At 49.6% G+C, this 70,476-nt stretch overlaps 2 protein-coding genes and 1 pseudogene across 2 annotated transcripts in view; all 3 read left to right on the top strand.

The window, feature by feature from the left end:
- The window catches only part of LOC128853571 (fas-binding factor 1 homolog), a 14,989-nt gene extending 7,472 nt beyond the window's left edge, over positions 1-7,517 (top strand). The window contains 19 exon segments of the mRNA XM_054079222.1: positions 113-190; positions 459-553; positions 1,165-1,223; positions 1,960-2,004; positions 2,084-2,125; positions 2,127-2,183; positions 2,185-2,220; positions 2,416-2,516; positions 2,962-3,168; positions 3,658-3,765; positions 4,050-4,189; positions 4,488-4,606; positions 4,736-4,858; positions 5,160-5,339; positions 5,800-5,976; positions 6,155-6,283; positions 6,386-6,515; positions 6,867-6,991; positions 7,330-7,517. Coding sequence (XP_053935197.1) covers positions 113-190; positions 459-553; positions 1,165-1,223; positions 1,960-2,004; positions 2,084-2,125; positions 2,127-2,183; positions 2,185-2,220; positions 2,416-2,516; positions 2,962-3,168; positions 3,658-3,765; positions 4,050-4,189; positions 4,488-4,606; positions 4,736-4,858; positions 5,160-5,339; positions 5,800-5,976; positions 6,155-6,283; positions 6,386-6,515; positions 6,867-6,991; positions 7,330-7,413 — 2,035 coding nt within the window. The 3' untranslated portion in view covers positions 7,414-7,517.
- Positions 7,518-7,846: 329 nt separating this feature from the next.
- LOC104066254 (39S ribosomal protein L38, mitochondrial-like) lies at positions 7,847-12,822 on the top strand. The gene is given in 5 exon segments (XM_054079220.1): positions 7,847-8,628; positions 8,704-8,811; positions 8,814-8,902; positions 9,203-9,275; positions 10,224-12,822. Coding segments are annotated over 5 exon segments (561 nt in total). The 5' UTR covers positions 7,847-8,474; the 3' UTR covers positions 10,361-12,822.
- Positions 12,823-46,581: 33,759 nt separating this feature from the next.
- Positions 46,582-50,147, top strand: LOC128849183 (olfactory receptor 14A16-like; annotated as a pseudogene).
- The last annotated feature ends 20,329 nt before the right edge of the window (positions 50,148-70,476 follow it).

The following is a 70,476-nucleotide window of genomic DNA, read 5'->3' as shown; positions in this document are numbered from 1 at the left end:
GTGAATTGCAGACATGCAGCTGCGTTTAAAGGGCAGGGAGGTGTGAGCCAGAGCAGATGCTGCTCAGGGAAAGGGAATGGGCTCTCCCACATAGGGTGTTTTTTGCTTGCAGGCAGATGGCCACCTCCACAGGAGCCCCGCAGCAGGCAGCTGCCTCGCAGGAGAAGGTAGCGACTGCAGACGGCTCTGGGTACGGCCTCCACCTCCTTCGCCTTTTGGGCATCCTCCACAGAAGGCAGCGGTGTGGGCAAGATGGGGGAACAGCTGTGATGGCTTTGGTCTGGGACCTCTAACCGGGTGGGAAGGCAGCTCTGAAGGATTGTCAGGCTCTTACCTGTTTGATCACAGAGGGACAGCAAGCTTTAAACTTAAGAAAATGCCAAGCAGGATGATGGCTGTACACCTTTCCCTGAGCTGTGATACTGTCGTGCATCACTTCTGTCTCTGTGCCCTTGCAGGCAGCCAATCCCCTGGCTCAGCACCCCAAAAGCAGCCCCAGCTCACCCGTCGGAGGCTGCAAACAAGGTTCCCTCCAGAGATGCCAGCGCCCTCGGTGCGTTTTGTGTGGTTGTGCAATTTGGGCAGCAGGAGCTGCAGCACTGGCTGTGTGAATGCTGCCCAGGCTTTGACCAGCCATTATCAGAGCAGGATGCCGGATCCCACCATCCTCATCTCATGGTGTGGTGGGGATGCCGTACTGGGGTGCACTGAGCCACCTTTGGGGTTTCAGAGGGCTGAAGGGAACTTGCTGGGTGGGCGTTAAGTTTGTGCTGTCCTTTCTCTCTTCCCCTTCTCTCCTGCTGCCCCCAAACTTCTCCCACCGGTGCTGTGTGCTGGAAGACCCCCTCTTGCCCAGGGCTGAGTGTGCACCAGTTCAGAGGTGACTGAAAGTGGGTTAGGGGACCCAGCCTCCATCCCTAGCTGGTGCAGATGGAGGAGGAAGCGGTGCTTTGCCTCCAGACTTACTTTGCAGAGTAGTCCTACCACTGTGTGTGGGGTCGGGGTGCAGGTATGGATCCTGTCTGACCCTCTGTCCCCATCACCAGCCAGTGGAGCAGAGCAGGACCCTGCTCACAACTGCCCAGGAGACCCAGGCCCTTATCCTTCTGGGAGGGGATGCTTCCCATTGCCAATATCTGAATTACAGACTTGTTCAATTTTCAGTCCCCACAGCCTTGATCATAGGAGAGCAGGAGACGCAGAGCCTGGCCCCACTCGCTCAGGTGGGTCTGTGCCCTCAATAGGTGCTGGATCAGGAAGGTGATTGCGAGCCCTTCCCTGCCGACTTACTGGCATCTCTCTCTGCTCCCTTGGAAGGAGGAAGGGTGGGCCCTACTTTGCATCTCTGGGAGCCCTTGTTCACGGAGGCAGTGTGTTTGGAGAGCCCTGAGATACCACAAGTTGTGTTTATCAGGCCAAAGCGCATGTGCTGTGTATGCTTTGTGAGTGCTGTGTTTTTACAGCTCTGCATGGCCTGAGCAGCATTTACTCAGCTCCCCACACCTCTCTGTATTACGTCAATTAGATAGCAAAGGCTCCAGTTGATAAAGGACTTTTTTTTTCAACTGTTTTTCTCTAGTATGGTAGTAAAGATGCTCTGAGATTGTTTCTAGACAGCTGAAGGGGCATCGAAGCCTTTGACAGAGAGGGCAGCTCTTGCTTGGTCTTTGAAGCCTCCATTTCTCACCCAGCTGGGCCTCCTTGCCCTGCCCTCATGGAAGGATACACACTGTCTCTCAGAGGACTCATTGTCTTATCCCTGTCCCCACAGGAGGGACATTTGTGTCTGGAGTAGGGGCTGCTGAGCGTCACCTGAGACCCAGGCCAGCAGTGAGGCTGGGCTGTGGAAGGGTAGAGGAGGACTGCAGTAGGCTGGGGGAGTGGATCGCCATTCCCAGGCTAGGAGGAGGTTTTCTCCTAGGGCTTTGCCTCCCTGAGAGCATCCCTGTGTCTCCACAGGTGGCCACCCCCTGGACGCATCTCCAGGCTGTCCCACAGCAGCAGGTGAGTCGTGTAGCCCCTCTGGGGGGGCTTGTAGCCACTGATCCAGAAGGGCCTCAATCTTCTCTTTCCATCCCCTTAGGCAGTGTCCTCAGCCCTGGGCTCGCTACAGGAAAGGCGGCTGAGGTTTCCCGCACCCCAAGCTCTATGAGGATGCATCCAGCTGTCAGGCAGCACTGCTCAGGCACCCAGGCCCGCATGGCAGAGCTGGAAAGCCGGGTGAGCCCCATCGCCTGCTGGATGGGACCATGGTTGACCCCACAGGAGAAGGAGTCGTGTCCAACTCTGAACTGCATCAGAGTGATGGGAGAGGAGAAACTTCCCTGTCCGGAGTTGCGTGGTGGCCACCAAGTGCTGCTGTGGGAGCTCTGTCCCCAGGGCAGCACAAAGACCTTCTCCCTGCATACCTGGCAGGTCCGGACACTGGAGCTGGAGCAGGTGCAGCACAGACTGTTGCTGGAGAGTCTCCAGCAGCGGCACCGGGAGGACCTAGAACTCCTCGAGAGTGCCCACAGGTACCAGGCTCTTACCTGTGCTCCCCTTCTCTGCGAGGTCCTTGCCTACAGCCCTGTCCGCCTCTCCTGGGGTGGGAGAGATGGGGTGCTTCCCAAATCTGTCCCTAGGGTGGGCAGGCACAGAGACACATCAGTGTGGAGCTAGCGAGGGCAGAGCGTGGCCCCACGGGTGAGCCGGTGTAGGGGCCTACTCCTGACAATGCTGTCCTGTGGGTGACAAAGAGGAGGGGCCAGTCCCATTGCCAGCACGTCTCCAGGCCACCACTCTGGGCAGGAGGGTTCAGACTGCAGAGAGAGATGCACTCCGTGCCTCAGCTTCCCCACTCACACAGCAACACCGATCTGCTCCTAAATCCTTGTGTGCCCCTGAGATAGAGAATGTCATATTGCCATGAAAGCAACACCTCTCCTGTGCCGTGACACCCTGCGGGTTCTCTCCGGGCAGGAGCCGGGTGAAGGTGGTGGAGGAGACCTACGGGCAGCGGGAAGAGCGGCTGCGGCAGGAGAAGGAGCAACTGGTGGGTCAGCTGCTATCGCAGAGCCGGGACGCGGAGCAGGCACGAGCAGAACTAGTGACACAGCACCAGCAACGCCTCGCCACGCTGGAGCAGCAGAGCGCACTGGAGCTGGAGCGGCTGCGGGAACTGCAGAGGTGAGAGCAGCACACACGTGGAGCTAAATACCCTTTTCTAGTGACGGAACCAGGGAACAGGGCCATGGTGATAGGAAAAATCCAGAAGCACTGGGTTGTGGGCAGCTCTGTGGCTTTTGGAGTGTGGGATTTGCCAGGGACATCTGGCTGGAGACATCATTTCAGAGGGAATGCATTGTATTTTGGAAGATGCTGAACCCAGTGTTTTATCTCCCCTAAATCCTTTTTATTTAGGTCAGTGAGTCACTGCTATCCACTGAGTTTGGGTCAGTGAGAAATCTGGTTTTGGCAGAGAAGCCTGTAACCCCCAAATGTGGCCATCCCAAATGTGGATGCCTGCCAGTGGGATGCCCCGTGGCAGACTGCTGTGCCAGTTCAGCTCCTGGGACCTGGTTCTTAGCCCCACGACCAAGCCTCTCCCGTGGTGCCCGTCACAGGGAGCATCACTTTGTGATGGCCCCTGGTGGGCTCCTTCCCTGTGTCCTGCAGGGTGTCTGTCCAAGAGATGCGCAAAGACCATGAAGAGCAGCTCCAGTGGCTGAAGCAGCTGAAAGACCAGGAGATTGATGCAGTGACTAGTGCTGCTTCTCATGCCAGGTACCAGCAGCCGGTGTCATATCCCCTTGTTGGTCCCTGGCCACGATGTTCCCTGTCCTACAAGGAACCAGCCTCGGACCTCAAGAGGAGCAGGGGCCATCCCGTCTCCCACCCACTGCCTCCAGGGCTGCTGAGCTGTTTCATATTTGTTGTGACTCTCCTAAGCAGCAGCTACATCTCTGTGCTGGCTGCCCAGCCTTCGACCCTCTGCATGCCCCCCTCTCTATTGCAGTGAGACGATGCATGTTCCACAGGGGTGACCCTCCCCTCGCTCCTCTCCGCAGGTCTCTGAATGGCGTCATTGAGCAGATGGAGAAGTTCTCCAGCCACCTGCACAACCTTTCGCACAAGGTGGAGGCCATGCACCACAGTACCTCCCAGGAGCTGGCCCTGGGGGCATGGCATCGCGACCAGCAGCTCAAGGGTACATCTGCCATTCCCCTGTGCCGAAATGGCTGCGGCATCCCCTGTGCATAGGCTGGAGGCATCTAGAAGATGGGGAGAAGGTTGGGCTCTGAGTCAGCCAGAGGTTGGGAGCTCAGGCTGGCAAAGCCCTGTCTGCCTTAGTTACTGCATGTCTTGGGGTCTCCCTCTTACACATTGATGTCCTGGGGTTGTGCAGAGTGTGATGACGCAAACGGATGCAGCTTATCCATGACAGTGGTGTGGGCAGAGGGGCTTTCCTACCTCGTGCTTACAGCGCTGCTGCTGTCTCTCCCCAGTGCTCCAGGACCGCCTGTCACAGCAGCAGAGGGACATGGAGGAGGAGCTGAGCCAGCTGCAGGAGGTGATTGCCAGAATGGAGACCAGGCTGAGTGAGCAGACTCGGCTGCTGGAACAGGTGAGCCCACGCTGTGTCCTCTGCCTGGGTTAGCCCTCCTGTCTGGGAATGGGGTTTGTGTCTTCCCCACTGAAGATCCCTGGCCCAGAGCCTGTGAGTGACATCTCTCTTTCTCTGTTTCTGATCCAGGAGCGATGGAGGGCAACAGCAGAGCAATCCAAAGTGGAATCGCTGCAACACTCGCTGGAAGAGCAGCGTCGAATCATGACCCAGCAGCTCTCCATGGAACGAGCAGAGCTGGAGAGGGCAAAGGTGAGGACATCTCCAGGTGCTTTGTCTGTGACCAGAATCTGACTGGGGCTGCACTGCAGTGTGTGGGTGCTGGGCTGTGGCATCTTTCTACCCTTCGCCTCCTCAGTTCCACACCCACTCATGTGTGTGCACGATGCATCCCGAGGAGTGCAGGGCCAGAGCTCCGCATGCAGGGTTCATGCCAGGTGCCACAGCTTGAACCAGCCTCGGGATGTGGTGTGGCAGCGATGGGTTTAAGGAGAAAAATCCAGCAGTGGGTGGGACTCAGTGCTTTCTCTCTCCCTCTCTTGCAACTCTCCAGAGTGCTTTGCTGGAGGAGCAGAAGTCAGTGATGCAGAAGTGCTTGGAGGAGCGACGGAAGCTGGCCGCTGAGTGGACTGAGTTTCACACCCAGCTGAGCAAGGAGTGGATGGAGTGTGAAATGGAGCGCACCTTGCAGATGCACTCCCAGAGAGAGGGCACCATCCTGAGCCTGGCCAAGGTACTGCCGTGGAGCCCCTTCCCATGGCCTCCAGCAGTGCCTGGAAGGCTCCTGAGTGGGTCCTGCACACAGGGCAGGTGTTTAGCGCTGCCTTTAGATGTTTAACACGGAGACTTACTCGAGGTGGTGAGAATCGGGCTGTTTCAGGAACAGCCTCCGCCAGACTGTTTTAGCTGCTGACTGAAGCATCAGTCGTCTTTGTCCCTCCCCTTTGCCTGGGAGGAGTTTGGGCAGCCAGACCAGGTGAAGCTGCTTCTGTTGAAAGTCTGGAGGGAGAAAACCCCCATGGTGGGTTCAGTGAAACCTCCCTGTGGGTGAGTGAGGGCACTGCTTGGTGGTTTTGCTCTGACTCTGAACTGGCACACACTAGAAGCTCAAGGAGGGCAGATCTCTGCTATCACTTGGCAAAATGCTGGATGGTGTGCAGGTAATGCCTCAGTTTCCCCCATACCTATCCTAGGAGCAGGCAGACCTGAAGATCTGGAGCCGTGAGCTGAAAGCCAAGGAGGAGCAGCTGGCAAGGGACAGGGAGCTGCTGGATGAGGCCTGGTGGGAGCTGAGGCTGGAGAAGGAGAAGGTGAACAGGTCTGCACTGCGCATCCAGCAGCAGGAAGAGAAGATTAAAAGCATGACCAACGTAAGTGCAGCATCTGTGCTTGTAGTTCACAGCTGTACACAGGCTGGCAGCAAAACTAGGGTTTCACACCCCTCCCGAATTTGTGAATCCTAATCCTGTCCCAGGATGGGAATAAGGGGATGCACAGAGGAGCCCTGCTGCAGTGAGGGTCCCCATCCCCAGCCGCTCTGCCTTGCAGCTCTCATCCCAGAAGTATGACGAAGGGGAGCGAGCCTCACGGGAAGCATGCAGGATGGAGTCGGAGCAGCAGAGCGGGCTGCAGGTCATGCAGCAGCACTTGAAGCAGAAGGAACAGCATCTGCATGAGGCAAATACCCCCTCACCTGCCCATCTCGTCCCGGGGCCAACGTGCCAAGGACCTGAACCTTTGCCAAAAGCTTCTCTCTCCTTTCTCCTGGGGATGGGGCAGGACCGGCTGAGCATGTCTTACCAGAGGCAACAGCTCCAAAAGCTACGTGAGGAGCTGCCCAGCAACCCCGCGATGCTGCTTACTGCAGAGCAGGACCTCAGTGCCCGTATGAAAGGCCTCTCCACACTGTGTAAGGCTTCCTGCATGCTGCTGTGGGATGGGACAGGCTTGGGGAGCAGCTGCACTGGGAGGCTCTTGTTGTTTCTGGGGGCTATTTTAGTTCCCAGTGCGTAAACCTCACCTGTGAGTTGGCCTCCCTGTCCTCAGAAAGAGCTCAGCCAAGCCCTCTGAACTGGGGCGGTACCAGAAGCACGAGGAGGGTGGACGGTATGGGACAGGCAGCTGGGTTAAGGCCTGTTTTCACTGGGAGGTTGGGGAGGACCCTGCTGCAGGGGCACACAGGCAGCTGAAAAAGGGATGCTCTGGTGTCCATCTGCATTTCCCCCAGCAGCGGCACCGTACAGCAGGGGGGTTGTTCCAGGCTTTCTTCCTCCTCTCGGGACGCTCCCTTGGCAGAGCCTGGGGAGTAGCAGGGAAACCCTGGCTGTGGCTGGCTCCACCGAGCTCTACACCGAACTGCTGCTGCTTAAGTACAGGGCCCAGCAGGTGAGGAGACGGGGCTGGAGAGGGCTTCAAAGCGGCTGTGTGGGAGCGGGGCTGAGGGAAGCCTGGTCCGAGCCTTGGAGCCGCAGGGTGGGTGTCTGCCACGACCGTTCCTAGGCTGGCAGGAGCCACGGGCGCCTGGAGGGGTGATTCCAGCAGCGAGGATGAGAGGATCCTCGCAGCTTGTCTGGGGTTCAAGAATAATAATGCCTTTGGCTCAGCAGGGCTGCCCCCTCCTCCTCCAGCCTGCGTGGGAGAAGGCAGCTCTGCTGGACTTGAGTAGGGCTGTGTCTCATTCCCGCCCCTCGCAGTGACCCTCTCTTCCGTGAATCCCTTCTCAGGACCACCGCTTCCTCGAGGACGAGCAGTTCTTCCTGGAGAGCCTGACGAACGCATCTCACCGCGCTGCCCCGCGCTCAGGCTGAGCTGGGAGCCATCATCCCCTCCCGTCCTCGCTGCGCCCCCGTCGGGGAGGAAAGCAGAGAATAAAGAAACCCCAATTCTTGGCTGCGGCTACCTCCTCTTTAAAACCGCGTTCCGTGCGCGATCCCCGGAGCTGCGGGGCCGCTGGGGCTGCGTGCGCCGTTCCATTCTGGCGCCGCGCGGGGCAGCCCCGTTGCCATGGGGACGCGGGGCCTTTCCTGGCGCGATGCCCAGAGGCTGTGCTGCTTTTTCATTCAGGCGCCGCGCGGGACAGCCCCGTTGCCATGGGGACGTGGAGGCTTTCCCTGCGCGCGGCGCACAAGATGGCGGTAATCTTGCTGCTGTGGCGCGGAGCGCGGCCCAGGCGGGGCGGGCGCTCGGCACGACCGGTGGGGGGTGGGGGCCGCGGCCGCCCGGACTCCCCAGACCCCGGCTCTGCCCGATCTCCGCCTACACCTGCTCTGCCCAGGCTCCCTCGGCCCCGCTTTTTGCTCTCTGTGTAAACCAGCTGGCGGAGAAAGAAAGCAGGAAGCCGCGCTGGTGGCGGACATACCGGCCGCACTGCAGCCCCCCGGCGGGTACGCGCCTCTGCTCCTGACGGCAGGGAAGCTGGTGTAGGGGGGCTGCCCCAAATCGCACGCTTTGAGGAGCTGAGGAGGTGCCGCGGCCATTTCCGATGTAGAAGCTCGCAGAGTGCTCTTCAGGGAAGCGGATGATTGTTTTCTGGAAGGAGGGAAGCTGGCCAGGAGCCACTGAAAGCTGTGGCACAGCATAAAGAAGGAGTTCCATGGATCCTCAGTAGTGTTGGAGAAAGCAGAGTGGGAAACAGAGTGTTAGACCTGCAGCTGTTCGGCCACATCACTTGCCGGCTCCCAGACGTGGGAGTCTCGATGCACAGTGATTTGGGGGAGGAGGTGGGAGCCGGGCCTGGAAGTGCAGAGGGCCGGCAGTGGCGGGAGAATCAAATCTCTGACATCTTACACTTTGCATCTCTTGCACATTCTGTAACATTTTGCAGAATTTTTATGTTTGGGTGTTTTGGGTACTCAAATTTTTCACATACATGATTTTTTCACTGCTTTCTGAAGAACCAAAGACCAACATCAGCCTGCCATGTGAGAAGAGGCTGCAGGCAAAGGAAGTCAAGGAAAGGAAAAAGATCCTGCAGGAGAATCATCAGGATGTGAAGATTGAAAGAGCAGCACGGCTCCAGACTGGTTGGTGCCCCACTACCCCGTACCTGCCCCGGCCACTGAGGCCCCGGTCACCTCCTGCAGCATTTCTCCCTGCAGTGCTGCTCCCCCTCAACGAAGTCAGAACGGAGTGGGAGAAGACCAGCGGCCCCTTCCACAAACAGCTCATAGCAGAGCACTGCAGGATATACCGTGATTTGTTCAAGGGGGCCCTTGGGTCTCACTGAGGGTGGAGTACAACCAAGAAGATGAGCAGTTCGTGCCGGTCTACTACGGGAATGTGGTGACTCCATCAGAGGTGTGTGAGGGGGGCTGGGAACAACCCCCACCTCAGGGGAGCCTACATGGTTTTGTCAGATGCTTCTGATGGGTGTTGAGCTTTCTGGGGGGTTTCTTTTGGAGAGTGTTTCCTCTGTGATGCAGGAAGTGCATTTAAAAAACGCATTAAGGACCCGAGCTTTGCCACAGGATTGTTGTCTGTGGCAGGCTGCTGTTAATGCCACGGGGGCTTACCTAGTGGAACTGGATTACTTGGTGGTGGCCGTGCTTTGGAAATCGTGACCTGGTTTTAATAGAGCTCTCTGTGTTTCTTGTTTAGGCTTCCAGTCCCCCTGCGGTGTCATATGAGGCAGATAAAGGCTCCCTCTGGACTTTGTTGCTCACAAATCCAGGTGAGTAGCAGGTTCTTTAAAAAGAAATTGTTTAAACAGTTGTTTCACTCTGCCTTTGGTTAGGTCCTGTATCTTCTGGCTGCACAGCATAACCTTATAAGGTGTGTTGCGTGTGCAGGAAAGGTTGTAGCCTCCTCCGATCTCCAGCAGTTGAGAGATGAGGCAGTGACACAACAGGACCTGCACCACCATGTAGGGGAAGTGATTCCCTGGCTCCCATCTTTTGTTGATCCCTAAAGCGTTCCTCCACTCAATAGTCTGCCTAGGAGATGGGTTAGCAGACACTGCCCTGAGAAACCAAAGGCACAGCAGAGGGAAGCAGTTGATCAAGAAGTCCTTTTAATCTTGGAGTCACGTCTGTGGAGTTCTTTGCTCCTCATTTTAATCTTGGTCCTAAAAGACTGAGTTGCTTTTCTGCTAGGAAAGGAATGCTGGGAGGTCTGGAGCTGCCCTCCATTCAAAAGGAGTCTGGACCTTCTCACTTTGGGGCCGATGCAAACCTTTAACTTGTTTGACTTCTACAGAAAGCACGAGGATGCAATGACTCCGGCAGGGCTGGCGTTTTTCCAGTGTCAGTGGGGCAGCTCCATTACCTGAGTCTTCCATCAGCTGCTCAGTAAGAAATGTGCGGGTTGCTGGACAGGCCCATAATGTGCAGGGGCAGTGAAATGAACTGCGGCTGGAGGCTTGTGCCTAGTCCTGGCACTTGTCTAGGATCTGTTGCAGCACAGCACGGGCAATTCGTGTGCCATCCTCCACCAGACTCACAGCAGTCTGAGGAAACAACCTCTAAAAGGCCGTTTGGAATGAGCCTTTTAAAATGTTACAGAGAAGCCTTCAGCCTGGCGTGCTTGACCAGCTGTGGCTTGAGGGCCTTCAGTGGTGAAGGAAAGGGCCTGGTGTTTGGACCCGAGACATGTTGCTAGCGCTCTGTATCACCCCTTGCAGATATGAGGGAGCCTATGTTTGAATTCGTGTGGCTGCCTGTTTACCATCCTCCACAGCTGAAGTTCCCACGCCACCAGCCGCTGAGGTACCTGGACAGATACCGAGACAGCGAGAAGCCCACCTTCGGCATTTACTAGGGGCATGGTCCCGTCCCAAGGGGATGGTGGCCGGGCGGATGGGGCTGCCAGCTTCCCTGCGTTCAGGCAACTCTGGAGCTGGGAGCCACCTGTGCCTCTGTAAGGAGATGGCAAAGTCAGCCCCTCGGCTCCAATTCCACTGTGTTGGCAGTTGCACAGTGGGAGCGACTGGCATTCACTGTGCTGGCAGCTGTGTTGTGGGCAAAGGGCTCCTTGAAGAGGACATTCACAGGTGAAAGCAGGCTGAAATCTTGCTGCTGCTGCTGTGGCAGAACTGATCACTAAGGGAGGCACGGCTGAGTCCCCAGAGATGCCCAGCTTTGCTTCTCTGCAAGGATCACGGTTCTCCTTTCGCCTGTTTGTGCAACAAACGGAGCCAGGCAGCCTGGATTCCCGTTTATAGTGCTGCAATTCAGAACTGTCAGCTTTCATTCATGCAGTCCTCATAAAGAGGTGGCTCTGATTAAACACACTATGAGTGATGCTGGCGGTGCTGCCTTGTCTTTAGTGGGAAGAGGTTAGTATCCCAGCCAGCTGGTGCAGAGCTGGGGAGCTCGGCAGGTTGCAGAGAGGAAGTTGGCTGTTCCTCTGGCTGAGGTCTCTTTCCTCTCGTGGATGTTGTAGGACAGAAAGAGTGCAGCTACGCAGAAGGTAAATACACACAAGGTCCATGTTTGTGGAGCTGGATTCTCCCAACTATCCAAGCATGGGGGCCTCGGTCTCCTTCCCCTCACTCCATGGACAGCGTGTGTCTTGTGTGGAGAGGTGGGGTAAACGCAGAGCTGCCGGGGCTGGGGCAGATGTGCAGTGGTGGTCTGGCACTGCTGCCACTGCCGCTCCTGCACCCTCTATGTGGAGAGACTGCTTTCTGCTCTGCTCTGCAGGGCTCTTCTGCATCCCAGTTCGCATGTTTAACCTCCAAATACGAATGTGTTTTCCTCCTGATGGAGCTGTCTGTTCCCAGCTCTGGTTCCCCCCTTACTCAGGAAATAAGAGCCTCTAACAAACAGCTGGAGTGCTTGCTGGAGCAATGGGGCAGCCGTTGCTCAGGGCTGTTACCAGCTCTACCTGAGCTCCGATGTCTCCTTCTGCCCCAAAGGATTCTGTGGCTGGGTGTCAGCTGAGGTAGGTGAGCTGGTGAGTTGAGCAGTGGGAGCAGAGGCGCCCTGTGGTTCTAGGCAGACAGACGGTTCACGTTATGCTCCTCTGAGCTTTGACTATTTCATCAGAATTCGCAGATTGAATCCAGAGAAATGTTTTGGGTCTGGAGCTATGCTGGGACATGCAAGGAATTGTGACAGATCCCAGGGCACCTTCCAAGTCTAGTGAGGATGGCTGTGAGCACGCCTGTGGCAGGGAAACTGCTCCAGTCCCCAGCAGCCTGCTGATGAGTGCTCCAGCGCAACGCAGACCCCCTCCCTGCTTGCCCTCGCCTCTGTGGGTGACGGCAAGGCAGTGTGTGCGGGGAGGCTGCCGAACCCCACAAAGTGAGGCTGTCCAGTCATGGTTCAGCTGCTTGGGAGCATGCACGCAGGTGATGGGACATCTGCAAGGGGAAGGATATAAGGCTTGGTACTGCAAGGCTCGAGCTGTTCTCATGGAAGTGAACTGTATAAAGATAAGGTGAAGGGATGTGGTGCACGAGCAGCACCATCACATCCGGGCACAAGATTCCACCTTTGCTGGGGCGGGTGGCCCAGAAGACATTTTTTCTGTGCTTTGGAGCGTGAGGGTGTTGCAAGGAACTTGGTGGGAAAAGGAGCGGTGGGCATGTACAGCTAACGTGTGAACAGCAGGAACTGCAGTTTAAAATGGAAAGATGCAAGGGCAAAATGAGGCCCTGGCCAACTGCTGGTATGTGGCACAGCCCTTGCACTGCAGAGGGAGGTGGCAACAATGCCCCTCTCCACCATTTCCTGGGCTGTTGAATCCCCCGTGCGCTGTGCTGAGGCTTCTGCCAGGGGCGCTGCCGGGCTTTGATAGGGGACCCAGCCCTGGCGGGGGTGCCAGGAAGTTCCCTCAATGGGCCTAAAGGGAGTGAAATTGGAGTATACCTTGTGCCTGTGTAAATGCATGCATGGAAACACTCATTGCTCTGAACTTTGCCTACCTCAGGCGCGTATCCCTGTGCTGCCAAGAGGGCACCCACTGGCCTTCCCTTTGAGCGCATGCGGGCTCCAAGCCCTGACCCACCTCTCGTCTTAGTTGTCACCATCTCGTCCTCTTCTGCACAGCTGAGTTTCTATTTCCCCAGCTTCTTTCTGTGGCTTCTTTCCTTCATCACCCTGACCCCTGGCACGGGCAAGATGGTTTTGCCTGCCTTACAGAAGCTGGAGGAGAAGCTGATGTGTGCCATCTGCCTGGAGCTGTTCAGGGTGCCCATGACCTTGCCATGCGGGCACAACTTCTGCAAGCATTGCATCAGCGGCCACTGGCACAAGGAGGAGCTGGTGCCTACCGGGGCTGAGAGGGGCTACAGCTGCCCTCAGTGCTGCAGGGGCTTCACGCAGTGCCTGGAGCTGGACAAGAATGTCACCCTGTGCAGCATCATGGAACTGGTACGGATGGGGAGGTGCAGGTCTTGAGCACCAAGAGGTGCGAGGTGGCCCACAGCAAGCTGTGCTCACAGCACAGATGCCCGCTGGAGCTCTGCTGCAAGGATGAGTGGCGGTGCGTCTGCTGCATCTGCACTGTCCAGCAGTGCCAGAGGCACCAACTGGTGCTGTTTGAGGAGGAGCGCTCTAAAAAACAGGTGGGAGCGATGGGTGGTGGTGGATGAGCAAGAGGAGCCGTGGCAGTTCAGGAACCGCACGGCATCCACCTCCCCTGTCCCATGCTCTGCTAGGGGTACATGGTATTCTTCCCTGTGCTGAGCTGTGCCCAGCCTCAGCTGAACAGGGGCCTGGCATGGGCCACCATCCCCTAGCTGCTCCCTGAGAAACCAGGTGCTGTCAGAAGCAGCAGAGAGTTGGGTAAATCCAGCAGCACTGGATGAACGGGGTCGTAGGTGTTTGTGAGCCCTGGTCTGGAGGAAACAGCTAAAAAGCGGTGACAGACAGCACAGGTTTTCACTTCTTGGTGACCCTGTACGCAGCCTCAGAGGGGTGAAGCTAGAGTAAAATAGAGTATTCCTAAAGGGAAACAAGATGTCTGGAATTATTAAGCTACCATGTGGCATCAGATTGTCATCTTTGATGTTGTGTTTTTGAGATGCTGAGCAATGAACTGTGCACCAAAGGGTAAGGATGGAGAGGCACGTAGAGTGCCATGGCAAGGTGGGTTGGCTGACTTGTTGATGGGAAGGTATGACTGGTGCCTATATGACTAGATAACAGGTTTTGGTTTTATTTTACTTCGAAGGTGCAGTGCAATGAGCAAACAGTATATTGGCACAGGAGTGGACTTGGGCGAGGGGAGCAATGGTGAGTTATGTGAAATAGCAGTTACTGCCTGTGTGTCTTATAGTCCATGAAGTTACAAGCATCCCTTGTTGTGTGTGTGTTACAGGTGGTACAGGCCTCGATGTGACAGCACAAAATGACAGAGGCTGTGTGGGCAAGGTAGTGGCCCCGTAGATAGCAATCACTGTGGACAGCCTTTGCTTTTGTGTAGTAACTGAGCATATGTCTTTTCTTGGTTTGGCAGGATTTGTATGCAGCCTCAGAGGGGTGAAGCTACATGCTGACAAGTTGTCTGTGACGGTGAGGAGGCTGGTGGCCAAATCAATGTCTAATAGCCAAGTATTGCACAGCAACTCAGTTGAGCACTTATCTTTGGATTTGCAGAGGCTGTGTGGGCCGCCTTTGCAATGGGAAGAGCAGTTGATGTGAGCCGAGTAGTAGGGAGAAGAACTGATTTCTCAGAAGCACAACAGTAATTTTTGTGTCTGGCTATCCTAAGTGACCCAGGTGATGATGGCTGCAGCATCGGATGTTTGAATTGACAAGGAGAAAGTCAGTCAGCAGAACACCTTGGCAGTTTTGCAGCGGGTGTAGTGCAAGATGTTGGCAGTGAGCAGTGTGATGCTGACTCTTGGCACTGTGTGGGTTTTCTGTTTGGTTTTCATGCAGATGATGAAGAGGAACTGGCCAACGGTAGGATCGTTCCGGTTAGGCCGTGTGGTTTGAGCTTGTCCTGCCAATGGTGCCTTCAGGGGCTTGCCACTCTGAAAGCTAAGGAAGGAGGGCTGGGGTGTTGGAATAGGAAGAGAGGAGAGGGTTGGGGAACAGTAGGGAGGAGTTTCTGCATAGGGCAGAAGGCTGTGCGGGAAGAGTCCCCTTTGGGCAGGTAAAGGCTGAGGGGAGGTACTTCTCAACCCAACGCTAGCACGTGCCAGGCAGGGCAGTTCAGCCTGTTTGTGTTGTTGTATAGTTTGTGAAGTCAGTCTGCTGTGTTGTAAATTTTCTGCAGGTCTTGATGTTCCATTTGCGCCCAAGGCATGCTGGACATGCCTTGGGCACCATCTCTAGGGACCGAAGGCTTGTACTCACCAATGCAGTGTCGATCGGGCACTGCTCTTCCTTGCTATTGAATCCTAAAGCGTGGAGCAGTCTTGTGTTTTGGAAGTTTTTGATCAGTCGCCTTTTGCTGCGGCCTTGCAGCCTGTGTTGGCATCCGCAATCAATAGTCATCGCTTTATTGTACCCCTGTTCTGGGACTTGTTCCATGCATTGTCTGCATCTTTAGGTCTTTAAACAAGGCTTCTTGCACGTTAATCCTCCTGGTTGTGGCCATATCTCTTTGTAACAAGCCACGTTCTTTCACTTTTCCAGGGCTGCCCTAGATACTTCCTCATAGCCCTGTACATTGTCTTGCCCAATGGCATGTCTAGTCTGGCAGTCATTCTTACTGCAAGCTTCCTTTTGTCCCTGGTTCATGACATCGGTCTTGCGTGTGGTGTTGGTCTGTGTGTATTTTGTGTCTGGTTGGAGCTGCTCTGCCTGATGCATAGAGGTGATAAGAGTCAGCACAGGAATAATGGCAAGATTCTGTGCTTAATATGCTGACATGCCTAAACCTTGCAGTCTAGGGGCATACCGTACTTTGCAGAACAAGTAGCCCTAGATGCAATGGGTGAGGAGAGTAGTTTCTGCTTGGCTCTGCAGCCACGGAGGGGATGACCAAAACTGTGCGAGAAGCCAGTGGAGCGGTAGCGAAGCAATTTTAAATTCCAAGGGAGTGTGACTTAACATTTGGGTTTGGTTGTGGATTTGTTGTGCTTGGTTGTAGTGTGCTGTAGTGTAGCTGGTGTTGCTAAATGGAAGTGACAGTTCCGGAACTGTTAAGGTGTCACTGAGCATTGGGGTGACTTTTTTGATATTGTGTTTTTCAGATGCAGAAGGATGATGTGTGCACCAAAGGCCGCTGATGGAGTTGCGGGTAGAGTGCCACAGGGAGGTGAGTCAGCTGTGGTGTCAGTGGGAAGATGTGACCAGTGGCTATATGACTAGCTCATGCATGTTGTTTTTAGTTTATGATGTTAAAAGCATGCCTTGCTGTTTGCATATTACAGGTGAAGAGCAAGCCTCAACATGGCAGCCCAGATAATGTAGGCTGGGTGGGCAAGCGGTCAAGGTAATGAAGCGAGAGATGGGAGTGGCTGGGGGCAGCCTGTGCTCTAGGATATTATCTAAGCATGTCTCTTCTTTCTCAGGTGCCACATACAGCCTCAGAGGAGTGAAGCTTCATGCCCACAAATGGTCGGTGAGGTGTAGAGGTTGTCCAAATTGGTGTCTAAGAGCAAAGTAGAACACAGCAACTACATCGAACATTTATCTTTGTTTTTACAGTGTCTGTGCGGGCCACCTTTGTAATGGGAAGAGCAGTTGACGTGAGCTGGGCAGTAGGGAGAAGGAGCATGGGACTGATTTCTCAGAAGCACAACAGTAATTTTTGTGTCTGGCTATCTTAGGTGACCCAGGTGATGATGGCTGCAGCATCGGATGTTTGAATTGGCAGGGAGCTGGTGAACAGAACACCTTGGCAATTTAGCAGTGAGTGTAGTGCTAGATGTTGGCAGTGAGCAGTGTGATGCTAACTCTTGGCACTCTGCAGATTTTCTGTTGGGTTTTCATGCAGATGATGAAGAGGAGCTGGACAATGGTAGGGTTGTTTAAATCCAGTTTAAGTTCCAAGGGAGTGGGATTAATGTTTGGGTTTGGTTGTGGATTTGTTGTGCTTGGTTGTAGTGTGCAGTAGAGATGGTATCACTAAAAGGAAGTGACAGTTCCGGAACTGTTAAGATCTCACTGAGTGTCAGGATGACTTTTTTGATATTGTGTTTTTCAGATGCAGAGGGACAACGCGTGCACCAAAGGCTGCTGATGGAGTTGCGGGTAGAGTGCCATAGGGAGGTGGGTCAGCTGTGGTGTCAGTAGGAAGATGTGACCAGTGGCTATATGACTAACGCATTTTGGTTTTGTGCTTTCACTTCGAGGGTACTGAGCAATCAGCAAAGCAGCATAGTGGCAGTGGAGCTCACTTGGATGAGGAGAGCAATGGTGAGTTACGTGAAGCAGCAGTTATTGTTCAGCTGTCTGAAAGTCCATGAAGGGACAAACATCCTTTGCTGTTTGTGTACTACAGGTGGAGCACAAGCCTCAACAGGGGCTGATGCCGGCTGTGTGGGTGAGCAGTCAAGGTAACGTAGCAGGAGATGGGAATTGCTGGGAGCTTCCTGTGTATTTCTGTTGTGTCTAAGCATGCCTCTTTTTGCAGGTTCAGCATGCAGCCTCAGAGGAACAAAGCTTCATGCTGACAAATGATCTGAGAAGCTGAGGTGCTTGTCTGAATTGGTGTCTATGAGTGAAGTATTATATAGCAACTCGTCTGAGCTTTTATGATTTGTTTTTTGAGGGTGCCATCTGGGCAGCCACTGGGACAGAGCGAGTGTCTGAGGTGAGTCTGGATCATAGTGAGAAGGAGCATGGGACTGTTGATTTCTCACAAGCACAAAAGTAATTTTGTATCTTGGAACTGTAGGTGCCCAGGCAATGACAGCTGCAGGGCCTGATGTTTGAGTGAGCACAGAGCAGGTGAGCAGAATGCCTTGGTGATTTTGCAGTGGAGATGTGTAGGAACATTTTATATTAACGAAGGCCACGATGCCCTTGAAGGACACGAACGGTGTAGTAAGAGGAAACAATGGATAGCAACAGTAAGCTGTGGCTGTATGCCCAGAAGCTGAGAGGGAGGTGTAAGCTAGAAAAGTAGATATCATGATAACTTAGGGGGAAAGCATGTAAAATATGCAAAGCTAATTAACCAACTAAGCATTTGATCTAGGCCCATGGACAGTAACAACTAACCAATACTAGTATAAACTTATACGCGTGAACAGTTGTTTGTAACCAATCAAATGATGCTAAGTGTTAGATGCAACATAACGTTGTGTACATAAGGAGCTCACTAAGAGCAATAAAGGTCTTTAATCCAAGATATCAGAGTCCGTGTCATTAATCTCCTCAAATGGTGACCCCGACAGTCACGCGACGCAGCAAGAGAGCCACTGATCTGGGGATCTGAGAGACCCCGGAAAGGATGGCGAACGGGGGAGATGTCTCAGCTGAATGATCGTCTTGCCGGCTGGACCGAGCGGACAAAGAAGAAGAAAGTCCCAGGGCCCTCAATCACCTGTTCCACGAGGTTCAGGTGAGCAGCTAAGAAACTAAGTATTGTAAGATGGGGACAAATATGTCGACAGAAGAAAAGGCAACAGTAAAGATATTTAAGCATATTTTGGAAAGGAAATTGACAGAAGAAAAGGCAATAGTAAAGATGTTTAAGCCTATATTGAAAAGGAAAGGAGCTCATTATGAAGAATATAAACTGGAATTGTTATTAGCATGGTTAAGGAGTAAGAATGTGCCTGCGGAATCACCGTGTGTTTTTGACATTGGGACTTGGAAGAAGGAGGCTGGTGAATTACTGTTTGGACATGCCACAAAGGGAGATTTAAATCCTTCCTGTGTCTTAACGACATGGCAATTGCTATATGAAACACTGAAAGATTTTAAAGCACAACAAGGTCTAGCAGAGGCTGGTGCCTTAAATAATCCTGACCCTCCTGGTCTGGTAGTGAAGGACCTAAAGGTGACTTCTAAAAGGAATTCAAGGAAAAAAAAAAGTGATCATCATTGTGGAGTGATTCTGAGGATGGGGAAGCTGTTGAGAAACAATCATATCCAACTAAAGATAGGACTTACAGGACGCCCACCAAACTTGCTAGCGAATCTGAGCTAAAAGGTAAAGGCGAATGATTAACTGTAGTACAATCCTCTGCCCCACCTCTTTCTGATGTAAGATATCCACTGATTACCACTAATCCGCTCCTCTGTCCTCCACTACCAAGTGAAACTTCTAAGGATGAAAGTAATTCAGATGGGCACAAGTCCTCCTCCTCGAGGAGGGAAGAACAGCTGCAGGGAGAGGTTGAACTATTGCAGATTTTTCCCATGATTTATCACGAGATGCAGATCTTTGCTGGGAATCAGATATGAAGCGATAAAAGAAATCAGAAAAGATGTAAAAAGAGAAAGTACTGACTTTTGCTGCCAAGCTGCCCACTGCCCTAGTGCTTGAAGCAGCTGCCGGCTCCATCGCATGCATGAATAATTCACAGCCACCACAGTATAGTCCTTTGCCACAAAAATGCTCTAATAACCAAAGACTTTTACCTGCTAAACAGTGGATACAAACCTTATTTTATAATATATGTGCATATTTTAAGTGTTGTATGTGTTCGCTACCGTGTATAGTTTAAATATTCATACCATCTTGCTATTCTTATTGACTGGTCGTAAACAATATTGTTTAGGTATATTAAGCCAGCTCTCAAAAGAGTGGTTCCCTCTGTGTGTATGTGTGTTTAAAGCACTTTAAATGTTTTTAAGATTTGCAAATTGGTTATAGGGGTTTGAGCCTCTGTTTGTTTTGATTAATCTTAAAAATGCAACTCTGAGACCTGTCAATCTCAATTGTCCACTAAGCTGGCAAACAGGTAGATATACCTGGGACCTTTGAAGTGAAAGGCTGCAGAGTACAAAATTTTAAAATACCTAGAAAAAAAAGAAAGGAGAGAGAGAAAAAAAAAAAAAAAGAAAGAAAAACAGAAAAGAAAATGGAAAAAGAAAAAATAAATAGAAAAAGGAACATAGAAAACAGAAAAATAGAAAAAGGAACGTAGAAAATAGAAAAAAGAACATAGAAAATAGAAAAAGAAAATGGAAAAAAAACCCCAGCACTATGACTGTGTGTGAGTTCCCCCCCCGCACTTTCTCCTGATTTTTTTTTGAATGTGAAGGTTTTTTTCTTTCATCTTGGGAGTCCTTATCTCTCTCTAGGGGAGTAACAATTTATGAAGAACACTCTGCATTCCAGTGTCTCTTCTTAGATCAGCAACTGCTAAGTCCTAGTGCAGACGACCATAAAGGGGATTTTAGCCAGACACTCGTGAAAGCATGATTTAAGAGTCCAAACGGAATATCCTCTGAGATTAAAAAACTGCAAAGAAATAGAAACGTTAATGCATTTGCAGCCTTGAAAATTCGCATACAGGTAAAAACAGACAAAAGAAGACAAGAATTCAACAACGCCTGGACTGTTACCATAAATGTGAAAAAGTTGTCACTTTACAAATTAACGCCATTTCAAACACAATATTGGGGGTAAACCGTTAACATTAAAGAACCAAGGAAACCAGCAACCCAGCGCTCGGTGGAGACGCAGAACAACAGTAAATGCTCCCGCTTGGATCTTCTCCACAACCTCCTCAATCAAAATAAGGGATTAATGCGTTCACAAGGTATAGCTCCAAGCTTTTGGTCCTATCAGTAATTGTTTAAGTGCTTTGGTCAGTGGGTCATTTGAGTGTCACTTTGCAAAGTCTTTTTGTGTAACCTGGTGTTATTAATTCTGATTTTATTGGACAAATACAAGCTATGGTTTATATTCCTTTCCCACCTGTGTATATCACTCAAAGCAGTTATGTTGCTCAATTAATACCATTTCAAAGATTGTATTAGAGAAAATAGGCCTTCAAGTCGCACCGGAAAAAATTCAAAGCTGGAAATATCTTGAGTGGAAAACTTTGAATGCCACAATTGAACCTCAGCAAGTGGAATTGTAAACAGTATTTAAAACAATTTATAAAAGCTCCTAGGAACAATCAATCGAGTTACACTTTATTTGGGTATTACTAACGCAGACCTAAGTCCATTATTTGATCTTCTTCAGGGAGACATGGCTTTAACAGCTTCTCGTACTCTTATGAGTGATGCCCAACAAACTTTGGGCAAAGTTGAAAAAGCCATTACTCAGAGAAAAGCCCACAGACAACTTGATGGGCATTGAATATGTTTATTTGTTTTTGTTACTCTGTGTCAGGCATTCGGTCTAATAGCACAGTTAGTACCTTTTAAAAGTAAAGCTCACCAAACTGAAAACAAAGAAAGGGTAAGTGGAGGCTTCAGATCTACTGGACAAGATAAACACATAACATGGGCATTAGAAATTCAAAAATCAAACCCACAATTAAAGGTGACATTGATTTTAGAAAATCAAACAATTCAAATAACTATGTTGGTGGATACCGTTGCAGATGTCACTGTCATGCCAGAAAAAGACTGGTCTGAAGGATGGCCGTTGGTCAGTCCTCAAGGAATTATAGAGACTGGAACATTTCAGTTATTTACTTAAAGGATTGTTTCTTTTTACCACACCTATTGACCTCAGCAATAGTGAAAAATCTGCCTTTTCAGTTCCAACAAACAGGCAGGGACCGGTGTAGAGATATCAGTGGCTGATGTTACAACAAGGGATGAAAAATGCACCAACAATGCGTTCACTTTATGTTGACCAAGGCCTACAAGGTTTTCAGAAAAAGTATCCACAGCTATTAGTGTATCATTATATGGATAATATAGTAGTGGCAGGGAAAGATAATTTGGAAAGGTATAAACAGGAACTATGTGACACTTTGCAAAAACATCAATTGCAAATCGCACTACAAAAGGTGCAGAGTGTTGCACCATGGATGTATTTAGGGTGAAAAATTTTGGATAAAACCATCAAACCACAAAGAGTATGATTTAGAATTAACATCTAAATGCTTAACGATGTGCAGATCTTGCTGGGTAATATCAATTGGATCAGGAACTTGATAGAGGTAGATAATCAAATATTGTTACCTTCATCATTCAGGCCATCCGTTGATAACCTTTTTGCAACAAGAATGTCTAGAGTACTGCCACACTGGTAAATGGGCTGAGAGTTTTTACAGATGAGAGTGCAAAACCTTATTGGCATTCCACATTCCCAAACTGGACAGGCAATTGTAGAATGAACACATTGCACCATCAAAACTCTTTTGTAAAAACAAAAACAGCGGGAACAGGGAGAAACACCAGCAAATAGGTTAGATAACATACAATATGTTATGAATTTTTTATGATTGCTGGGAGATAATCTCTCTAATACTGAAACATGCGCAATACATTTCAACAGGAATGACTGAACATAAAAATCAAGTGAAAGTCATGGTAAGAACTTGAAAAGGAAATTGGGAAGGTCCATTTCCATTGGTAACCTGGGGACGAGGATATGCTTGTGTCATTATAGACAGCGGTCCAAGATAGGTTCCAGCAAAATGGGTCAGTAATGATGGATGCTTGTGTAATGTATAATTATACCTGTAACATCACTCGAAAAAGTCAGAATGTAAATGCTACTTTACCTGTGTATAGAAATGCTACAGCCTGGTACAGTTATACCTCTCCTAATGTATCACGTTCTTTTTCTTTTCCAGTTGTTTCGCCTGTAGAAATTTTTCTGATTTGTGGAGATAGAGTGTGAGGAGGAATTCTGTCAAAATTTAATGGTGGGCCATGTAGCCTTGGATGGCTTACGCTACTAACTCCCAATCTCACTATGGTTTATAACAAGAAATGAAGTAAATGAAATAAACAACCTATCCATCAATTTGGGGCTGACTGTGAGAGTACAGTCACCTTTCTGGAAACCTGGAGAAATTTTAACTGCCTCAGCACTGGCTTCTGGGGTAGCAACTGCAGCAGCTTTGACAAAGCTGACAAATTTGGGATGTTGGTTGACTAAGCAGACTAATGCTACTTCAATTGCTTTAGGTGGCTTGTTAACTGATGTTGATAGTGTTAGGCATGTCACATTACAAAATAGAGCTGCAATAGATAGTATTAGCATGAGGACATGGGTGTGAAGATTTGAAGGAATATGTTGTATGAATTTACCGGATCATTCTGAATCAATACACCATCAATTGAAACAGTTGAAGGATTTGACGAAACAATTACAACATAACAATGATCCAGATTGGTTAAAGCAGTTGTTGTGTGGATGGGGCATCAGAGATTGGCTCCAAGAATTAGTTATGAAAATTGGAATAATTTTACTCATCATTGTGATTTTAAGGGTAATTCCTTGCATACTACAATGTGTCCAAGGAATGATAAAAAAACAATTTCAACAACTACACGCTCTAGTTGTCGAAGAAAAGAAAGGGGGAATTGTACAAACATTTTCTATTAATGAAGGCCACAATGCCCTTGAAGGACCATGATCAGTGCAGTAAGAGGAAACGATGGATAGCAACAGAAAGCTATGGCTGCATGCCCAGAAGGTGAGAGGGAGGTGTAAGCTAGAAAAGTAGAAATCATGATAACTTAGGGGAAAACCATGTAAAATATGCAAAGCTAATTAACCAACTAAGCATTTGATCCTGGCGCATGGACAGTAGCAACTAACCAATAGTAGTATTTATACGCCTGAACAGTTGGGGTTTTCTGGCTGTAAAATTGGTGTTCTGGCCCAGAAAAATCAGTGTTCTGGCCCAAAAGTTGGTGTCTTTGCTCAAAAATGGGTGTTCTTGCCCCCTCAAATCAGTGGTCCGTGGGCACTGAGCAGAGCAGGGATCCAAGCCAGGGGTCTGGGAATGGGGCTGTGTCCCAAAAAGGGGTCTTGTGGCACCAAAGATGGGGTATCTGGACCCCAAAATCTGTGTTCTGTCCTCAACAACGGCACTTCTGGCCCTAAAAGTTAGTGGCACTTGCTCCAAAATGGATGTTCTGGACCCCTCAATATCTATGTTCTGTCCTGATAATTCGTTGTTCTGGCCACAAAAGTCATTGTTCTGATGCCAAATATTGGTGCTTTGGACCAGAAATAAGTGTTCTGATCTCAGAAATCAACGTCCTGCCCCCAAAAATGGGAGTTCTGGCCCCCAAAATCAGTGTTCTGTCCACCAAAATGGGAGTTCTGGCCCCAAAATCAGTGTTCTATGCACAAAATGGGAGTCCTGCCCCAAAAGTCTGTACTCTGGCCACCAAACCGGAGTTGTGCTCACAATAATTTTAGTTCTGACTGCAAGAATGGGAGTTTCTGGCCCAGCAAGAGGGCTGTGAAACACTGAGAAAAGCAGAGATCAAAGCCAGGGGTCTGGGAATGGGCCCCAAAATGGGTCTTCTGGCCCCCAAAATGGGAGTTCTCATGCTAAAAAATCAGTATTCTGGCCCTAAAAATCCGTGTTCTGGCCTTAAAAAATGGGAGCTCTGCCCCCAGAATCTGTCTTCTAGCCTCAAATATGGCAGTTCTGGCCCAAAATAGTGGTGTTCTAGTCTCAAAACTGTGTTCTGGCCACAAATATTAGTGTTCTGGCCAAAAAAAAATATGGGAGCCTGATCCCAAAAATTTAGTTCTGTCCCTGAGAATGGGAGTTCTGGCGCAGCCAGAGGGCTCTTGACACTGAGAAAAACTAGAGATTAAAGCCAGGGGTCTGGGAATGGGGGCTCTGGCCCCCAAAATGGGTCTTCTGGCCCCCCAAAATGGGAGTTCCCATGCTAAAAATCAGTGTTCTAAGCCCTAAAAAATCTGCGTTCTGGGCCCCAAGAATAGGTGATCTGACCTAAAAATGGGTGTTGTGGCCCCAAAAATCTGAGTTCTGGCCCCACTCAGGGGGCTGTAGGAACTGAGGAAAGGAGAGGTCAAAAGGAGAGGGCGTCTGCCCCTCTCCCCTCCCAAGAAGCGTTGTGGTGCCTCAAATCAGTGTTCTGGGGTCAAAAAACACTGTTCTGGCCACAAAAATCAGTGTTCTCGCCCCAAAATTTGGTGCTCTTGTCCCAAAATAGGTTTTCTGGCTGTAAAATTGGGGTTCTGGCCCCAAAAGGAAGGGTTCTGGCCCCAGAAAAATCAGTGTTCTGGCCCAGAAGTCAGTGTCCTTGTGCAATAAAGTGGTTGTTCTTGCCCCCCAAAATCAGTGTTTTCTAGCCCTAAACCAGGAGTCTGTGGGCACTGAGCAGAGCAGGGATCCAAGCCAGGAGTCTGGGAATGGGGCTGTGTCCCCAAAAAAGGGGTCTTGTGGCACCAAAGATGGGGTATCTTGGGACCCCAAAATCTGTGTTCTCTGTCCTCAACAACGGCACTTCTGGCCCTAAAAGTTAGTGCACTTGCTCCAAAATGGATGTTCTGGACCCCTCAATATCCATGTTCTGTCCCGATAAATCATTGTTCTGGCCACAAAAGTCAGTGTTCTGACACCAAATATTGGTGCTCTGGACCAGAAATAGGTGTTCTGACCTCAGAAATCTCTTTTCTGAGCCTTGTCCGTAATGTGTCCCAGGCCCAACCGTCCTGCTGGTTTCAGAAGGACTCGCTCCAGGCTGAGCAGGGTCTAACTTAAGCTGGGAGCCCTGTACTGGACACAGCAGCCCTGATGTGTCCTGTGGTGGGTTAACCTTGGCCAGCAGCCCGACCTCACCCAGCTGCTCCCTCCCTGCTCGGACTCAACGAGATAGAGGAAAAAAAAGAACCAGAGAAGCTCATGGCTCAAGAGAAAGCAAAGGAGGTCAGTGATTGATGACTGTCACTCCCACAGAAGCGCTGACTTGCCAAAGGTCAATTTAATTTATTGCCAGTTAAGAAAGATTTGGATTGTGGGAAAAAAGGACAAAATGTTAAAACCCATTCCCCTCACAGTTTCTCCAGGCTCAACTGACTCCACTGCTCTGAATTCCTCTGCCTACCGCAAGCCCAGCAGAAGCGTGGAGGATCAGACACTTGGAACAGGTTGCCCAGGGAGGTTGTGGATGCCCCATCCCTGGAGGTGTTCAAGGCCAGGTTGGATGGGGTCTTGGGCAGCCTGATTTAGTGGGATGTCCCTACCCATGGCAGCGGGGTTGGAACTAGATGATCTTTAAGCTCCTTTCCAACCCTTACTGTATTATGATACTATGATACTTCTATGAAAAAAGGTATTGATTGTGAGAAACAAGGACAAAATGTTAAAGCCCATTTCCCTCACACTTTCTAAAGGCTCAACTGACTCCCTTGCTCTGAATTCCTCTGCCCACCCCAAGCCCAGCAGAAGCATGGAGGATGGTGAAGAAGGAGTTAAAAGTCATTAAAGAACATCCCTGCTGCTCCACTTCTCCGCTGCTCCAAGCGCCTCATCTCAGTTTCTGTAATGGGGGCGTAGATGCCTGGCTTCCTGTTGTGAACTCTCTCTGTGGATGCTGACATTGACTGAGCAGCCTGGTCTGACCTCAGTCCTGGCCCTGATTGGAGCTGGGCAATGGACTAGAGGTCAGCTGAGCTCCTTTTCCCCTGAATGGTCCTTTGGACATAAGATGTAGAGACCCTCAGCTCCAGCTTTCTCTTTTCTCACTGGGCACATGGTCAAGGCACAGGCTCCTGGAAGGGCTGCTGGGGAGGAGACTGCTGGGAGTCTCTAGTCCAGCCTCCAGACCTCTTGAGGAGACACTCTGCACCAAGAACTGTTGGAGAATGCATCTGTCACCTGTTCTCTAAACCGAAAACTAATAAAATATAAACTTGATATAAATAAATAAATTGATATCTCCATCCGGTGCGCTTTGAAATCTTCCTCTTTAACCACATTGGAAAATGACTCCAAGGAGCTGTACAAGGCTTGAAGGCCTGAAGGAAACTTCAGGAAGAGAAAGAGCTCGTTAAGGCTTCCTGTATTTTAATGAGCCCCAAGGTGTATTTGCTGCTGAGTCCTCAACCTCAGCTACTCAGAGGAGATTGAAGAAACTTCTCAAGAAGTCAAAAGCACAACTCGGAGGACCTTGAAATATTAATTGGTCTCAGTGAGGATCGCTCCTGACAAAGCCTCTCCAGGGACTTGTTACAGCAGGGACTTGGAGGCCATGATTGCAGGCAGGCAAAGGCACTTTGCAGGCAGCTGTAATGCTGAAAAAAAAAATGCCTGGCTTTGCTTGATGAAGCAGAAAGGGACTGCTCAGGAGCACCTTCAAGTATTAGGTGGTCTCAGGGAGGCTCTTTGGCTACAAACCAGCCCCCAGCAGCACCAACTATATCTCCCGCGACAGCCAGCTGGCGCATTACAAACCTGCGTCCATGAATCTGGATTTGGAGCCTGACAGAGGCTTTGCCTTGATGAGACGAGTGCCCACTTCCAGCTGTCCCAAATGCAGGCAATGTGTTCTGCAGGGCACTGGGGTTCTGTTTACAATTGGTGGCTCAAGGAGAGGAAAAAGTGCTTAGTGATCGCTGTTTGCCCACTGTCTCCAGGGGCTGTCTCAGGCAGAGCCAGCGTGGAAGCCAAACAGCAGATTCCTAGATGGAGAGGGGATTCAGGTGGCCCAAGACTTATTGCAAAATCCTTCTAGCAGGGGGTGTCCAAATATGTTGGATCCTTGTGCTGTGAAACACTTGTCCAAATACACTTGATAGACGTGAGAGAAGGCATGCCATCCAGAGGACCTTAGAAGGCTGGAGGAGTGGACCCACAGGAACCTCCTGATGTTCAACTAGGTTGGGTGAAGGGTCCTGCAAGGGTGAAGGGCAATCCTGGGGTTGTTAAGGTTTGAGAAGTTTCCAGGGAGACCCTAATGCAGCCTTTCAATATCTGAAGGGGCTTTTTATGATAAAGACTCTGAGACACTGGATCAGGTTTCCCAGAGAAGTTGTGGATGCCCCATCACTGATAGTATTCAAGGTCAGGTTGGATGGGGCCTTGAGAAACTGACCGAGTAGAAGATACTGCTGCATATGATGGGGGGGAAGGAGGGGGGGGGGGGGGGGGGGGGGGGAGGGATGGATGACAGGACTAGATGGGTGTTTGAGGTCCCTTCCAACCCAAAGCATGTTTCTGGCCGTGGCCTCTGTGATGTCATCCCCTGTGATGCTGCCTTGTGTCCTAGGAGACCTCTCTGCTGTCCGGGGCAAGCCCACTCTGGACTCACTCTCCAGTGGGATCTGGAGGAGGCAGGTGGTCTCTCTGCTGGGAGCTGCCTGTGCCTTACTCTGTGTGAGAGAAACAAAGCAGCTGTAGTTCAGCCATCGCAGTGTCTGGTGCCTGTTGCGCCAGAGAGGAAACCCGTGCCTGCTTCTGTGCAGACATTGCTCAGAGTTTAATCTCCATGGCAGGGCCTGCAGTTCCTTAGGATTCTGCCAGCTCCTGTTCTGGTGATTCCTACGAGGTGGAGCCTGTGCTCCTGCTTATTTTCTCCATGGGACATCTTCCAAGCCCAGGGTGTCCTCTTTTGGTTTAACAGTGTCAGCCTTCACCCTGATTGTATTTATTTCCCAAGAGTGGTATTGTTGACTCCAGGCTGTGCAGGGAGCCATCCTGGCCTGGCTGCTGGAGCTCCATTCCAATTTAGACGACTGCTTGCTTGCTCTGGGATCTTTCAGTGTGGTCCTTAATTCCAACCCAGACTTCCACTGCATTTTGCATTTGGCAGCGTAACCTCGCCAGTTGGGAGGTGGAGGAGGCAGGGGCTGGCAGCAAAGTCAGGTCTGTCCCTGCTGAGCACCGGGGCTCAGACACTTGGGAGTTGTCTCGGTCTCTCTTCTGGTGGAGCCTTGAAGCAGCCAGTCCACAGAATGGACATTCCTGGGTGTAGGGACCCCTGAATATGTGGAGCCAGTGTCTGCCAAACTCTCATCTCACATGTTGAGAGCGAATTATCTGGCTTCCCTGGGAACCTCGTGCTGTGAACATGCCTGAACTTAGAAAGATGTCCACTGAGGGTAATTTCTCCTGGTCAGAGAAACGGGGCAGCTTCAAGCTGCGCTGGGAAACTGATGTTAGCGTAGAGACAAACACATAACCATTCCAAGTAGGTTATATGTGGTGCTTTATTTTGAGGCCCCGGGAACCTGGGGTATTGAAACCCATATACTGTTTTTGTTTCACTTGTAACACTCTTGTTTCTTGTTTGCATACTGTATTATTCCCTACATTCTTTGGGAATGGAAAAGTCATTATTCCCCATTTTATTGGTTCCCCTGCTGTTTTCGGCAAGGGTAAACATGCTGTAATTCTACTAGTATTTTGCATTTTGGCAAAATCCCAGATTAGGCCAATTATCAGGTTTTCTTCAGGATCACTCCGAGGTATATTTATTACCTGGGGCAGTTGGGTTGATTCTATTGCTCATTTTACTCTAATTCTAGTAATGTTTATTTCACTGTATCCGGAAGCAGTTTCATTCTGGTATTGGCATCTGTATGTTCCCATATCTGATTCATTTATTCATCTAATAGTCTGAACTAACATTCCTCCTAATCTTAATTCTGTTAGATGCCTGCCATCATTTGGGATTTTCTTCCCATTCCTTGTCCATCCAAATTCCCTAGGTCGTGAATCATCTAATAGGCAATAGATAAGTATATCACTGTCCAGAGGAATCTGATAGTATGAATGTCCTGCCTTTATCCCATGATCCTGAAGGGGGTTACGTAAACAGAATTTATTTGACACTTTGCCTCTAGATTTCCGTTTTCCCTGCAATTCCCATCCATACCTGTAAATTCCTCGGGACAGTGTCTCTGAACTTGCAAAACGGGGTGGCATTTTGTCCAGTGACAGATTTCATCACTTCCCTTTTCTGCGGAACCTCTACAAAAGTGATAACCATTAGGGGTGTCAAGGACCAGATTACAATTAAGGTACTATACACAAAATTCGACATTTATCTGCTTTTCAGTCTCAGTTTTGTTGGTCCAAGAGCTTCTACTTCCCCATTTCTAGGAACCTTTTTCACTCGGGTATAATGAATCCAAGAGTCTATTCCTTTTACTTTTACCACAGTAAATGTTGTTAGTAGTACCAAGTATGGTCCATTCCACCGTTCTTTCAGTGTTTCTTCATTCCAATCTCGAACGTAGACCTGGTCTTCTGGCTCAATTTCGTGTACTGGATTTTCTAATGATAACGGACGGTTCCAGATCAGGGCACTTCGTAGCCGCGTCAGAGTTCTACTGAGAGACAGTACATAGTTATATACATCTTGATTGCCTTTTATATGCACATTTGGATTTGGTTGCAGTGCCTCATATGGTTTCCCAAAAAGGATTTCATAAGGGCTTACTGTCATCCCACTCCTTGGCTTAATTCTTATCCTTAGGAGTGCTATTGGTAACACTTGTGGCCATTGAATTTTAGCCTCCTGACATATTTTACTGATTTGCCACTTAATTGTCTGATTCATCTTTTCTACTTGTCCACTTGACTGTGGTCTCCACGGTGTGTGGAGATTCCAAGAGATTCCTAAAATCTTGCTTACCTCTTGAACTATAGCTGCTACGAAGTGTGGTCCCCTATCTGAAGATAGGCCTAAGGGTACCCCAAATCTTGGAATAATCTCTTGCAGCAGCCATTTCACTGTCTCCTTAGCTTGGTTAGTGCGACAAGGAAAGGCTTCCAGCCATCCAGAAAAAGTGTCAACCCCAACTAACAAATACCTGTATCCTTGACTTTTAGGTAATTCTGCAAAATCAATTTGCCAATAATCACCCGGTTCCATACCTACTCTGGTATGTCCCATTTCTATTCCTTTCCTAACCACCGGATTGTTCTTCAAACAGATTTCACATTTCAAATTTATTGACCTTGCCATTGTTAACATCTGTGTCGAGATTATGCTGCGCTTTAAATATGCCACTAAAGCTTCTGCTCCCCAGTGACATTTCTGATGTTCCGTTTGCAAAACTGTCCGCATAATGGTAGGTGGTACAATTACTTGTCCAGTTGCAGTTAGGTACCATCCATCTGAACCCAACTGGGCCTTCAGTGATCTAGCTGATTTCTCCTCCTCCTCCGAGTACTTCGGCTTCTGAGTTAAATAATTTTGTAAAGGGCTTACCTTCGTGGGTATTAAGGCCATCATATTTGATACCTGTCGTGCAATCCATCGAGCTTCCGGTCCGCTAACGCGTTTCCTTCAGCTATTTTGGAATCTCCTCCTTGATGTGCTTTACAGTGCATGATTGCCACCTGTTTGGGTAACTGTACAGCAGTTATCAAATCCAGAATTTCTTTTTGGTATTTTATGTTCGTACCTTGCGAAGATAGGAGTCCTCGTTCTTTCCATAGTGCTCCATGTATATGAACCACTCCAAATGCATATTTTGAGTCCGTCCATATATTTACTCGTTGATCCCTGCTCAATTCCAAGGCTCTCGTGAGAGCTATTATTTCTGCTCGCTGTGCTGAAGTTCCTACAGGAAGAGCTTCTGCTTTTATTACCCTATTTTGTGTGGTTACCTCATATCCGGCATATTGTGTCCCATTTTCTACATAACTACTTCCATCTGTAAAAAGTTCTTGATCAGGCTGTTCAAGTGGGGTATCCTTCAAGTCAGCCCTTGTTGCATGAGTGTGTTCAATAACTTCCACACAATCATGTTCTAAAGGGCCATCTTCCACAGGTGCTCCTAAGAAGGCTGCTGGGTTTAACAGATTAGTTGTTTTTAAACTTACATCATCTTGTCTGGTCAGTACCACCTGGTATTTCATCATCCTGCTAGGGGAAAGCCAATGCCCCCCTTTTTGTTCTAGGACAGTTAACACCATATGAGGTACATATACCTCAATATACTTTCCCAAAGTCAATTTTCTGGATTCTTGTATCAAGATCACTGTTGCTGCTACCGTTCTCAAACATGATGGCCAGCCAGCACTCACAGGGTCTAACTGTTTAGAAAAGTACCCTACTGGTCATTTCCAGCTTCCCAACTTCTGCGTTAAGACCCCTAGTGCCAGCCGTTGCCTTTCATGGACAAACAACTGGAAGTCCTTAGTGAAATCTGGCAGGCCTAATGCTGGTGCCTTAGTCAGGGCTTCTTTTAATTTCTTAAAAGCCTCCCTCTGAGGTCCTTCCCAGATGAAAGTTGGTGACTTTTGTACCTCATATAGAGGTTTTGCTATGAGTCCATAATCCAATATCCACAACCTACACCAGCCTGCCATACCCAAAAATGTCTTTAATTCATGTAAGTTTTGAGGCTCTGGAATCACACAGATTGCTCTAATACAATCCATTCCTAGTCGTCGTTGTCTCTGTGTTATTTCGCAACCCAACTATAATACAGTTGTGCGGGCAATTTGAGATTTCTCTTTCGAGACTTTGTACCCATTGAGGCCTAATTGGTTTAAAATTTCAATTGTCACTTGGATACATACTGATTTGTGTTCTGTTGCAATTAAAATATCATCCACATATTGTAGCAGAAGATATATTGTGATCGCGGCACCTGAACTTTCTCCTGCATTGTCCATGATTCCAATTCTTTTGCCAGCTCGTTCCCAAAAAGCGTTGGACTGTTCTTGAATCCCTGTGGAAGCCTTGTCCATGTCAACTGCATTTTTCGTCCATTGTGCGGGTTCTCCCATTCAAGAGCGAAGAATTTCCTACTATCTTTGTCAAGAGGAATACAGAAGAAGGCATCTTTTAAATCAATTGCTGTAAACCATTAGTATTTCTCATTCACAGATGTTAACAATGTGTATGGGTTAGCTACTACCGGATGTATATCTTTCGTGATTTCATTAATAGCCCTTAAGTCCTGTACCAATCTATATTCTCCATTTGGTTTCTTTACTGGAAAAATTGGGGTGTTATATTCTGATTCACATTCTTCTAATACTCCAAACTTTAAGAATTTTTCAATAATTTTCACTATTCCATATCAGGCCTCTAATTTGATGGGATATTGTTTTATTTGTACTGGTTTCGTTCCTTCCTTCAATTCTACTACTACCGGTTGGGCCATTTTCGATTTCCCTGGTATATCAGTTTCCCATACTGTAGGGATCACTGCCTCTTCTACCTCTCTGGGTACTTGAACTTTTGGATTTTCCTTCAACACTAGTATCTGTCCTGACTTTGATTCTGGAACTTGCATAATTAATTCTCCATTCTCAAAGACAATTCTTGCATTTAATTTATATAACAAATCCCGTCCCAGCAGGGAGATTGGACAATCAGGCATATACAAGAATTCATGCCATATTTCCTTTCCTCCAAATCATAATTCTAGGGGTTGCATGAATGCCTGGTTTCCTCTTTCCCTGTGGCTCCCACTATTGTAGTTGTCTTTTTCCCTATCTGTCCACATAAATCATTTAAAACTGAGTATGTTGCACCAGTATCTATTAAAAATGACACTTCTTTTCCCCCTAATGGCCTTCTTCCATTCCTCTTTCCCTCTTAAAATAAACAACAGTTCTACATATGGTATCTCATCCCATTTGCCATCGTGCTTACAAAATAGCATCAATTGTAGGATGGTATTATAGTCTAAAGTTCCATTTTCTGGCCAACGAACCTCATCCTCTAAATTATACTTTGTCCACATACATTACAATACTCAACCATTGTACATTACTTTCACTAGGGGTTCATCCTTTCCTGATTCTAGTCAGCTCTGATTCTCAAAGTCTCCCAAAACCATTGCCTTGGCCACTTCGGTGTTTCCAAATGGGATTCCCGGCTGCAAATTCTGCCTCATTCTGTACGGGCACGCATTCTTCCAATGTCCTTCCTGCTTGCAGTATGCACATTGGTTAATGCCTAATCTATTCAATCTTGATCCTAAGTCATTAGACAAGCAATTAGATCCAACCCCCCTTCCCCGTCCGCGCACCGAGCCTCTTCTTCTGCCTCGACCTGCAGGACTGTTGTGGCCTCTGAGCTGCATCACCGCCAGCAGATGTCGCTGTTGTCTTTGAGAACTCTCCCTCTCGCGGTTATTGTACCCTTTCCAAGCAGTCTCTAAGAGCCCATCCAGATCACGCAGCTCCGCGCCCTCCACTTTCTGCAGTTTCTTTCTGATATCATCCTGCGACTGCCCTAAGAAAATCAGGGCCAGCTGCACCTTAGCTTGCTCTGTTTCTACGTCTAAATCTGTGTATTTCCTCGCCACCTCTTTAAGCCACTCCAAAAATGCAGACAGAGATTCTGTTTTCTCTTGCCTGACATTACACAGTCTTGACCAATTGATTGTTTTTGGCATAGCATTTTGTACTCCAACAACTATCCACTCCTGATATCTCCTCAGATTTCCCATTCCTCTTGCAGTATTATCCCACATGGGATCTGCAGTAGGAAAATACTGATCAACTGTCCCTGTGACAATCCCCTGCCTAATGTCTTCTCTAACTCGTTCACGGGCAGTTCTTCAACACCATTTCCTTCTCTGTAGAGTCCATTAGGGTGTCCAGTAATACCTGTATATCATCCCAATCAGGATTTTGGGCTTTCAGAATCATCTTTACAACTCATGCCACTTTACTCGGGTTCTCCTGATAAGTTCCAGCAGATTGTTTCCAGAGCATCAGATCTCCTGGAGTGAAAGGTACTTTAACATATACGGGTCCTTCTGCCCCAACCCCCTGCCGAAGCGGTGCTAATATAGCACTGGGTGCCTGCTGTCTAACTTGAATATCCCGTTGCCATGTTCGGTGGGATACTAGGGTAGTGGAATACTCCTGTTTCTCTGTTTCTACCTCATCCTCCCCATCACCTTTTACTCCAGTATCTCTGGGGGCTGGTGGAGCCGACGGAGCCACTAATAAATCAAAATCATCATCCTCCTTATGCTGCAAAGCATTTTCCACTGCCAGACATTTCATACATTTCTTCTCAGTCACACATCCCTCACAATGCTCATCCGATTTTGTACTAACGACCATTATCCCACACGCCTTCTTCCATTCCTCTTTCCCTCTTAAAATAAAGAACAGTTCTACATATGGTATCTCATCCCATTTGCCCTCGTGCTTACAAAATAGCATCAATTGTAAGATGGTATTATAGTCTAAAGTTCCATTTTTTGGCCAACGAACCTCATCCTCGAAATTATACTGTGTCCACCATACGTTACAATACTCAACCAATTTTCTTTTTTGCATTTCTTGCCCAAACTGCCCCTCTTTCCAATGCATCAGAATACACCCTAACGGTGATGACTTGGGTATCAGTGGCATTTTATAACAGTCCAGACCAGCACCAAACAACAAACTAAACAAAATTCCACGTAACGAATAACACAGATTACTGGAAAATACAAGATCAAAATACAGTTGCCGAACCTGCAAAATGAATAATACATATTATGAATAATACAGATAACGAATAATACAGATTACTGAAAATGCAGAACAGATCACTGATGCCGAACCTGCAGAGCTTTCGCTACTGTCTTACGGACGGCGCCTATGCTTTCCTCTGGAGCTCCCTAGCCCAACCAAGCGTAGCTTTCGCCGCGTTTTACCAGACCAGAAAATATGGTACCTTTCCGATTGGGCGCAAGACCCGAAAAATTTGGTACAATTCCTAATTAGGCTCAAGACCTGTAGAAAAATTTAGTACTATTCCCAATCCAATTAGGCACAAGACCTGACAAAGTTGGTACCATTCCCGATAAAGCACCGTTTCTTACCAATATCCTTGGTCCTTCAGGTGCAGCGGAGGTCGGCTGTGGTCTATGGCTCCCCGAGAATCACTCGGTGCCGGCTGGAGCGAGATCGATGCGGGCCGTCTCAGCAATGCCCGCGAGGTCCCATCTGGGTCGCCAAAAATGTTAGCGTAGAGACAAACACATAACCATTCCAAGTAGGTTATATGTGGTGCTTTATTTCGAGCCCCCAGGAACCTGGGGTATTGAAACCCAAATCAGGTTCCCAGACCATCCCGGGGCGTCCGCAATTTAACCCTTAAGTGTTTTGTAATCTAATATATATTCAACAGATTACATCATTTCTTCATGCATATGTATTTGAAGATTGTCTCATCATTTGTGTGGACACCTGCATTTCTTTATCTTCAGTTGACTGCCCTTGGTATGCTTCTGGTCTTCACAAATGTAGACTGTGTTCAGATAAAGTTGTTAGTAAAAGCGTAGGCTCTGCTCGGATAAGGTTGTTAGTACATTCTTTCTAAGCACTCTCTAATATCATACCTGTGAAGGTTAAATGTGGTCTGTGAGAAAACCGTCACTGTCTACAGAGACAGACACGAAGTCTGCACAAACTTAACTATAAAGATCAACAAAATTAAATGCTAAACACAATATATATCAAATGCTAAATACAATATACATAACCTATAATTCTAATCTTATTTAATTGAGCCCTAATTCTTCAGCTAAATTAACTTTTTTCCAACACAGAGGTGAACCAGGAGATTAAGCTGACTTTCCTTGGTGGTTGGTTTGTTTGTTTCTTTTGAAAGTAGGCAAGTGTGTGCATTCCTTCTTGTCCTCATCTCCCTGCCTTTGCCAGGAGTCTTTGGTAAATGCCGTCAGGATACAGACTGGGAGAGCTGACCAACCCCTGCTCTCCCCTTGGTGTCTTAATCCCATCCTGATCTATTGCGGGGGCACTTCAGCAAGCTGGGAAAGCCTCCTGTCCCAGCTGCAGATCCCCAACCATACCTTGATCTCAGGTGGGACCCTTAAAGCAGGTTCCAGCCATGCCAGAAGGCAGAGGCAGTGCCTGATGGCACAGGGCGAGCTCCTGCAGTGGGTGAGCTCTGCCCTGGCTCAGCTCTTCAGTCACCTTCCCAGCAGTCTCACACCTTCAAAGGAGAAATTACCACTCCACCCTAACTGTTTGTCTCTGTGCTGGCTCCATCAGCAGCAGAGCTGTGCATTTCTTCCTCTTTCCTGTCCTGCTTTGCTTCAAGTTCTTATCACTGGACCTTCTGGGATGGTATTTGGGTTAATGTGCAGTTCAGAGAGCCGTCCTGTGGGTTCTGCCATGCAGGGAGTAAAGAGTCCAATCCCTCTCCTAATCGGCAGGTTCAGGGCAATGCAAACGACCAGATTCTCCTTTCAGGACACCCCAGATTTAGGACGTTTGACCCCTTCCCTGGTGAATCCTGCTGGGTTGCAGGCTGCCCTCCAGAAGGGCACAGCTTTCCCATGGTATCTCTCTGTTATGCAGCAGTCCCATGGAGAAGATACCTCAGCCCTAAGGCCGTGGAAGTGCTGCTCATCGTCTGCATGGAAGCAGCAGCAATGAGTCCTCTGTGTCCCTGGCTGGGAGGGGAGACCTGAGATCCCCCTCAGGTAGGAATCATGAGGGTATTTGGCACCATGAGGGCACTGGGAAACCGGATTCCTCTGCTCCCAGCAGTGCAGTTTCTTTTGGGGGGAACACCCAAGTGCAAAAGCCCTCCAGCACAGGGCAGCTGAGACCAGGGCTGATGGACAGACTGTCTGTGCTCACTCTGAATTAAGGGAGAGCCCATTTTCCTGTCAGGACCCAGGAGACTTCACTTGGAGTGAAGCAGAAGAGCCAGGAGTTTCTGCATCAAAACCATCCTGAGCTGTGTTGGGGCAACCAGAACAGAAGACACAGAGCAAAATCCCCTCAGGTCTGCTCTGCAGTCGGGTGGATGGAGCAGGACAATGCTGGAGAGCTCTTTGATATCAGGAGTAGACTCATCCTGAGATTACCCTATGTTCCGTCCCCCTGTTGCTGTAGGGCAGGACTGACTCCTGCAGAGACCACATCACAGCCTTCTGCTGCCTGCGGCAACCTCAGTGAAGAGCAATGAGAGCTTGTGAAAGGGACCTGCCAAAGGTCCTCCTTATAAGAAGACGCAGGTTGGGGGTGGTTCTATGAGAAATAAATATGATTTTCATCAGAGAAGTGTCCCCTAACCTGTCTATGTCTTTTCTGTCTTGGAAAGTGCCCCATGTCCAGAGGCAACAGATGTCCAACAGCAGCTCCATCACCCAGATCCTCCTCCTGGCATTCGCAGACACACGGGAGCTGCAGCTCTTGCACTTCTGGCTCTTCCTGGACATCTACCTGGCTGCCCTCCTGGGCAACGGCCTCATCATCACCACCATCGCCTGCGACCACCACCTCCACACCCCCATGTACTTCTTCCTCCTCAACCTCTCCCTGCTCGACCTTGGATCCATCTCCACCACTATCCCCAAATCCATGGCCAATTCCCTCTGGCGCACCAGGACCATTTCCTACTCAGGATGTGTTGCACAATTCTTTCTATTTATTTTCTTGTTTAGTGTATAGTATTCTCTCCTCAGCTTCATGTCCTATGACCGCTACGTTGCCATCTGCAAACCCCTGCACTACAGCAGAGTTTGTGTCCACATGGCAGCAGCTGCCTGGGGCACTGGGTTTCTCAATGCTCTGCTGCACACAGCCAATACATTTTCCCTGCCCCTCTGCCAGGGCAATGCTGTGGACCAGTTCTTCTGTGAAGTCCCCCAGATCCTCAAGCTCTCCTGCTCACACTCCTATCTCAGAGAGGTTTGGCTTCTTGATGTTAGTGTCTGTTTAGCTTTTGGCTGTTTTGTTTTCATTGTGGTGTCCTATGTGCAGATCTTCAGGTTCATGTTGAGGATCCCCTCGGAGCAGGGATGGCACAAAGCCCTTTCCACGTGCCTCCTTCACCTGGCTGTGGTCTCCCTCTTTGTCAGCACTGGAGCATTTGCCTACCTGTAGTCCCCCTCCACCTCCTCTCCAGCGCTGGACCTTGTGGTGTGAGTTCTGTACTCCGTGGTGCCTCCAGCACTGAATCCCCTCATCTACAGCTTGAGGAACCAGCAGCTCAAGGATGCAGTGTGGAAACTGATAACTGGATGGTTTTCTCAGGCAATGAACTGCTCATCACCTTCTGCATAGCAGTTCTCCTGGCAGGCCCAGACAGGCCTCTGTATTTGTTGTTGGTGCTGCTCGTTTTTCAATTGTGATGATCTTGTCGTTCTCTTTTTAATTCATGGTCTTCCTTTCTTTTCTCGCTGATTGCCTGTGTCAATAAGAAGTTGTGCTCTCTGTGTGTTTCAACGAAATAAAGGGATATTCAGTGACTCTTCTTTCCTGATCTCTTTCCTCCAAGACCTTTTTGGAGCTGCAAGTGCAGTTCCTGTGTGCGTGGGTGGAGGGGAAAAGAGTCCTGGGACAGTAGCCCTACCAGGTACCAGCACTTGATCTCCCCGAGCTGTTCTCTCTCCCCTTCCACACTCTCCTCCTCATCCCTTGCCTTGCTGGAAGGCCTGAGGGCTCTGAGCTTGGTCACAGCTGTGCTGTGTGGCAGTGCTGTGCACGCAGGCAGGGACAGGCAGTGGGCACTTGTGAGATAGAGCTGCCTCCACACAGCCTTTCCATAAAGAGAGGGGATCTCCTCAGTGGAGAGCCTGAAGGCTTAGGGCTTCTTTCGGGCTATATCCAAGAACCTGATTCACAGAAGAAAACACCAGTGCAAAGATAAACACTGTGGGTGTGATGGGTGTGGGAAGGCTACAGTTTTTTTTCATAGCCAGATCTCCTCTGGGAGATCTTCAGCATCAGCAGAGAAGGGTCTGGCATGTGCCCATGTGCACTGGAGCACCCACAGAACCTGCCTCAGGACCATCATCCTGAAGTAGCCCCTCAAAACCAACATTCCCATCACTTCCCTCTCACCCCAGCATGGAGACATTCTTTGTCCCTCCCTGAAAGAACACAGAATGGGAAGGTCAGAGTCAAAGTTCACACTGTTCACACGAGATGTGAGGATGTACATCACATGCGTGAGGTGAGATGAACCCAAGAGAACACAAATAGTCCTTCCGTGGGTTCCATGAACATCTGTGGGACAGAAAGTTTCTCAAGGTCACACCATCTTGAGGTCAACATACCAAGAGTAAGCGCCTGAATGCAACACTGGGTTGTGCTTTCTTGAAATGAGGTCCCTGTGTCCATTCCTCATGAAATGAGGCATCTCAGACAAGTACAGAGGGGTGGGATACACCACAGGTCTGAGTGCATCTGATTCTCTGGGAGTCCAGAGAAACCCTGTGACTCTTGCCTTAGTGTATAAAAAAGAAAAACTCTGTGAACCTCTTTGGGTGAATGAGAGTTCACAAGGCCAGTCCAGACTTGGACTCCTGACAGAACCCCGGCATTTCTGTGTGTGCCTCCAGGAACAAACCCCACTGGCCCAGGGAGATTCAGCTCAAGTGCCTTGGACAGGCTCAGTGCGAATGTTCCTGTCAGCAGCATCACCCTTGCATGTGACTATTTAATGTGCTCTCAAATGTGCCAGAGCAATCAGAGCAGTTTTTCAAGGGTCCTTGTAAAAGGCAGATGTCACACCCATCTTCAGGAAAAGCAGGAACGAGGATGGGGTGAAATGTAATTCAGGCTACCCCTGACCCTGAGAAGTGGGTGGCACACATCCTGCAGCCAATTCCAAGTCCTTTAAGGACAAGAAAGCTGTTGACAATCGAGCCCCAAGTGCAGAGAGAAGGTAATGCAGATAGGGAATATACCAGTAGAAACCAAATATGGAAAGATCCAGAGAGCTAGCATGATGATACAGGAGAGAAATAAGAGTCACAAAGTGGAACTTGGAAGGTGGAAACTGACTGTGAGGAAGAAGAAATGTCATGGGATTGGGTAGTGGATGGACAGACTATTTTGTGAGCTTGAAGATCACAGGCTTCTAGAATATCTTGGGTTGGAAGATGCTCCTAAGGATCACCGGAGTGATCACTGACCCTCACACAATTGTGTCAAATGAAACTGTATGACAAAGATCATTAAGATGATCCTCGAACTCTGACAGGAGTGGTGCCATGACCACTTCCCTGGGGAACCAGTTCCAGTGACCGAGCACCCTCTCTATGAAGAACCTTTTCCTCAAGTCCAGTTGGAACTTCCCCTAGTGCAGCCTAATTCCATTTCCTCATGTCCCATTTCTGGTCACCAGAGAGCAGATGAGCGCCTTCCCCTCCACGGCCCTCCTTGAGGCAGTTGCAGACTGCGATGAGGTCCCAGCCAGTCCCCAGCCGTGTCCCATGCTGGGCGCTGCACACAGCCCTGCTCTGGGCTCTGCAAGCTCTGGGCAGGAAGACAGGCCGGGCAGGGCTGTTGTTCACCTGGCACTGAGTCCAGCAGGAGGGAGAAGATGGGCAGAGGGCAAGGCTCATCCATCAGCTGGGGGGAGTGGCCAGTGCTGAAACTGGGGATGGGAGAGACCAGTGCCCTGGGACACCTTCCCAGTCTGTCCCTGCCACTGAGGGCACCAACCGGCCTCCTCTCTCCTGCACCTGCAGGGCTGGGCTCTGCCCCTCACACCCACTGCAGCGTGTCCTCCCCCTGTATGTTCACATAGCTCAGCCAGCACTGGTTGTGTCCTCTCCCAGGCACATTCCAACTCAGTCCTGACCCTGCCAGCTCTCTGTCAGCCTACTTTTCTATAATCCAACTTTTGTATCACCCTTTTTTTTTCACGGGTCTTCTATGACACTGCTATTTTTCTATGACTCAAGTCTTCTATGATCCTGTTCTTCTATGATTCACTTTGTTTATGATACGACTCTTCTGTGATCGTACTGTGACTTGACGCTTCTATCACTTAACAGTACTATGATCCACCTCTTCTCTGATCCAACACTTCTATGACCTGACCATTTGAACATCTTTCCATGACCCTTGTATAATGCAACATGTCTCTGACATTGCTATGACCAGTTTTCTGTGACACTACTCTTCATTGACCTCATTTTTCTACTACTCTTCTATGACAAAACACTTTTGACCCTGCCTTTCTATCAGCCAACTCTCCTGTAAAAATTCTATACAGTCTTCTTCAGTCCCTCTGTGACGCGACTCTTCAATGACCCAACTCTTCTATGAATCTTCTGTGACACCTACATATCTGTGACCTGATCCTTCCATGACCCAACTCTTCCAGTACCCTTCAATGACCCAGCTCCTCTATGACCCGACCCTTCTATGACTCCACTCTCATATGACTCTTCTCTGACCTTGCTCCACTATGACCTAACTCTTCAATGACTCATCTATTGTTTTGCAGAATCAAACTCTATAACCCAAAATGAGTTATAATGCAGGTATGTGTATTTCCAGCTCTGAAGTGCAAGGGGGTTCTCCTAGCTTGCACACCATATAACTTAACAAGCAGCTACTTAGATTGTAAGGACATGCAGAGTTATAAGCGCCTACTATGTATTCATAACCTTTCCCAATTTTGTATTATAATTAGTTCTGGAAGGTTTGCTCCAGTCTTCTGCCTGCAAAGTGCCTCCTGGTGGTCGTGGGCCAAGGACTTAGGCATGAAGTGAGAAGTCCTCCTTAGGATGAAAAAAAGTGTTTTCTTTCCTCCTTGAACTGTGTACAGACACAGCCTCTTCTGGTTGTTTTCCAGCATTCTGCATTCCAATGCCCACTTATCAGTAAACTTCTGCTAGCTGTCTCCTTCCTTACCAACTTCCAAGGTCTTCAAGGCAAACAAGTTCTAGTGAACATTCCCAACCCCCCTGTCTGCTTTCGCTCATCACTATGACCTCACAATTCTGGAACCATTCAGTGACCAACCCCATAAGCGGCCTGAACGTTCTTTGACCTGACTGCTCTCTGACCCTTCTGTAAACCAAGTCTCATGTGACCTTACTCACCTATGACCCAATTCCTCTATTATCTGACTCTTCGACAACCTTTCTCTAAGGCACCCCATGAGCTACAGATGGGACAGGAGTCTGGCAGAAAGATCCCACTGGTCTGGACAAGAAGGTGGACATTCCCAGGTATCAGAGAAGGTGTGGCTGACCAACAGACATGTTCATGGAGCCAGTCAAATGCCAAAATTCTTTCTTTTGATCGTGGCCTTGGTCCCTTGTTGATGCTTAAAATCTCTCTGTGGATGCTGACATGGACTGAGCATCCTGGTCTTACCTCAGAGCTGGCCCTGCTTGCAGCTGGGCTTTGGACTAGAGGTCACCTGAGCTCTCTTACATCCTAAGTTCTTCCAGGAGCAGAAGATGTAGAGACCTACTTAGGAGGCTGCCTTGAGCCTCCCCAGGAAGCCAAAGTTTGCCCTCACACCTCATGCTGTGGGCCCCTAACTCCATCCTGGCAGACCTCCGCCACATCCTCTCCAGTTCCTCCACTTTACTTTAGAAATGGGAGAGTCGTTGTGTCCCATGGCATTATCCTAGTGCCAGAAGAGTGAGGGCGGTGATTTTCTCCTTTGCACAGCGTCAGGAGTTGCTCACTCTGCTCCATCCCAGGGAGTGAGTGGCTGGGGGCAGGCAGGAAGTTGTCAGGGGGACACAGCCAGGAGAGCTGACCCCAACTGACCAGAGAGAGATCCTGTATGATAGATGCCATACTCAATGATAGAGTATCAGGAGGAGGAAGAAGCAGACATTTTTATCATTCAATATATCAAGTGGTGATAGACCGGTGGGGTGTCAGTCTGCTTGAGGGAGGTGGGAAGGGATTGTATTTGCATTAGTATTGAGTTTGGATCTTCATTGTTTTTTATATTTTTTTCTTTCGGTCGGGTGTCAGTCTGTTTCAAGAAGGTGACAAGTGATGGAATTTGTATCGGTTTGGGGTTTGGATTATGTTGGTTTTTATCTTTTGTTTCTTTCAGCTATTAAACTATTTGTAGCTCAGCTCACAATTCAAAAACACTTCCATGGAGGAGCATGGGCAGAGATCTGGCCAGGTGAAGAGTACCCTGAGGAGATGGACCTGGGCACCAAGGCGCTTGCTTGTGCTCACTCAAAAGAGACCTCCACCAATCCCATGCCCTTTCAAAAGAGGTTTTCCAAAGAAATATTGAATTGTCCTGGAACTTCCTCAGCTTCGAGAAGTAAAGGCTTTGGGGAGACCTTAGAGTGGTCTTCCAGTACCTGAAGGGTGTCACTAAGAAAGCTGGAAAGAGACATTTTCCAAAGACATGGAGTGATAAGACAAGACGGAATGGCTTTTAATTGGAGAGGGGAAGATTTAGATTAGACATTAGGAAGAAATTCTTTAGAAAGAGGGTGGTGAGGCAGTGGCCCATGTTTTCCAGGGAAGCTGTGGTTGCCGTCTGCCTGGAGGTGTTTGAGGGCAGGTTGGATGGGGTGTTGAACAGCCTGGACCAGTTGGAGGTGTCCCTGCCCATGGCAGGGTCTGGTACTGAATGGGCTTTAAGGTCCCTTCTGACTGAAACAATTCTATGATCCTGAGAAGTATGGTAATACAAACTTAAAATAAAACATACCTTTCTTAGGTGCACTTTGAAATCTTCCTCTTTAACCACACTGGGAAATGACTCCAAGATGTACATGGCTTGAAGACCTGGAGAAAACTCCAGGAAGACAAAGAGCTCGTTAAGGCTTTCTATATTTTAATGAGACCCAGGAAGGATTTGCTGATGAGTCCTTGAATCTCACATGCTGAGAGGAGATTAAAGAAAGCTCTCAAGAAGTGAAAAGCAGAACTCAGAGTTCCTTGAAGTCTTAAGTGAGTATGGTTAGTGACAAAGCTTCCCCAGGGACTCGTTAGAGCTGAGAATTGGAGGCCATGATTGCAAGAAGGCAAAGGTGCTCTGCAGGCAGCTGTGATGCTGAGAAAATGCTGGGTTTGCTTGGTGAAGCAGAAAGGCCAAGGCCTGACCCCCAGGCCCTGGGCAGGCAGATCTGGCTTTGACTGCAATGACGCTGGTGTCATGAACATTCTCACACTGATGAACTAAATTGGGAGCAGTTATTCCATGTTATTCCAAACACAGACCTGTAGGGTTACATGAGATGCCAAGGCTCTCACACAAAGATCCGTACAGTTGTAGAGGAGTCGAGTCATAGAAGAGTAGGGTCATAAATGTGTTGATTCATAGAAGAGTGGCAGAAAAATTGTGGGTGAGAACAGTCAGGTGATAGAAGGCTTGGATCATAGAGGAGTGATAGAGGAATTCAGTCACAGAAGTTTTATCGAAGAGTTGGGTCACAGAATTCTCATAGGAGAACTGGGTCATTGATGATTAAGGTCATAAAAGGGTCATAGAATATTCAGGCCGTGGAAGAGTTGAGTCACTGAAATGTGAGTTTATTTGGATTTTAGGAGGGTTTGGTCATAGAAAGGTTAGAAAAGTTTTGGTTCAGAGAAGGGTTGGGTCAGAGAAGTCGTAGAACCGCCAGATAATAGAAGAATCGGGTCACAGAAAGTTCATAGAAGTCACAGAGCATAGAATGTCTCATCATAGAACAATCAGACCACAGCCAGGTCACAGAATGACGTGTTGTGTCCTAGAAGGCTTGAGTCATGGAAGGGCCTGATTATAAAAGAGGCAAGTCACAGAAGAGTTAAGTTATAGATGTGTCAGGTGTTAGAAGAGCAATAGAAGAGTTCAGTCGTAGAAGGTTCCTACAAGGCTCAGGTCACAGAATTTTCCCATAATAGAAGAGCTGAGTCACAGAAACATGAGAATTGATTTGGATAATAGAAGAGTCTGGTCCTAGAAGGGTCATCAAAGAGTCAGATCATAGAAGTGTCAGGTCATAAAATGGTTAGGTCATAGATTATTCCAGTCCTAGAGGAGCGAGGTCATAGCAAGCTGTAGAAGGATCATAGAAGAACTGGGTCATAGAAGGCTTGAGCCATAGAAGGCTCAAGTCATAGAAGACTCGGGTTTTAAAAGAGTCAAGTCATAGAGGAGTCCTAGAAGAGTGTGGTGGTAGAAGAGTTGGTTCATAGAACAGATGGGTCATAGAAGGCTCATTGAAGAGTAGGGTTGTAGAAGGGGTCCTTGAAGTGTCGGGTCATAGAAGCACTAGGTTATAGAAGGCTCATAGAATTTTGGGTGATAGAAGTCCTAAAACCACAGCTGGTGGCTCATATAAGAATAATATCATCCAGGAGACAGATCATAGAAAGGTCACTTAACAGTAGTGTTCATTCATAGAACAGTTGGGTCATAGAAGGGTTGGATTAGAAGAGTCACATCATAGGAGATGTGACTATATGATCTTTTTAGATAATTTGCATCACAGAAGAGTGATAGAAGCCTTGGGTCATAGAAAGTCATGTCATAGAAGAGTCAGAGAATAGTCAAGTCATAGAAGGTCATATAAGGCTCGAGTCACGGAAGTGTCAGGTCATATAAGGGACAGATGAAAGAAGAGTCAGGTTATAGATGTGATGGATCATAGAGGAGTAATAGAAGAATTCAGTCACAAAAGGTTCATAGAGGTGCTATGTCACAGAAGTCTCAGGCCATAAAAATTTAGGTGCTAGAAGGGTCATAAAATATTTGTGTCATGGAAGAGTCAAGTCAGAGAACCATGAGAGTTTAGTCAGGAAGAAGAAGGATTGGGTCATGGAAAACTCCTAGAAGAGTTATGTCATAGAATTATTGAGTCATAGAAAAGTTGGATCACAAATCATTCAGGTCATAGAGGAGATTGGTAATAGCAGAAAGGTGAGACACAATCTGCCCAAAGGGAATCCAGTCCCCTTCTCTTTCAGATATCCAAAAATAGAATCCGAGGGGAAAATATCTGAGGCACAGCCTTTAGCTCCCCTGCTCATCCATTGGCCATTTCTGAAAAGGACATGCAAAGTGGAAGAAGTGCCAGTGGTCAGGGCATCTCCATGGCCTTGTGAAAATGATGGAGAGTGGCCTCCCTGGGACATCATCCTGCTCACTCAGCTCCCTGGGATACTGTCCCTCCTGTCCCACAGAATGGGAAGGATTGTGTTTGCTCAAGTGATCCCTGACTTGTTCCCCACCCACCCCTGTTCCATCTCCTCCAGAATCCCGTCCTGAGTCACAGTGGCCTGGGAGAACTTGCTGGGGAAGAGAGGGACAAAGAGGACACAGGGGATCACAGATCAGCAGTGCCCACACAGGTCCGAAGCAGCAAACACTCATCATGAGGACATTGAATGGCCTTTCAAGTTGAGACTGAATCTCGGCCTGGACCCATGCTGAACTTGGAGGATGCTGTCCTTGAAGACTGTCTGGGCTGAGTTCTGTTACCATGTCCCAGCTCTGTCTCCCATAGAACAGCTCCAGTTTCTCCTGGCTGTGCCCCTGGCTGAGGGCATTGCTGCCCATTGGGGTTGAAGCCCTGCAGCTGTGGTGTCAGTCAAGCTCATCCCTACCATGAAGAAACCTGGGACCAAGCACTCGGAACCCGTGTATGTGAAGGCTTTGCTTAGCACAAAGACGTGTCAGGGAAAGAAGAGAGCTGAGTGTCTTTGCAGCCCCAGGTCTAAAGACCCAGCATCAAATTCCTCAATTCACTCAATGGAACAGGTCCCCCCAATTTGGAGAAATGAGATTACTCTCTGTCAACTTCCTATTGTCCTGTCTAATGGTGGGACAAAACTATTGATTTTCATGGCCAGCTGTTTTTCTAACAGGAACAAGGACACTGCAGGACAGAATTGTCTCTCCCCAGCTGAGGGAGGGAACATCAGTGATGGCTTCAGGCTGTTTCTCAGCAGGTTCTCTGGAGCCCCAGGGACACCTCGAGGGAGCCCCGAGGGGCAGAGAAAGGGATGCCTTGGGCTGCTCCTCTGCTGCTGAGCTGGGCTGGGCTCCTGGCAGGGCGGGAGCTGGTGGCAAGGGGGCAGCGCTACAAAGAGCCATCTCTGGGCAGGAGCAGCTCCTCTGCAAAGCCCAGCAGGGCTGAGGGCACTGCTTGCAGGCAGCGAGGGCAGAGGAGGGAGGCACAGAGAGGGGAAAGGCAGGGTGGGGTGGGAGGAAAGAGGAGAACTCATCTGGAGAAAGATCTTCACAGCCCTTCTCAAGGTGAGTCTCTGGGTGCAGGACAATGTGTTTGCGGTTCCTGGAGGGGTCTCCTAAATCCAGCACAACCACAGCCTTTGGGATCTGTCAGGAGGGCTCTTGCAGTGTCTCCAGTGGAGAGAAAAAACAGGGTGCCCGCTCAGCCTGCCCAGGGAGCTCCTCATGGTGGGAGAGAGAGAAGCTGTTGGGGGAAGAAATAACTTCTGTCAGAAGAGGGTCTTTCTGCTTTCAAGAGTGAGAGTCAGGGCTGCTCACAGCTTCAAATCCCCCCCAGCATATTTATAAGAGGACATTTCAAGGGGAAGACCAGGGCAGGAATTATGTTAAAGCTAAATAACTCTCCTGAGTCTGTGTTTTCCTTTCCCTGCACCTAGGGAATTTCAGGGGAGAAATGGAAGAAGAGGTTCTCATGCTTGAACAAATTCCCGAGACTCCTGAGCTGTGTCCTTGAGGGGTCAGTAGGTCTGATAGGAGCCTTGTAAAGTGTCTCCAGCTGCTCCTCTGCCCATGGACAGCACCAGCATCACCTCTGCTGGACCCATCAGGCTCCGTCTGTCTTGTCCTTTTCTGCTTACAAACAAGATCCTGTGCGTAGCTTTATCCGGCAAACAGGCAGGTTTGTGTAGGGCCAGGGGGAGAGCAGAGAGGGTCAGATGGGGTCTGTGAGCACTGACAGGGAGAAGGTATGGGGCAAGGGCACATCTCCAGTGAGGGAAGTCTCCATGCTGAAGGGGCAGGATCAGAGGATGAGAGGAAACTTAAAAGAAAGATGTGGAAGGGAGGGAGAATTGAGACAGCTCTGTGTGATCCTCTCCAGGGTAGCCCCTTCCTCTGAGCAAGCCCCCTGGCCTCCTCTCCCACCCAGCAAAGCCTCTGCCCTCAGGGCTCTGGGCTCCAGGGCTGAACCCCCTCCTCTGCAGCCACAGATCCAGCGGCCTTTGCAGGGCTCAGGGGCTGAGAGCAACTGCCCAGCAAGGTTGGTGTCTGTGAGGGGGGGAGCACAGCTGGGGAAGGGGAACACTGTCTGTGTGCCCGACTGCCTCTGCCCTGGAGTCTTGCAGCCAGACCCTCACTCTCTTTCTCCCCTTGTCTCTGTTCTTGCTGTTCTCTCATTCTTGCTTCCAGGCTCTCTGGGGATGGGAGTTGCCGCTGCAGAGTCACCCACTGCCCTGGTGGCTCCTTTACTGCTGTTGTGTCCATGGGAACCCGTGTCCCAGCTTTGCTCTGAGCTGTGAGGCTGTGGGCAATGCAGTCAGTGGGGCTGGGGAAGGAGCTGAATCTCCTGTAATCAAAAGCCATCACATGACACGTGTCTTTCTCCTTAGGTGTCCTTCCAATCTGTGAACTTCCCTCTAGAATGCATATCTGTCCTGTCACATCTTGGGGTTACCTGAAATCCCTGTGGAAAAGCGTGGAGAAGCTACAGCCAAGGAAATGCTGCTGGGTTTGTGAAATGAGCTGTGTGTGTCCTGGGCTGGAAGTGGGTGCTGAGACCTTAGGAAAGGGTGAGACATTGGGTGTTGTGAGGTGGATCCCTCTGTGCTCAGCAGTGGCTTCTCAGGGTACATGTAAGTGTGATCCCCCTTCACCTCAGAAAGGTGCAGGCCCAGGGCAGCAGGAACAAGAGTGAGGGACAGAACAGCTCCCCTCCCTCTGCACTGAGCCACAGGCAATGCTCTCGCCTCGCAGGAATTGCTTTGTTTTCCTTGAAAGGTACAGAAATTCTGGGTGTATCAGACATCCATGAAAATCTCCAGCTGAGATGGGAGAGAGCTGTAAGAAATGCTCTCCCTCTCATTCATGTTGGAGACTGCGGAGCAGTTTTAACTGGAAAATTAGAACACTGGGGCTGCTCACACCATCCCCATAATCCCCTGCTGCAGAGCAGGGCTGACTTCTCACAGCCAGCGGGCAGAGGTCCTGCTTCTCCCAGCACATTCAGCTGGCACCGTGTTCAATTCATGTTTGTGTTCTTTGCTTCACATCCAGAGGCAGCAGATGTCCAACAGCAGCCCCATCATCCAGTTCCTCCTCCTGGCATTTGCAGAAACACGGGAGCTGCAGCTCTTGCACTTCTGGCTCTTCCTGGGCATCTACCTGACTGCCCTCCTGGGCAACGGCCTCATCACCACCACCATCGCCTGTGACCACCATCTTCACAACCCCATGTACTTCTTCCTTCTCAACCTCTCTCTTCTTGACCTGGGATCCATCTCCACCATTGTCCCCAAATCCATGGCCAATTCTTTGTGGGACACCAGAGCCATCTCCTATGCAGGATGTGCTTCTCAAGTCTTTCTCTTTCTGTTTTTCATTCCAGCAGAGTATTTTCTTCTCACCGTCATGTCCTACGACCACTATGTTGCCATCTGCAAACCCCTGCACTGCGGGACCCTCCTGGGCAGCAGAGCTCGTGTCCACATGGCAGCAGCTGCCTGGGGCGCTGGGTTTCTCAATGCTCTGCTGCACACAGCCAATACATTTTCCCTGCCCCTCTGCCAGGGCAATGCTGTGGACCAGTTCTTCTGTGAAGTCCCTCACATCCTGAAGCTCTCCTGCTCAGATGCTACCCTGAGGGAGTTTGGGCTTCTTGTGTTGTCTTTTTATCATTTGGCTGTTTTGTTTTCATTGTGGTGTCTTATGTGCAGATCTTCAGCTCAGTTCTGAGGATCCCCTCTGAGCAGGGATGGCACAAAGCCCTTTCCACGTGCCTCCCTCACCTGGCCGTGGTCTCCCTGTTTATCAGTACAAGTTTTTTTGCTTACCTGAAGCCGCCCACTATCTCCTCCCCATCCTTTGACCTGGTGATGGCAGTTCTGTACTCAGTGGTTCCTCCAGCCCTAAATCCTCTCATCTACAGCTTGAGGAATCAGCAGCTTAAGGATACAGTGTGGAAACTTGGGTCTGGCTCTTTTTAAGCAGCCACAAACTGCCCATCTTCATCTGTGTGTCACTTGCAATGTACTGCACTGCAGAACCAGCCTTTCTTTGGGAGCTTATTTAGATTCATTTTGGGAGATATTTTTTCTTGGTTTTGATGAAGCTGTCGACAGAGAAATGTCGTTGTTCCTCCCACCGCTGTGTCAGTGTTTCCCTGTCTTGTGTGACCCAGAGAATGTGTAAATGAGCAGCTGTGCTCTGTTCTTCTTTAAGGAAAATAAAGACCCCAGCAGCCACTTGTTTATCCTTGATCCTTCCTCCAGGACTTTCTCAGGAGCTGCTAGGTCACCTCCAGATGTGGAGGGGAAAAGAGTCCCAGCACTGCAGAGCAACAGCACTTGGTCTTTCTAGAGCTGCTGTCTTGGCATCTCCATGATCTTCTGAGCCCTTGTGCTGGTGGAAGCTCTGAGTGCTCTGAGCTTGGTCACTCTCCTGCGATTGGGCCGTGCCGGGATCACAGGCGGGGACAGGCAATGGGCATCTCTGTGACTGGGCTGATGTCCATGGAGTTGTTCTGATGGCCTGTGGGACTGAGAGTGCCTGAAGTTCACTTCACTTGGAGAACAATGTCCCCTGGAGACTGCCTGAGTGCAGCACTGGGCTGTGCTGCCTTGGACTGAGACCTCTGTGTCCATTCTTCATAGTGTGGGACATCTCAGCTGAGTGCAGAGCAGGGTGACCAACCACAGCTCTGGGAGTGGCAGCAGGAGAACAAAGACCCTGTGACTGCTGCTGTGCAGAGCCGCTGCTTGAGCACGGGGAGGGCTCTGTCTCTGAACAACCTGTGTATGAGATGAGGGCACAACGTGTCCCAGTTCTGCCCCTGAGATCTGGCAGCAAATAATGGGAAGCAGTTGGTTACCTTTCCCTCCCTCTTAATCACAAAGGGGAATTGGGAAAGGAAAAAAAGTCCTAAACATTAAAATAAAAGAATGGATTTAATAAAAACAATAAAACCTCACGCTCTTACTATCAGTAACACTTACACTAATGCTCATGCAGGTGCCAGGGCTTGTTTTAGTGCCAGTAGTAGTGTTAGAATCATAGAATCACATTGTAGAATCATGAAATGGGTTGGGCTGGAAACGACCTTAAAGATCAGCCAGTTTTAACCCCCTTGCTATTGGCAGAGACACCTTCTGCTGGATCAGGTTTCTTACAGCTTCATCCAACCTGGCCTTGAACTTCTCAGTAGTAAATCTAATACTAATTTATATACAATGATATCAAGATATTCAGCCCAATTATAGATCACACATGACCAGCAATTGTCCCCTGGACACCCTGGGGAAACTGAAACAGGGAAATTATCCCATGTGAGTCCCACACACGGACCATTTCCATGTCTGGCTGCAACACCCAACCATGAGGAGGGACTTTTGCTACAAGGAAATTTCTGTCCTCCTCCTTTGCTCACTGATACCCAACTCCACCACCATTATTAATAAAAAGGGAACCCATTTCCTACTGACATTTCTTGCACCCCAGTCCCACAGCTCTCGCCACTGCTGGGCTCTCAGCCAAACCCTTTCTCACACAGTTCCAAACACATCAGGGATTCATGGCCTTGTCTCATCAGACACGGAGAACGTCCATGGATTGGGATCCCCCAGTTGCCCTGGGGCCTTGCTCAGTGTTTCCCCCTGAAAGGTTTCTCAAAGCCCAGCTCTCTCAGCCTCTCCTTGTCCATAATGTGCTCCAGGCCCAACCATCCTTCTGGGCTCGGCAGGACTCGCTCCAGGCTGGGCAGGGTCTTCCTTGTGCTGGGAGCCCCATCCTGGACACAGCAGCCCTGATGTGTCCTGTGGTGGGTTAACCTTGTCCAGCAGACGGACCCCCCCAAGCTGCTCCTATCCTGCCCTGAACCAATGATACAGAGGGAGAAAACAAACCAGGAAAGCTCATGGGCCAAGAGAAAGCAAAGGAGGTTCAGTGACCAATGACTGTCACTGGCTCAGATGTGTGGACTTGCTGAAGGTCTGTTTAATTTATTGCCAGTTAAGATAGGTTTGGGTTATTTAAAACAAGGACAAAATATTAAAGCCCATTTCCCTCACACTTTCTCCCACATTCAAATGACTCCATTGCTCCCAGTTCCTCTGCCCACCCCAACTCCAGGAGGAGCATGGAAGATGGAGAATAGTGGGTGAAGAACATCTCTCCTGTTCCTTCCTCCTCATACTCTCCCCTTCTCCAGCGTGGATCCCCTCCATGGGATCGCACGGTATTTGTGGTCAAGGCTCTGCATGGTTCATTCCCTTCTCTACCTCGTGTCAGGGACCTGAGAGCATCCATGGGTCTTCATGGCGTCAACTGGCAACTCCCAGGCCCCCACCCACCCCTCTATCCATGGCCCAGGAGACACTGAAACCAGAAATTACTTTCAGCCCCAGCTTGACCTGAGCTGTAGGTGTGCAGGTCTGCAGACACAGACACAGCCTGGCCTGTCCATGGACCTTGTGGAGTCAGACTGGCAGTCACTTCCCAGCTTCATCCTTTTTATATTTATAATGGAATGAAACTGGTGCCCTCCAAGTGTCAGACCCAGCCGATTCACAGAGGCTTGGGACTGCCAACTGACACCAGCCCCAACCAACACAACTCCCAACTGACACATCCCCCTACTGACACCAGCCCCAACTGACACCGGCCCCAACCGACACATCCTCCAACCAACACATCCCCCAACTGACACCAGCCCCAACAGACACCAGCCCCAACTGACACAACCCCCAACTGACGCAACCCCCAGCCAACACCAGCCCCAACCATCACAAGGCCCCAACCGACAACAGCCCCAAGTGAAACCACCCAGAACTGACACAAGCCTTAACTGAGACAACGCACAACTGACACCAGCCCCAAACGACACATCCCCCAACTGACACCAGCCCTAACTGACACCGGCCCCCAACTGACACTGGCCACAAATGACACAACCCCCAACAGACACCAGCCGCAACCGACACAACCCCCAACTGACACCACCCCCAACTGACACCAGCCCCTACAGACACATCCCCCAACTTACACAACCCCCAACTGACACCGGCCCCAACCGACACAAGCCTCAACCGACATGACCCCCAACTGACACCAGCCACATCCGACACCAGCCCCAAACAACACAACCCCCAATTGACACCAGCCCAAACATACACCAGCCCCAACCGACACCAGCCACCAATGGACACAACCCACAACTGACACCGGCCACAAACGACACCAGCCCCAACCGACACAAACCCAACTGACACCAGCCCCAACCGACACCAGTTTCAACCGACACAACAACCAACTGACACCAGCACCTTCCAACACATCCCCCAAACAACACAACTCCCAAATGACACATCCCCCAACTGACACAACTCCCAACTGACACCAGCCACATCTGACACCAGCCCCAATCGACACAACCCCCAACTGACAACGGCCCCAACCGACATAACCCCCAACTGACACAACCCCCAATTGACACAACCCCCAACTGACACCAGCCCCAACTGACACCAGTTTCAACCGACACAACAACCATCTGACACCAGCCCCTAACCGACACAACCCCCAACTGACACCAGCCCCAACCGACACCAGCTCCATCCGACACATGCCACAACTGACACAACTCCCAACTGTCACATCCCCCAATTGACACAACCCCCAACTGACACCAGCCCCAAACGACACCAGCCCCAAAGCACACCAGCCCAATCGACACAACCCCCAACTGACACCGGCCCCAACCAACATAACACTCAACCGACAAAACCCCCACCTGACACCAGCCCCAACCGACACCGGCCCCAACTGGCACCAGCCCCAAACGACACATCCCCCAACTGACACCAGCCCTAACTGACACCGACCCCAATGGACACAACCTACAACCGACACCGGCCACAAACGACACCAGCCCCAACCGACACCAGTTTCAACTGACACAACAACCAACTGACACTTGCCCCAACCGACATGACCCGCAACTGACACCAGCCCCAATTGACACCAACCCCCAACCGACACAACCCTAAACTGACACCAGCCCCAGCCGACATAACACCCAACTGACACATCCCCCACCTGACACCAGCCCCAAACAGACACAATCCCCAACTCACACCAGCCCAAACCGACACCGGCCCCTACCGACAAATCCCCCAACTGACACCAGCCCCAACCAACACCAGCCCCAACCGACACGCGCCGTAACTCACACCAGCCCCAATTGACACAACCCCCAACCGACACCAGCCCCAACCGACACCAGCCCCCAACTGACATCAGCCCCAATTGACACCAGCCCCAACCGACACCAGCCCCAACCGAAACATCCCCCAACTGACACCAGACACCAACTCACACAACTCCCAACTAACATCAGCCCCAACCAACACATCCCATAACTGACACCACCTCCAACTAACACCATCCCAAACCAACACAAGCCCCAATTGACACCAGCCCCAACCGACACCAGCCCCAACCGACACATCCCCCATGCAACACCAGTCCCAATCAACACAACCCTCAAATGACACCAGCCCCAACAAACACAATCCCCAACTGAAACAACCCCCAACCAACAACAGCCCCAACGTACAGCAGCCCCAACCAACAACAGCCCCAACGTACAGCAGCCCCAACCGACACCAGCCCCAACCAACACCAGCCCCAACCGACACATCCCCCAAATGACACAACCCCCAACTGACACTGGCCCCAACGGACATTAGCCCCAACCGACACCAGCCCCCAACTAACACCCTTCCCAACCAACACTAGCCCCAATCGACACATCCCTCAGCCTACATATCCCCCAACTGACACTGGCCCAAACTGACACCAGCCCGCATATGACACCGGCTCCAACCGACATATCCCCCAACTGACACCAGCCACAACTGACACCGGCCCCAACTGACACATCCCCCACCTCACTACAGCCCCAACCGACACCAGCCCCAACTGACACCGGCCCCAACTTGCCGCGATTAAGAGACGGGACGCAGCTTGATGCAAGCAAGATGTTGTCTTTATTGCCCAGCTAACATATATTTATACTACTAGTTACAGATAATTAAGGCTCATACATATTGCAAAAAGCAAGTTCATCATTGGCTACATCGTTAAAGGCCAGCTCCTCCTTAAAATACATTTTTGTGATTTCTTGTACTTCTTTATCTATATCCTGTTGTTCTATAACAGCTATGCTCAAGGGCACTGTGGCCTTGCTTATAAGGATTCTACAAAGAAACTGGTGAGAAACTAGAGGCTGCTTAAGCGTCAAAGTTCTTATCTCACTCCTTACCAGGGCCTGTGGCTGACAAGTTCCAGCACATTCCCCTTTAGCAATCCTTCTGTACTTTGGGTTTCTCCACTGCCTATCAGGCCCTGTCCTACATCTCCCCCTTCCCATTGCACAACAAGAATCTTTTTCATGGAGCGTGCCACCAACTTTTGCATGCATTGTAATAAACATAGCAATAAAAGTAATAACAAAATAAAGACACCTAAAGCATATACAACCTTTTTTACAAGGCTTCTCAACCACCCTAAAAGTCCCCATCCTTCAAAGATTTTATCTAACCAGTCCCAACTATCACTCTCTTGTAATTTGGAGACTCCAGTCTTAAGCTGTTGAATGCTCGCATGAATAGATTCCGAGTGGTCGGAAAGATTCATGCAGCACATACCCTCAAAATCTTCACAACCATGTCCCTGTGCCAAAAGCAAAAAATCTATTGCAGCTCTATTCTGAAGAGTAGCGTGTCGCACACTAACTACATCTAATAAAAGCCTAGAAAGCGCAGTACTAGTGGCATTTGTTTGTTTTGCTAGCCAGCAACCAAGCTTATTCAGGGTTGCTAGTGCTTTTGCAGCTGCACCTCCAGGTACAAAGAAGGAGGTGGCAAAGCGTTGACCAAAAGACCAAAATTCTGCCTTATCATCGCACTCAGGGGTATATGCATGCACCCCGCGTCTTATTTGGTGAGAAAGGCAATGTTGTAAAATCGTAGATGTATTGGGTGTTGATAATGTCAGTCTGCCTAGGGTGCAAGGTCCTCCACAAGTGTTAGAAGGTATACCTGGCCACGCTCCATCTCCACAAATGAAAAATACCCCTGGTGGTAATTGCAGCGGCCTTTTATGGGGTTTGGCTAAGAGTTTTTTGTGGTATAGTTGCACCATATTGTTTGATTTTTAAAGGCCGGGTGAGTAGCATCCATGATAACTGCATTGGAAGGATCTCTCCCTGTACAATCAAAAATTACACATGCATCAGCTTTGACTGATCCTAAAATATCCAGTTCTTGAGGTTCTAGCTGCATCTTGGGTAAACGATCTGCCCATACCTGCGTGCATTTTGTCAACACAAGCATATCATGAGCCCACTGTGTTTGGCATACTTTCTACATCCAGTGGGACACCTACAAGACATGTAGTAAATGGATTATTAGGAGAGGCAGTGGCAAGGCACAAAGTGTCTTGCCCCGTAAGATTTGCTAGTGTCACCCATATATTGGCCTTAGGTAGCACAGGCAAAAAACTAATAACCCTGTGCATTCCCAAACACGATCAAAGCCAGACATATTAATTGAAAAACAATCATTTCCTTTTTTCCAGCTTCCAAGCAAACTGTCTTTTGCATCTTTCCTTTGTTTGATTCCAGTCCTGTTCTGATAACTCGTGCCATAAGACACAAGCCATTTCTTCTATGGGTATTCTTTGATCCCGGTTCATGTGATTTTCCGACGTTCAGTCCTCGTTGTCCTGGTTTCCCTCCGTGGATTCTTCAAATGGTTGTTCGGGGGACTGGTCCCGAGGATGATTGAGGTTTTCACCAGGTGTTTGCTGGAAGGACTCACGGAAGGGTCGCACATTTTTTGCCGGGATCCATCGGGGTCCTTTTTCTGTGGAGACACAAGCATATCCTCTGCCCCATGTAACAAGAGGGTATGGTCCCGTAATCTTACCTGTTTCAGGGTCGCGAACCAATACTGGGGCTTTGACTCGCACCTCGAGTGATGCGGCTGTATTAAAATGTCGAACAATTGGAGGGTTGTTATCTACCAAAGAACAGTTCAAAAAATTAAAAACATACAAAGCTTTCTGTAAATGCTCCTCAGGAATAACGGTTCCTATTCCCCCTTTTTGTTGTAGTAACAGGTGTTTCAGTGATTGGTGAGAACGTTCAACTAAAGATTGACCTGTGGGAGAATGAGGGGTGCCAGTAATATGGGTTATGCCCCAAGAATTGAAAAATGCCTTTGTTGCGGTTGAAATATATGCAGGTCCATTATCTGTTTTAATTTGAGAGGGTATGCCCAGAGTAGCATCAGATGTTTGCGGACGTCACGTGCCTTTTCTCCTGTGTGACAAGAAGTGAACAAGGCACTGGAAAAGGTATCTATAGAAGAGTGAATATACTTCAGTTTGCCAAACTCCGAAAAGTGAGTTACGTTTGTTTGCCATAATTGTAAACTTTGCAAACCTCTGGGATTAACACTTCCTGCTATTGATGGAAACTAATGCCTTTGGCAGTCCGGGCAGACAGCAATGATATTAGATGCTTGCTGAGAGGTGAGGCCAAACTGTCGTTTGAGGCCTCCTGCATTCTGGTGAAAGAAGGAGTGGCTAAGTTTTGCCTGTGCTATACGATTGGGCAATACCTGCACAGGTCATGTCAACAAATCAGCCTGTCGGTTCCCTTCTGCAATAAAAACAGGTGAACAAGTATGTGATCTAACATGCATAACAAAATAAGGGTGAGGTCAAGAGCCCAAAAGAAAAATAAACTCCTGTAACAAAACAAATAATTTAGGATGTGAAAGGTCACGCAATAAAGATGCTTCGGCTCTCTCTACAATCCCCGCAACATAAACGCAATCAGTAACAAGATTAAGTGGTGTGGTCCACCTTCGAAAAACTCGGACTACTGCAATTAGTTCCACTATTTGAGGAGATCCAAAACCAGTGTCTACGTCTGAATTCCATCATTAATGTTGGTCATCCCACCATAAAATGACTGACTTATGTGGTTTTCCAGATCCATCAGTGAATACAGTAAGGGCATGTAATGGCTGATCACTCCTCTTTGGCCTAGGCAATAGGCGAAAATCAACGTTGAATAATTTGTGTGAAGGTGGATGGGATGTAATCTGACCCGTATAGTCAGCTAGTGCCATGGTAAAGGCATCTGATTGTTGATAAAGCCATTGTAAATACATGTTCATTACAGGTAAAGCAAATGTGAGTAAAATCTACTCTGGATAACATTAATAAACGTTGCCTAGCCTTAATGATCAAACAGGCAAACATTTCATGCTGAGTCAAAATAGTTTTTGAGGATTGATTTGGTAAGAAAATCCATTCGATAATTAACAGTGGGTCTGACTTTCTAGAGTCCCATTGAAATATCAAGGCATGAGGCTGGCGAGCAGGGTTTAAACTGATCAGGCAAAAAGGTAATTCAGGAGCCCATCAATGTGCCTGTTTAGAACTGATTGCTGGAGCAACCTTTTGCAAAGAGTCAATGGCCTCAGGGCCAAGACTGCGGCGGGAACGCAAGTCAGTGTCTCCCTTGAGTAGTTTAAATAACGGACCTAAATCCGTGCTGGAAATCCCCAACAGCGGCCGAACCCAATTGATTGTGCCTAATAGCTTTTGGACATCATGTAAATTTTTCACATTTGCTCGTATCTGTAAAGGTTGCAGGGTCACGGACTGAGCTCTTATGCGCCAGCCCAAATATTTCCATCTTGGCGTTTTTTGATTTTTTTCGGGCGTGATACAAAGGCCTGCTGAATCGACGGCGGCCAAGACAAGGGCTACGGCTTCCTCCATGACCTCGTGGTGTTGTGCAGCCACTAGAATATCATCCATGTAGTGATATAGCAAAGCATCGGGCACAGCGGCTCTGACCGGGCTAAGCACTTTAGCCACATACCACTGACAGATCGTAGGGCTGTTCTTCATTCCCTGAGGTAGCACAGCCCACTGATATCTCTGCAATGGACCTTGCATGTTAACGCTTGGAACAGAAAAGGCGAATTTAGAAGCATCATCTGGATGCAGGGGAATATTGAAAAAGCAATCTTTGAGGTTGATAACAGTCAAATGCCACTCTCGAGGGATCATAGTCGGAGATGGGAGACCCGGTTGTAGGGCCCCCATATCTTACATAGCGCCATAAATTTTTCTAAGGTCATGGAGTAAGCGCCATTTGCCAGACTGTTTTTTAATAACAAAGATAGGTGAATTCCAAGAACTGGTAGAAGGCACAATATGTCCTTTCTGTAATTGTTCGTCGACTAATTTTTGGAGAGCGCAAAGCTTTTCCAGTGGGAGGGGCCATTGATCAACCCAATTGGGGGTCTCAGTCCTCCAGGTTATTTTCAGGGTGTCGTGCACCTCAATGGCCCCATCTAAAAATGGGTTCGAAGAGACATTCCCCACTGTGACAGTACATCTCGCCCCCACAAAATCATGGGGACGGGCAGTACAAAAGGCTTAATGGAAGCCACGTGTCCTTCCGCACCTCGAATTCGGATTAATTCCAAACTCTGGTGACTGCTACCAGTTCCACCAATTCCAGCTAATGTTTGGGAGACATTAGCTAGAGGCCATTGTGGTGACCATTTAGCTCGAGATATTACAGTAACATCAGCTCCAGTGTCAATAATCCCATTGAGCACTCTTTGTTGTTTCCCACGAATAAGGGTACATTGACATAGAGGTCGTTTTTGGGAAATAAGCTGCACCCACAGGATTTGTGGGTCCCCTGTGGATCTGAACCCTCCCTTCCTTTGAGAATGTTGGTGAGAATCAGGGGTATCTGCTCCCTTGTGAAATAACACCAATTGCGCTCTGTGGCTACCTTTCGGCACCGTACAAGGGGGAAATGGGGTCCATGCCATGATTTTGATTTCATCAACATTATCAGAGTCAACAACCCCTGGTAATACGAAAAGACCCGTTAAGGTTGTAGATGATCTTCCTAACAATAGCGCCTGTGTCCCAGGGGGCAAAGCTCCCAAGATATCAGTCGATAATAAATGAACCGTAGAATCTAGCAATGTTACTGTGTGTGAGGTTGCCAGGTCCAGTCCGGCACTACCTGCTGTTGCTGGGCGAAGACGTGAGGTGGCGTTGTTTCCCTTCGGAGGGGTTGAGAGACTGGCAACGGTATTTTTATCTGCATGCGTCGCTGCCCCGCGCTCCGTAGTCGGTTTCCCTGTATTGGTTGCCCCTGAAAATCATACTTGGAGTGACATTGGTTAGCATAATGACGCCCTTTTCGGCATCTGGGACAAATCACAGGTGCTTGGGGTCTAGTCCCACTGTTAGTACTTAGACAATTTCTTTTTAAGTGGCCGGGCTTGCTGCAACCATAACAATTTCCTGATCCTGTGGGGGCTGGTGTTAGTTGGGGGATGTGTCGGTTGCAGCTGGTGTCAGTTGGGGGCTGGCATCGGTTGGGGCTAGTGTCAGTTGGGGGCTGGTGTTGGTTGGGGGTTGTGTCAGTTGTGCTGGTGTCAGTTGGGGGCTGCTGTCAGTAGGGGCTGATGTCAGTTGGGGGTTGTGTCAGTTGGAGCTGGTGTCAGTTGGGGGTTTTGTCTGTTGGGGCTAGTGTCAGTTGGGGCTGATGTCAGTTTGGGGATGTGCCAGTGGGGAGTTGTGTCAGTTTGGGCTGGTGTCAGTTGGGGGTAGTGTCGGTTGGGGCTGGTGTCAGTTGGGGGTTGTGTCGTTTGGGGCTGGTGTCAGTTGGGGCTGGTGTTGGTTGGGGGTTGTCACGGTTGGGTCCGGTGTTGGATGGGGGCTGGAGTCAGTTGGGGCTGGTGTCAGTTGGGGGATGTGTCAGTTGCAGCTGGTGTCAGTTGGGGGCTGGTGTCAGTTGGGGGCTGGTGTTAGTTGGGGCTGGTATCAGTTGGAGGCTGATGTAAATTGGGGCTTGTATAAGTTGGGGGATGTGTCAGCTGGGGCCGGTGTCAGTTTGGGTTTCTGTCAGTTGGGGCTGATGTCAGTTGGGTTTTATTTCGGTTGGGGCTGGTGTCAGTTTAGGGTGGTGTTGGGCTGGTGTCAGTTGGGGCTGTGCCAGTTGGGGCTGGTGTCGGTTGAGGGATGTGTCAGTTGGCATTTGTGTCAGTTCAGGCTGGTGTCAGTTTAGGGTTGTGTTGGTTGGGACTGGTGTCAGTTGGGAGATGTGTCGGTTGGGGCTGTTGTCAGTTGGGGGTTCTGTCAGTTGTGGCTGGTGTCGGTTGGGGCTGGTGTCAGTTAGGGGTTGTGTCAGTTGGGGCTGGAGTCAGTTGGGGGTTGTGTCGGTTGGGGTTGGTGTCAGTTGGGGCTGGTGTCAGTTTGGGGCTGGTGTTGGTTGGGGATGTGTTGGTTGGGGCTGGTGTCATTTGGGGTTTGTGTCATTTGTGGGTTGTGTCAGTTGGGGGTTTTGTCAGTTGGGGGTTGTGTCGGTTGGGGCCAGTGTCTGTTGGGGGTTGTGTTGGTTGGGGCTGGTATAATTTGGGGGATGTGTCATTTGGGGCAGGTGTCAGTTGGGGGCTGGTGTCAGTTGGGTCCGGTGTTGGATGGGGGTTTTGTCGGTTGGGGCTGGTGTCAGTTGGGGCTGGTGACAGTTTGGGATGTGCCTGTTGGGGCTTGTGTCAGTTGGGGGTTGTGTCGGTTGGGGCTGGTGTCTGCTGGGGTATGCGTTGGTTGGGGCTGGTGTCGGTTGGGGGTTGTGTCAGTTGGAAGCTGGTTTCAGTTGGGGCCGGTGTCTGTTGTGGGTTGTGTCGGTTGGGGCTAGTGTCAGCTTGGGCTGATGTCAGCTGGGGGTTGTGTCAGTTGGGGCTGGTGTCAGTAGGGAATTAAGTCATTTGTGGCTGGGGTTGGTTGGGGCATGTGTTGGTTGGGGCTGGTGTCACTTGGGTGTTGTGTCAGTTGGGGGTTTTGTGAGTTGGAGGTTTTTTGAGTTGGGGGCTGGGTCAGTTGGGGGCTGGTGTCAGTTAGGGCTGGTGTCGTTTGGTTCTGGTGTTGGTTGGGGCTGGTGTCAGTTGGGGGCCGGTATCAGTTTTGGGTTTTGTCAGTTGGGACTGTTGTCAGTTGGGGGATGTGTCATTTTGCACTTGTGTCAATTGGGGGATGTGTCGGTTGGGGCCGGTGAGATTTGAGGGGTGGTGTCGGTTGGGGGCTGGTGTCGGATGAAGCTGGTGTCTGTTGGGGCTTTTGTCAGTTGTGGCTGGTGTTAGTTAGGGCTGGTGTCATTTGGGGCTGGTGTCGGTTAGGATTGCTGTCAGTTGGGGATTGTGTCAGTTGGGCCTGGTGTCAGTTGGGGGTTGTGTCGGTTGGGGCTGGTGTTGGTTGGGGCTTTTGTCAGTAGTGGCTGGTGTTAGGGCTGGTGTTGTTTGAGGCTGGTGTCAGTTGGGGGATGTGTTGGTTGGGGCCGGTGTTGGTTGGGGCAAGTTTCAGTTGGGGGCTGGTGTCGGTTGGGGACTTGTGTCGGATGGGTCTGGTGTCGGTTGGGGCTGGTGTCAGTTGGGGCTGGTGTCAGTTGAGGACGATGTCAGTTGGGGCTGGTGTCGGTTTGGGCTGGTGTCGGTTGGGGTTGGAGTCAGTTTTGGATTGTGTCCATTGGGGGCTGGTGTCGGTTGGGTGTTGTGTCGGTTGGGGTTGGTGTCAGTTAGGAGTTGTGTCGGTTGGGGTCTGCTTTTGGTTGGGGCTGCTGTCGCTTGGGTCTGCTGTCAGTTGGGGGTTGTTTCATTTGGGGCTTGTGTCAGTTGGGGCTGGTGTCGGTTGGGGGATGTGTTGGTGTGGGCCGGTGTCAGTTGGGGCTGGTGTCGATGTGGGGATGTGTCAGTTGGGGCTGGTGTCAGTTGGGGGTTGTGTCACTTGGGGCTGGTGTCGCTTGGGAGATGTTTTGGTTGGGGCCTGTGTCAGTTGGCGGCTGGTGTCGGTTGGGGCTGGTGTCAGTTGGGGTTTGTGTCGGATGGGGCTTGTGTCAGGTGCGGGGGGTGTGGGTTGGCTCTGGTGTCAGTTAGGGCTGGTGTCAGTTAGGGCTGGTGTCAGTTGGGGGTTCTGTCGGTTAGGGCTGGTGTTGGTTTGGGCCGGTGTCAGTTGGGGGTTGTATCGGTTGGGGGCTGGTTTTGGTTGGGGCTGTGTCGGTTGGGGCTGGTGTCGGTTGGAGGTTATTTCAGTTGGGGCCGGTGTCAGTTGAGGGTTGTATCGGTTGGGGGTTGGTTTTTATTGGGGCTGGTGTCGGTTGGGGGATGTGTTGGTGTGAGCCGGTGTCAGTTGGGGCTGGTGTCGATGTGGGGATGTGTCAGTTGGGGCTGGTGTCAGTTGGGGGTTGTGTCACTTGGGGCTGGTGTCGCTTGGGAGATGTTTTGGTTGGGGCCTGTGTCAGTTGGCAGCTGGTGTCGGTTGGGGCTGGTGTCAGTTGGGGTTTGTGTCGGATGGGGCTTGTGTCAGGTGCAGGGGGTGTGGGTTGGCTCTGGTGTCAGTTAGGGCTGGTGTCAGTTAGGGCTGGTGTCAGTTGGGGGTTCTGTCGGTTAGGGCTGGTGTTGGTTTGGGCCGGTGTCAGTTGGGGGTTGTATCGGTTGGGGGCTGGTTTTGGTTGGGGCTGTGTCGGTTGGGGCTGGTGTCGGTTGGAGGTTATTTCAGTTGGGGCCGGTGTCAGTTGGGGGTTGTATCGGTTGGGGGCTGGTTTTTATTGGGGCTGGTGTCGGTTGGGGGATGTGTTGGTGTGAGCCGGTGTCAGTTGGGGCTGGTGTCGATGTGGGGATGTGTCAGTTGGGGCTGGTGTCAGTTGGGGGTTGTGTCACTTGGGGCTGGTGTCGCTTGGGAGATGTTTTGGTTGGGGCCTGTGTCAGTTGGCGGCTGGTGTCGGTTGGGGCTGGTGTCAGTTGGGGTTTGTGTCGGATGGGGCTTGTGTCAGGTGCGGGGGGTGTGGGTTGGCCCTGGTGTCAGTTAGGGCTGGTGTCAGTTAGGGCTGGTGTCAGTTGGGGGTTCTGTCGGTTAGGGCTGGTGTTGGTTTGGGCCGGTGTCAGTTGGGGGTTGTACCGGTTGGGGGCTGGTTTTGGTTGGGGCTGTGTCGGTTGGGGCTGGTGTCGGTTGGAGGTTATTTCAGTTGGGGCCGGTGTCAGTTGGGGGGTGTGACGGTTGGGGCTGGTGTCAGTCGTGGTTTGCTTCAGTTTGGGCTGGTGTAGGTTGGGGTTGGTGTTGTTTGGGGCTGATGTCGGTTGGGGCTGGTGTCAGGTGGGGAATGTGTCGGTTGGGGGATATATCGGTTGGAGCCATTGTCAGTTGGGTGTTGTGTGGGTTGGCGCTGGTGTCGGTTGGGGCCAGTGTCAGTTGCGGGATGTGTCGGCTGGGGCCGGTGTCAGTTGTGGCTGTTGTTGGTTGTGGCTGGTGTCAGTTGGGGGTTGTGTCGGTTGGTGCTGGTGTCAGTTGGGGGATGTTTCGGTTGGTGCCGCTATCAGTTGGAAGCTGGTTTCATTTGGGGCCGGTGTCAGTTGTGGGTTGTGTCAGTTGGGGTTAGTGTCAGTTCCAAATCAGGTCCTTCCCTATTGATTGTGGGTAAAGTGAATGCAAAGCGTTGAGTGTCATTAGGATGTAACTGAAGAGTGAAGAAACGGTCCTTTAAGTCTATGATCAGCAAATGCCTGACACAGAATAACAAAACCACACACATTGGATGACCATCACGTCGTCTATGGGCTTTTTTCTGAGCAATGGCCTTTTCAATTCCGCCCAAAGTTTGTTGTGCATCACTCGAGGTGCTGTTAAAGCCATGTCCTCCCTTAAGAAGATCAAATAATGGACTTAGTTCTGCATTAGTTATACCCAAATAAGGTTTAACTCGACTGATTGTTTTTAGGAGCTTTTGTAAATTGTTTTAACTACTGTTTGCAATTTGGCTTGCTGGGGTTCAATTGTGGCATTCAACATTTTCCACTCAAAATATCTCCAGGTTTGAATTTTTTCCAGGTGCGACTTGAAGGCCTACTTTCTCTAATACAATCTTTGAAATGGTATTAATTGAGTAACACAACTGCTTTGGGTGATATACACAGGTGGGAAAGGAATATAAACCATAGCTTGTATTTGTCCAGTAAAAGCAGAATTAAGAACACCAGGTTACACAAAAAGACTTTGCAAAGTGACACTCGAATGACCCACTGACCAAAGCACTTAAACCGTTACCAATAGGACCAAAAGCTTAGAGTGAAACCTTGTATGCTTTTCAATCCCTTATTATTGAGGAGGCTGTGGAGAAGATCCAAGCAGGAGCGTTTACTGTCGTCACACGTCTCCGCTGCATGCTGGGTTGCTGTTTTCCTTGCTTCTTTCATGTTATCGGTTTACCCTCTGGCTTCTTTTGTCTGTTTTTACCTGTATGGGAATTCTCAAGGCTGCAAATGCATTAACTTTTCTATTCCTTTGCAGTTTTTTACTCTCAGAGGATACTCCTTTTGGACTCTTAAATCATGTCTTCATTAGTATCTGCTAAAATCCCCTTTACGGTTGTCTGCACTAGGACCCAGCAACTTCTGATCTGATAAGGGACACTGGAATAAAGAGTGTTCTTCATAAACTGCTACTTCCTTAGAGAGAGATAAAGACTTCCAAGCTGAAACAAAACAAAAAACCTTACAGGAGTAAGAGGGGGGAGATGGGGCGGGCACTCACACACAGCCACAGGGCTGGGGTTTTTTTCCATTTTTTTATTTTGTTTTGTTTTCTACGTTCTTTTTTTTTTCCTATTTTTTCTTTTTCTGTTTTCTTTTCTGTTTTTCTTTCTTTATTTCATATTTTCTTTCTTTTTTTTCTATTTTTTTCTATGTATTTTAAAATGGTGTCCTCTGCAGCCTTTCACTTCAAAGGTCCCAGGTAAATCTCCCTGTTTGCCGGCTTAGTGGACGTTTGGGATTGAAAGGTTTCAGAGTTGCATTTTTAAGATTAATCAAAAGAGAGGCTCAATGGAACCAAAACCCAATCTGCAAATCTTACAAACGTTTAAAGCGCTTTAAACACGCACACACAAACACACACAGAACCACTCTTTTGAGAGCTGGCTTAATATACCCATACAATAGAGTTTACGACCGGTCAATAAGAAGAGCACGATGGTATGAATATTGAAACTCTACACCGTACCGAACACATCCAACGCTTACAATATGCACATCTATTCTAAAATGAGGTTTGTATCAATTGTTTAACAGGTAACAGTCCTTGGTTGTTACAGCATTTTCGTGGCATCTTCTTCCTCCTCTGATTCCTCGCTATTATTTTCTGGTGTTGGATTTCAACATTGAACTGTTTTTCTACCTTGTAACGTTTTATACAATTTGTAATCTCTCTCCAAGCTTTCGTTAGTCTCTTTGCAGTTTTATCATCATCTCTAAGTGCCTCCCACGGGATGTTCCCAAATTTGCGCCATTCACTTTCCTCAAATAGCTCATCTGGATCCTTAAAACATCCCTTAGTTTTTCCTAAGGCAATGAGGCCCGGAAGTTGTTTGAGATATTGTGAGTCAAGTCCTCGCTTCTCTAAGAAGCTTTGTAATATTTCATAAACCACTTCTTTATCCATTTCTGGTCAGAGGAAAAAAAAAAACCACCAAACACAAAACCCTTATAAATTTATAAAGTCTTAAGTGCAGCCCTGTTCCGTCTTATCTCTCCAAAGCCTTATGACATCGGGCGGTGGATCCCTTTTGAACGATCCAGGCTTTCGGACTAGAGCGCAATGATCCCTAACGAAATCATAAGCTCTTAATCTTCACCCTCCAGTCGCTGCATCCCGACGCCTTTCCCGACTCTCACAAACAATCTCCATCATTTCTCCACTCGTCTATTAAGTCCTTAACCGGACCTACTCCCCGCTTTTCTAAAAAGAGTAGGAAAAGTTCAAATGGTGCCTCTTTTTCCATTGCGCACTTTTCCGTGACCTTCTTTCGTTATCCGGTCCTATAAGATGCAGCCTTTCACTCTGTGCGTCTTCTGGGAGTTCAGGCGCGGATCGTAAATACTGATTGAGTGTCACCGATATTTCCGCCCCCTGGTCGCTGCTTACCAGTACTTCGCCGAGCTCGCCGTCCGGTGGAAAGAGGGATTGGGGGTCCCTGTTCGGGCACCACTTGCGACGGGCGAGGGAAGCAAGCGGGAGACTCAATATGAGTGATAAAGCAAGCTTCGAATTTATTGATTCCAATTGCGGTTTATATATCTTTCACTCCATTCTACTTAGTCATTCCCTAAACTTGATTGGTTTGGTTATACATTTGTAAAACAATCATTGGTTACTATTGCATTCATTTAATCTTATTCCCTCCTGCTTGCAGTTACAGCTGGGGGCCCACGGTACATTCCTGCTTCCTTAAGTTACGCTCATCCTGCGTACTTTCTAGGTCAGCCTGACCATTACTTCCTTCCTTATCAGCATGTTTTAACACTCCTCTGGTACATTCCCATTGCAGCTGGAAAATCTCCACTTCTGTCAAGCGGCCTCTATGTTATAGGAGTGTCACACGGCTTCTCCATAGATCCATGGCCTTCCTCGTTTTACCATTCCTGCATCCATTCTCCAACAGCGTGGGAAAAGGGGGGAGTGGGGGGGTGTGGGAAAAGGGGGGGGGGGGTGTGGGAAAAGGGGGGGGAGTGTGGGGCGTGGGAAAAGGGGGGAGTGGGGGGGCGTGGGAAAAGGGGGTGAGTGGGGGGGCGTGGGAAAATGGGGGGGAGTGGGAGGCATGGGAAATGGGGGGATGTGGGAAAGGGAGGGATCAGTGGGGGGGCGTGAGAAGGAGTAAAATGGGGGAGTGGCAAGGGGGGGATCAGTGAAAAATGGGGGGATCAGTGGGGGGACATGAGTAGTGGGGGGGAGTTGAGTGATGGGGACCCCTGCCCTGCTGCATCCCAGATCCCTGCGATGAGGACCCCTGCACTGCTCCCTCTGGAAATCCGGGCAGATGAGAGGCTCAGAGATGGTTTGGAATCATGGGATGGGTTGAGTTGGAAGGGACATCAAAGCCCATCCCGTTCCAATCCCCTGGGACACCTCTCACTGGATCGGGGGCTCCAACCTGTCCTTGGACACCTCCAGGGATGGGACCGGGTGGGGTTCTGGTTGACAGCAAGTGAGAATCATGGAACTGTGAGATGGTTTGGGGTGGAAGGGACCTCAAAGCCCATCCAGTTGAAGTTCGGAACCCAGCGAGTTGGGTTGGAAGAGACATCAAACCCATCCAGTTCACCCCCTGCCATGGGCAGGGACACCTCCCACTGGATCAGGGGCTCCAAGGCCCATCCAACCTGGCCTGGAACCCCTCCAGGGATGGGGCAGCCACAGCTTCCCTGGACAACCTGTTCCAGGGTCTCACCACCCTCAGAGTGAAGAAATTCCTCCTTACGTTTAGCCTAAATCTGCCCCTCTCCAGTTTGTACCCGTTCCCTCTCGTCCCATCCCCACGAGCCTTTGGGAACAGCCCCTCTCCAGCTTTCCTGGAGCCCCTTTCCCTACTAGAAGCTGCTCCAAGGTCTCCTCGGAGCCTTCTCTTCTCCAGGCTGACCCACCCCAACTCTCTCAGCCTGTCCTCGTACAGGAGACGCTCCAACCCTCATACCATCTCCATGGGTTCCTCTGGACCCTCTCCAACAGCTACATCTCCTGTTGGATCCATAAGCCATGAACAAGTGTCCCCCTCTGACCCAACCCCCACTTTGTGGTCCTTTGCTCCCCCTACGTGTACGCCGGGCACGTTGAGGGGTGGTGGCACAAGTAGGACATCCCAAAAAAAAAGCCACTTCAGGGCTGCGGCGCACATCACGCTCGGAGACGGCATGGAAAGCGACACGAGGGGAGGCGTCTGTGTCATCCTCAGCAGAAATCGTCCTCCTGGAAACACTCCTGTGGGTCTGGAGCATCTTCTGCTCCTGACGCAATGCCCCAGTTCCTCCCAGTACGTTCTCGCTCTGCCAACAGCTCCGGAGGGGGTAACCAAGAGATCATGGAAGCATTTGGTTGGGAAAGACCTTGGAGACCATTGAGTCCAAATGTATGTGTTCACACCAAGCTGAGCAGTGCAGGTGTCACTCCAGAAGGACGGGATGGATCCAGAGGGACCTGGACAGGCTGGAGAAGTGGGGCTGGAGAACCTCATGAGGTTCAACAAGGCCAAGTGTAAGTTCCCACGCCTGGATCGGGGCAATCCCCATTTTCAGTACACGATGGGGGATGATGGGATGGAGATCAGCGCTGAGGAGAAGGACTCGGGGCGCTGGGGAGGAGAAGCTCAAGAGGAGCCCCATTGTGCACTCCCAGCCCAGAAACCACCCATGTCCTGCGCTGCATCCAGAGCAGCGTGGCCAGCAGGGAGGGACGGGATTCTGCCCCTCTGCTCCGCTCTGGGGAGACCTCATCTGGAATCCTGTGTCCAGTTCTGGATTCCTCAACGTAAGAAGGTGATGAAGCTGTTGGAACGGGTCCAGAGGAGACTACAAGATGATCGGTGGGATGGAACATCTTCCCTATGAGGACAGGCTGGGAGCTTTGGGGTTGTTCAGCTGGAGAAGAGAAGAGAAGAGAAGAGAAGAGAAGAGAAGAGAAGAGAAGAGAAGAGAAGAGAAGAGAAGAGAAGAGAAGAGAAGAGAAGAGAAGAGAAGAGAAGAGGAAGAGAAGAGAAGAGAAGAGAGAGAAAGAGAAGAGAAGAGAAGAGAAGAGAAGAGAAGAGAAGGAGAAGAGAAGAGAAGAGAGAAGAGAAGAGAAGAGAAGGCTCTGAGGACATCTTAGAGCAGCTTCCAGTGCCTGAAGGGGCTCCAGGAAAGCTGGAGAGGGGGCTCTGGATCAACAGAGTGCAGGGAGAGGACAAGAGGAACAGTTTTGAGCTGAAAGAGGGGAGATTGAGATGAGATCTTTAGGAAGAAATGTTCTCCTGGAGGGTGGGGAGGCCCTGGCATGGTTTCCCAGAGAGTGGTGGCTGCCCCATCCCTGGAGGGGTTCTCCAGGCCAGTTTGGATGGGGCTTGGAGCTCCTGATCCAGTGGGAGGTGTCCCTGCCCATGGCACGGGGTGGGACTGGATGGGCTTTGAGGTCCCTTCCAGCTCAAACCATTCAATGGTTCCATGACTCTAATCACGTACCCACCAAGCAGCAGGAACTGGTTGATTTCTCCACTCTTCATGACCGTTTCTTCCTAAACCAGCGCCAAGACCTTCACCCTCGGGCCTTCGCTCCTGCTCGGCATCACAGAAGGTTGGTTTGCCTTCACCTTCACCACCTCTGCGGGTACCTCGGGTGCTTTCGGAGCCCGGACGC

This window comes from Cuculus canorus, chromosome 14, assembly GCF_017976375.1.
Source record: "Cuculus canorus isolate bCucCan1 chromosome 14, bCucCan1.pri, whole genome shotgun sequence".
Classification (NCBI taxonomy): Eukaryota; Metazoa; Chordata; class Aves; order Cuculiformes; family Cuculidae; genus Cuculus; species Cuculus canorus.
Note: the sequence above shows the minus strand (reverse complement) of the source record. Positions and strands in the feature narration are given on the sequence as shown.